Source organism: Oncorhynchus gorbuscha, linkage group LG08 (genome assembly GCF_021184085.1).
Source record: "Oncorhynchus gorbuscha isolate QuinsamMale2020 ecotype Even-year linkage group LG08, OgorEven_v1.0, whole genome shotgun sequence".
In the NCBI taxonomy this organism is placed as follows: domain Eukaryota; kingdom Metazoa; phylum Chordata; class Actinopteri; order Salmoniformes; family Salmonidae; genus Oncorhynchus; species Oncorhynchus gorbuscha.
Window position 1 is genome coordinate 29844877 of NC_060180.1, and position 72089 is coordinate 29916965.

Here is a 72089-nt window from a genome sequence, read left to right on the forward strand (position 1 = left end):
GACCACTGCGTCACTCGGGAGCCCATAGATTGTAGATTGATTCAATTTTTGAACAAGGCTGTAACGTAACGAAATATGGAAAAAGTCAGGGGTTCTGAATTCTTCCCTAATGCACTGTACTTCGCTTTGTGTTTTAACCCTTTCTGTCTGACTTTTGACCCGCTGGCATTGTGTAAATAACTACTGGCATGACTCATTAGTGTGAATGTACTAACTCATTGGCTCTGTGCCAAAGCTGACATTCTTATGTTCTCGTTTCATTACCCCTCAGTTTACTGCCTCTGTCGCAGCATGTCTGCCATCAGTCTCCGAGCATTCCAAAACAGAGGTGGATGAATAGGCCTGTATAAATATAATTGCAAAGTCTGTGGATTGGCTGTTGTGTGGAAGATAATCATTTGATATGGTACCATCCCAAATAGACAGGCCTTAAAACCAGCATTCAGCCAAAAGGGTTGAGGTATGCCTATAATGTGCGTATGAGAGAGAGATTTGTACTGATTTTTGTATTGATTTTATTCATTACAGGGAAGAGGATATTTTTGTATGTATTTCTATTGATAAAAGGAAAGGATAGGGCGGTAGCTCCTATCTCACGGATGCGTAGGGCTTTAGTGACGTAGTACGCATGTCTTCTTGCAGTGCGCGCTCGGCCTGTCAATGCAGAGAGATTGTAGTGCATTCCGTGAGGTCATGTTTTGTAGCAGGACAACAGAATAGCCATCATTTATTATCCAAATAATTCAACTTAATTCATCTTCGAGGACTCGGACTTTTGTGGCTAATCCAGTACTGACATTCTGTATTTTGTTGACGGAGGTAAGCCTTATGTTTCCGCGCCGCTGTCCATGGTATTGTTTAGCTGTGGGGGAGGGTCGTTTTCGCCGCACCGCACACAATTTACAGATGCTGTTTGTTGGAAATAGATTAGAATTGTGCAATTTATTCTATCATATTTAGCTAAAAGCACAATGTGTCCAGGATTTAATGTTGCTGGTCCACGATGATTTCGATTGTTGGATTGGCATAGATAGCGCTCAAAATAAGTTATCCTGCTATGTGTAGCACAATACTGCATCGCATAGGCTCGGCTACATACAAGCTGTAATAACCAGGCTATTACCAAAAAGCCGGCTTTGGAAGTATAGACTCACTTGCTACATTGTAGCGAGGTTGGTTATTGTCATATTATTGTCATGTTTTCAAGGCACCTGTGTTTGTTTTTACCTGGCAGTCACATATAACGATAAAGGGTCGGCTGGCCAAGGTTATCATGACTGTAGTTACATACCGGGGATTGTCAGGGCCATTAAATCAATTGATCACTACTGAATTATAAACTGAATTGTCGATATTTAAGCCTGAAGATCTTCCCTCTGTCATTCTTGAAGTCTTGGCAACACGATGTTCAGTGTACAATGTTATGATGAAGGCAGCTATGCCTGGGATATATTTAAGGTACAATAACAATTGGAAAGTATAGGCCTAGTATTTACATATAGTCTAGTGCCAGAATAGGCCTATATTATTTTATGGTTTTATCTGTATACCCACCCACTTATACAATAACATGTTCAAGACTTAGAAACCTCTTAATGATCCAACCCTTTTTTTCTTCTTCAGTTTTCACCTAAAATGACATACCCAAATCTAACTGCCTGTCTGTCAGGACCTGAAGCAAGGATATGCATATTCTTGATACCATTTGAAAGGAACACTTTGAAGTTTGTGGAAATGTGAAATTAATGTAGGAGAATATAACACATTATATCTGGTTAAAGATCATACAAAGAAAAAAACATAATTTCTTTGTTGTGTTTTTTTTTGTACCATCTTTCAAATGCAAGAGAAAGACCATAATGTATTATTCCAACCCATGCGCAATTTAGATTTTGGCCACTAGGTGACAGCAGTGTATGTACAACGTTTTAGACTGATCCAATGAACCATTGCATATCTGTTCAAAATGTTGTATCAAGACTGCCCAAATGTGCCTGATTGGTTTATTAATACATTTTCAAGTTCATAATTGTGCACTCTCCTCAAACAATATCATGGTATTCTTTCACTGTAATAGCTACTGTAAATTGGACAGTGTAGTTAGATTAACAAGAATTTAAGCTTTCTGCCCATATCACATATGTCTATGTCCTGGGATTTATTTTGTTACTCATGCTAATCACATTAGCCTATGTTAGCTCAACCATTGCGTGGGGGGGACCCCGATCCCGTAGAGATTAAGCCCATATAGGTAATGACACTGGTGAACAATCTATTATTCTATATAAAAATACAGAGGGAAATGTAGGAATTTAATGAGACGGTTTATGTGTATGTTCCAATGTTATTTATTGCTTAGTTATACTGTATTAAAGGTCGAATGCAGCTGTTTTTGTGTCAATATCAAATAATTTTTAGGTAACATAAATGAAGTAATTGTTTTCAATTAAAATTGTAAAAAGGAAACAAAATAGGTTCTTAGCAAAAAGCAATTTCTCAATAAATAATTTAGCTAGGACTGTCTGGGAGTGGCCTGAGTGAAGGGCCTAATTGGAGGAGCCTAATGGGAGGGATATGTAACCTGAAAATCAGCTGCTATTAACTAACTGCAATATGTAACCAAATTCACATAGAAATGTGTGTTATAGATCTGTCATTCTCATTGAAAGCAAGTTTATGACATGGTAGATCTGTTCTATGTGTTCTATTTCTATATGCATGTCCCTCCCCATCCCCAGTGATTCTCTACACTATACTTGCTTGTTTTGTCACATAAACTGAAATTAAGTGATCTATTAGACTTTTAGCAACCAGGAAATGGCGGAGCGATATCTGCATAGTGCATCAACAGAGAGAAGGGAAAACTCTTTGTTATTGGTGTATTAACTTACACCACCTGGTGATGTCGCCAGGTGGTCCAAAAACCCCACCCGTGCAAACAAGCAGAAATTGCAGGTGGTCTTTTCAAACAGCTCTTACACTAAAATGGCACGATCATAATTTTCACAATTATTATGAGTATTATTCCAAACTCATAGTGTGGAAATATGTGTAAAACACAGGGAAATCACATTTGTGACTGGATTGCCCCTTTAATATCTTGAGGGGAGATTCATAATTGTGGATGTTTTAATAATAATAATGTGGTCCTTCTGTAGCTCAGTTGGTAGAGCATGGCGCTTGTAACGCCAGGGTAGTGGGTTCGATCCCCGGGACCACCCATACGTAGAATGTATGCACACATGACTGTAAGTCGCTTTGGATAAAAGCGTCTGCTAAATGGCATATATTATTATTATTGTGGATGTTTTGTCGGATATACGCTCTAGTCAGTCCCTGTATTGGTGGGGCTCAGGATTGACTGTCAGTGTTGACGGGCTGTTTATCATGTTAATTATGAAGACAACTGGAGTGGAGGGCCCCTGACTGTAATTGCAGGGCTGTAGAAGTGTAGCTGCCGGCCTGACTCATAGGCCCTTGATAGACCTACCTAATAATGCCAAGTGGAGATGGACAGAGAAAGGAGAGAGAGGAGGAGGGAGCTATAGAAAGGGGGAGAGAGAAAGAGAGCTGCTGTTGGTGCAGCCAGCCACTGACTGAAGTGGAAAGATAAGATACTGCATTTATAGCCCGTATTCATCCTTTTGTCACGTAATGATTACACATAATAAACAGTCACTGTAATACATTAACAGGTGTTACTGTTCACTGGTAACTGCATCTTACAGTAATTGACATCATCCAAGAGCTAAGTAGAACATCAGCTCAATTGGTATAGCATAAGTTGGCTACAGAATGTTATGCTTTATTCATTAACCATAGTATGTTTGTGATCATTATACAGCAATTGTTAATTTATTCATTCAGACTTACAGTATACCCATGCAGGTTATATAACCTACAATTAAAAGCAGTACGCTAAGCATCACACTCCATCCACTCACCTGATCCATCTGAACCATGATCGTATGAATGCCTGGCTTCTGTCTGATGATTGATATAAATAATTACTGTAACGCTGTGTGGGTGTGTGTGTGTGTGTGTGTGTGTGTGTGAAGCTGAGTGTTTACTTTGACACGGCGGGGGACGTCTCTGATGCGCAAGTGTGACGTAAGCAGGACAGTCGGGATGTCAGAGGAAACAGCATGGGCTGAAACATATTTAGCCCTATTATGATGGACTAATCACAATTGCATGCTTCCGTCCCTCCCTTCCTTGGGAAACCACAGTTTTGAACTGATAAGATATGTGAAAGCTAAATGAAACCCTTAGTGGCTGTTCCCTCCAATGTTAAAGAAGGGTGTATTTCAAAATGGAGGGAAATCATTGATTTACAATTGAAGTCATTTAGCAGTCACTCTTATCCAGAGCATTAGGATTAAGTTCTCAATGGCACATCAAAATATTTTTTTGCCTCGTCGGCTCAGGGATTCAAACCAGCAATCTTTCAGTTACTATCCCAATGCACTTAACCACGAGGCTACCACTAGGCTGCCTGACATGATAGGTGAACGCAGACGTTACTATCCGATGGTTACAAAATATGTATTTTCAATGTAGTCAAATCGGGCCAATGTCTCTGGGCTTTAGTCCAGTTCAGACTGGGCTTAAGACAGTAATGAAAACTTACACTGAACTAAAATATAAATGCAACATTCAACATTTTTTTAGGATTTTACTGAGTTACAGTTCATATAAGGAAATCAGTCAATTTAAATAAATGAATTAGGCCCTAATCTATGGATTTCACATGACTGGGCAGGGGTGCAGCCATGAGTGGGCCTGGGAGGGCATAGACCCACTCACTTGGTAACCAGGCCCACCCACTGGGGAGCCAGACACAGCTAATCATAAGGAGTTTTTTTGCCACAAAAGGGCTTTTTTACAGGCAGAAATACTCCTTAGTTTCATCAGCTGTCCAGATGGCTGGTCTCAGACGATCCCGTAAGTGAAGAAGCCGGTATGTGGAGGTCCTGGGCTGACGTGGTTACACGTTGTCTGCTGTTGTGAGGCTGGTTGGATGTACTGCCAAATTCTCTAAAACAACGTTGGAGGCCTTGTTGATAGTGTTGTTAAGAAGGCTTATGGTAGAGAAATTAACAAAATAAGCTTTTTGTGGTTATGGAACATTTCTGTGCTCTTTTATTTCAACTAATGACATATGGGATCAACACTTTACATGTTGCATTTATATTTTTGTTCAGTATAGATCAGTGAGAAGATGGGAGAGAGAGAAAGAGGGGGAAACACTCATTGGAGGGTCAGTATCAGTATGACCCCATCCCATTGAACCCTGAGCCCTTAGAGAGATATTATTCGGCTCATGTTTCATATTCAAATGTATAGTTATTGAGAGAAGTAGACCACCTATGGTTCACACTCAGACCAGTGGCTTCTGAGGATATAGTATACTCCCACCTCCTCTGTTTGTAAAGTTTAAGGGACATTACATTCCGCTTCAGGTTTTGTCAGGTGTTCTCATACCACAAAAGTAGTCTTATGTTAAGAAGAATCAACATCCCACACCATCCATTGTCCTAGTCCCTAGGGAAACTCTTCATACCCCTTGCACAGTTGTCACATTTTGCTGCCTTATATTTAAATATAAAATGGATTACATTAGATTTTTCCAAACTGATTTACACAACCTACTCTACACTTAAAAGTAAATCAAAAATACACTTTAAAAAAGCAATAATTTCAGATTTCACCAACTTTACGCAACTCTTGGAGCAGCAGGGGGGGGGGTAGATCAGCTTGTATATTTTGCAGATAGATTGTAGATTTTTTTGCAAATATATATACAGTACCAGTCAAAAGTTTGGACACACCTACTCATTCAAGGGTTTTTCTTTATTGGACTATTTTCTACATTGTAGAATAATATAGTGAAGACATCAAAACTATAAAATAACGCACATGGAACCACGTAGTAACCAAAATGTGTTAAACACACTTTGTCTTAATGATTTCGCAACACACTGTGTGCCCTCAGGCCCGTACTCCACCACTACCACATATCTACATGACAAAATCCATGTGTACGTATAGTGTGTATGTTATCGTGTGTGTGTGTGTATGCATGTGTCTGTGCCAATGTTTGTGTTGCTTCACAGGTGTTTTTTGAATCTGTTTTTTAAATCTAATTTTACTTCTTTCGTCAGTTACTTGATGTGGAATAGAGTTACATGTAGTCATGTAGTACTGTGTGCCTCCCATACTCTATTCTGGACTTGGGGACTGTGAAGAGACCTCTTGTGGCATGTCTTGTGGTGTATGCATGGGTGTCCGAGACAGCTCGGTGCATTCAACATGTCAATACTTCTCATAAGTAAAAGTACTGCCTTGTTCTGAGCCAATTGCAATTTTCCTAAGTCCTTTTTTGTGGCCCCTGACCACACGACTGAACAGTAGTCAAGGTGCGACAAAACTAGGGCCTGTAGGACCTGCCTTGTTGATAGTGTTGTTAAGAAGGCAGAGTATCGCTTTATTATAGACAGACTTCTCCCCATCTTAGCTACTACTGCATCAATATGTTTTGACCATGACAGTTTACAATCTAGTGTTACTCCAAGCAGTTTAGTCATCCCAACTTGCTCAATTTCCACATTATTTAGTACAAGATTTAGTTGAGGATTAGGGTTTAGTGAGTGTTTTGTTCCAAATACAATGCTTTTAGTTTTAGAAATATTTAGGGCTAACTTATTCCTTGCCACCCACTCTGAAACTAACTGCAGCTCTTTGTTGAGTGTTTCAGTCATTTCAGTCGCTGTAGTAGCTGACGTGTATAGTGTTGTGTCATCCGCATACATAGAAACTCTGGCTTTACTCAAAGTCAGTGGCATGTCGTTAGTAAAAATTGAAAAAAGCAAGGGGCCTAAACAGCTACTCTGGGGAATTCCTGATTCTAACTGGATTATATTTGATAGGCTTCCATTAAAGAACACTCTCTTTGTTAGACAAGTAACTCTTTATCCACATTATAGCAGGGGGTGTAAAGCCATAACACATAAGTTTTTCCAGCAGTAGACTATGATCAATAATGTCAAAAGCTGCACTGATGTCTTACAGCCCCCACAATAATTTTATCATCAATTTCTCTCAGACAATCATCCATCATTTGTGTAGGTGCTGTGCTTGTTGAGTGTCCTTCCCACTAAGCATGCTGAAATGTTTTGTTTACTGTAAAATAGCATTGTATCTGGTCAATTTCTTTCCAGAAGTTTACTAAAGGGTTGGTAGCAGGCTGATTGGTCGGCTATTTGAGCCAGTAAAGGGAGACTTTAGCTTTCCTCCAGGTCTGAGGGCACATGCTTAAATTGAAGATTTAGGAAATAGCAGTGGTAATATTGTCTGCTATTATCCTCAGTAATTTTCGATCTAGATTGTCAGACCCTGGTGGCTTGTCATTGTTGATAGACAACAATAATTTTTTCACCTCTCCACACTGACTTTACGGAATTCAAAATTATAATTCTTGTCTTTCATAATTTGGTCTGATATACTTGGATGTGTAGTGTCAGCATTTGTTGCTGGCATGTCATCCCAAAGTTTGCTTATCTTGCCAATGAATAAATCATTAAAGTAGTTTGCAATATCAGTGGGCTTTGTGATGAATGAGCCATCTGATTCAATATATGAAGGAGCTGAGGTGGCCTTTTTCCCAAAATGTAATTTAAGGTGCACCAAAGCTTTTTACTAGCATTCTTTATATAATTTATCTTTCTTTCATAGTGTAGTTTATTTGTATTTTTTTATTTAGTTTAGTCACATGATTTCTTAATTTGGAGTACGTTTGCCAATCAGTTGGGCTGCCAGACTTAATTGCCATACCTTTTGCCTCATCCCTCTCAATCAAAGGGGATTTAACCGTTTACAGTCATTTTCTTAACTGGTGTGTGCTTATTAGTAACTGGAATAAGTAGTTTCATATGATAGCCAGTCAATATTTAAATTGCCCAGAAAATATACTTCTCTGATGATGTCACATACATTATCAAGCCTTTCACACATATTATCCAGATACTGACTGTTAGCACTTGGTGGTCTATAGTAGAGGTCGAACGATTAATCGGAATGGCCGATTAATTAGGGCCGATTTCAAGTTTATTTATTTAACTAGGAATGTCAGTTAAGAACACATTCTTATTTTCAATGACAGCCTAGGAACGGTGGGTTAACTGCCTCGTTCAGGGGCAGAACGACAGATTTTTACCTTGTCAGCTCGGGGGATTCAATCTTGCAACCTTACAGTTAACTAGTCCAAACGCTCTAACCACCTGATTACATTGCACTCCACGAGGAGACTGCCTGTTACGCCAATGCAGTAAGCCAAGGTAAGTCGCTAGCTAGCATTAAACTTATCTTATAAAAATCAATCAATCATAATCACTAGTTAACCACACATGGTTGATGGTATTACTACACTGCTCAAAAAAATAAAGGGAACACTTAAACAACACAATGTAACTCCAAGTCAATCACACTTATGTAAAATCAAACTGTCCACTTAGGAAGAAACACCGATTGACAATACATTTCACATGCTGTTATGCAAATGGAATAGACAACAGTTGGAAACTATGGGCAATTAGCAAGACACCCCCAATAAAGGAGTGGTTCTGCAGGTGGTGACCACAGACCACTTCTCAGTTCCTATGCTTCCTGGCTGATGTTTTGGTCACTTTTGAATGCTGACAGTGCTTTCACTCTAGTGGTAGCATGAGGCAGAGTCTACAACCCACACAAGTGGCTCAGGTAGTGCAGCTCATCCAGGATGGAACATCAATGCGAGCTGTGGTAAGAAGGTTTGCTGTGTCTGTCAGCGTAGTGTCCAGAGCATGGAGGCGCTACCAGGAGACAGGCCAGTACAGGAGAAGTGGAGGAGGCCGTAGGAGGGCAACAACCTAGCAGCAGGACCGCTACCTCTGCCTTTGTGCAAGGAGGAGCAGGAGGAGCTTACAGCCCAACACCGTGCAGGACGTTTGGCAAAATTGGCAACTTCGCCACTGGAAAGCAGGTTCACACTGAGCACGTCACAGCCGTGACAGAGTCTGGAGACGCCGTGGTGAACGTTCTGCTGCCTGAAACATCCTCCAGCATGACCGGTTTGGCAGTGGGTCAGTCATGGTGGGGGGTGGCATTTCGTTGGGGGGCCGCACAGCCCTCCATGTGCTCGCCAGAGGTAGCCTGACTGCCATTAGGTACCGAGATGAGATCCTCAGACCCCTTGTGAGACCATATGCTGGTGCGGTTGGCCCTGGGTTCCACCTAATGCAAGACAATGCTAGACCTCATGTGGCTGGAGTGTGTCAGCAGTTCCTGCAAGAGGAAGGCATTGATGCTATGGACACATCTGGGACATCATGTCTCGCTCCATCCACCAACGCCACGTTGCACCATAGACTGTCCAGGAGTTGGCGGATGCTTTAGTAATCCGCCACCTGATCAGGAGCATGCCCAGGCATTGTAGGGAGGTCATACAGGCACGTAGAGGCCACACACACTACTGAGCCTAATTTTGTCTTGTTTTAAGGACATTACATCAGGGTTGGATCAGCCTGTAGTGTGGTTTTCCACTTTAATTTTGAGTGTGACTCCAAATCCAGACATCCATGGTTTGATAAATTTGATTTCCATTGATAATTTTTGTGTGATTTTGTTGTCAGCACATTCAACTATGTAAAGAAAAAAAGTATTTAAAAAGAATATTTCATTCATTCAGATCTAGGATGTGTTATTTTAGTGTTCCCTTTATTTTTTTTGAGCAGTGTAGTTTATCTAGTTTATCGTGTCTTGTGTTGCATATAATCGATGTGGTTCGTATCGTTGCTCCAATGTGTACCTAACCATAAACATAATAATAATATAATAATAATATATGCCATTTGCAGACGCTTTTATCCAAAGCGACTTGCATTCTACGATAACAACATTAGACCATTAGACCGTAACAACATTAGACCATAACAACATTAGACCATTAGACCATAACAGCATTAGACCATTAGATCATAACAACATTAGATCATAACAACATTAGATCATAACAACATTAGACCATTAGACCATAACAACATTAGACCATAACAACATTAGACCATAACAACATTAGACCATAACAACATTAGACAATTAGATCATAACAACATTAGATCGTAACAACATTAGATCATAACAGCATTAGACCATTAGATCATAACAGCATTAGACCATTAGACCATAACAACATTAGACCATAACAACATTAGACCATAACAACATTAGACCATAACAACATTAGACCATAACAACATTAGACCATAACAACATTAGACCATTAGACCATAACAACATTAGATCATAACAACATTAGACCATAACAACATTAGACCATTAGACCATAACACCATTAGACCATTAGACCATAACACCATTAGACCATAACAACATTAGACCATAACAACATTAGACCATTAGATCATAACAACATTAGACCATAACAACATTAGACCATTAGACCATAACAACATTAGAACATAACAACATTAGACCATAACAACATTAGACCATTAGACCATAACAACATTAGACCATTAGACCATAACAACATTAGACCATAACAACATTAGACCATTAGACCATAACAACATTAGACCATTAGACCATAACAACATTAGACCATTAGACCATAACAACATTAGACCATTAGATCATAACAACATTAGACCATAACAACATTAGACCATTAGACCATAACAACATTAGACCATAACAACATTAGACCATTAGACCATAACAACATTAGAACATAACAACATTAGAACATAACAACATTAGACCATAACAACATTAGACCATTAGACCATTAGACCATAACAACATTAGATCATAACAACATTAGACCATAACAACATTAGACCATTAGACCATTAGACCATAACAACATTAGATCATAACAACATTAGACCATAACAACATTAGACCATTAGACCATAACAACATTAGAACATAACAACATTAGAACATAACAACATTAGAACATAACAACATTAGACCATAACAACATTAGACCATTAGACCATAACAACATTAGACCATAACAACATTAGACCATTAGAACATTAGACCATTAGACCATAACAACATTAGACCATTAGACCATAACAACATTAGATCATAACAACATTAGAACATAACAACATTAGACCATAACAACATTAGACCATTAGATCATAACAACATTAGACCATAACAACATTAGACCATAACAACATTAGACCATAACAACATTAGACCATTAGATCATAACAACATTAGACCATAACACCATTAGACCATAACAACATTAGACCATTAGACCATAACAACATTAGACCATTAGACCATCAATGCCTTTCTTAAAATCAATACACAGATGTATATATTTTTAAACCTGCATATTTAGCTAAAATAAATCCAGGTTAGCAGGCAATATTAAACAGGTGAAATTGTGTCACTTTTCTTGCGTTGATTGCACGCAGAGTCAGTGTATATGCAACAATTTGGGCCGCCTAATTTGCCAGATGTTTACGTAATTATGACATAACATTGAAGGTTGTGCAATGTAACAGGAATATTTAGACTTATGGATGCCACCCGTTAGATAAAATACGGAACAGTTCCGTATTTCACTGAAAGAACAAACGTCTTGTTTTTGAGATGATAGTTTCCCGATTTGGCCATATTAATGACCTAAGGCTCCTATCTCTATGTGTTATCATGTTATAACTAAGTCTATGATTTGATAGAGCAGTCTGACTGAGCGGTGGTAGGCAGCAGCAGGCTCGTAACCATTCATTCAAACAGCACTTTCGTGCGTTTGCCAGCAGCTGTTTATAACTTCAAGCCTATCAACTCCCGAGATGAGACTGGTGTAACCGATGTGAAATGGCTAGCTAGTTAGCGGGGTGCGCGCTAATAGTGTTTGAAACGTCACTCGCTCTGAGACTTGGAGTGATTGTTCCCCTTGCTCTGCATGGGTAACGCTGCTTCGAGGGTGGCTGTTGTCGTTGTGTTCCTGGTTCGAGCCCAGGTAGGAGCGAGGAGAGGGACGGAAGCTATACTGTTACACTGGCAATACTAAAGTGCCTATAAGAACATCCAATAGTCAAAGGTTAATGAAATACAAATGGTATCGAGAGAAATAGTCCTATAATTCCTATAATAAGTACAACCGAAAACTTCTTACCTGTGAATATTGAAAACTCATGTTAAAAGGAACCACCAGCTTTCATATGTTCTCATGTTCTGAGCAAGGAACTTAAACGTTAGCTTTCTTACATAGCACATATTGCACTTTTACTTTCTTCTCCAGCACTTTGTTTTTGCCTTATTTAAACCAAATTGAACATGTTTCATTATTTATTTGAGGCTAAATAGATTTTATTGACGTTAATCGGGGGTGGCTTTTTTTGGTCCTCCAATAAATCGGTATCGGTATCGGCGTTGAAAAATCATAATCAGTCAACCTCTAGTCTATAACAGCTTCCCACAAGAATGGGCTTTAGGTGAGGCAGATGAATCTGTATCCGTATTACTTCAACTGATTCTGTCTCTTCACAACTAAATCTGCAGAGCTGGGAAGGTTGTATCCCCCATATAAATAACATGATATTGATTGCGTGAATTTTGTATAATAATTCATTAAAATGGTGTAATGTTCTGCTTTTGTTTTCGTAGTCAACCTTGTGTTCTTTATGTTCTTGAACCTAGCCCTGTTTCTTTATGTTCTTGAACCTAGCCCTGTTTCTTTATGTTCTTGAACGTAGCCCTGTTTCTTTGTGTTCTTGAACGTAGCACCGTCTTTCATTTTTGTTCATTGATTTCACGTGTTCGTTTCTCACATGGTCTCATCAGCTCCCTATTTAGTTCAGTTCTTTCTGTTTGTATGGTTGTGAGGTATTGTTTGGTTTTGACTGCCTACCTGTGTTTGACCATTGCCTGCCTGTGACCATGATTCCTGCCTTCTGCGAAGGCTTAATAAACATCTGCTGTGCTCTGCGCGTTAATCTACACATTTTTCTCGCTGAGTATTCATTACAAACAGGCCTATTTATATAATATATATCATTAGATAAATAGGCCCATTTAATTTTGTCTGGCTTGCCGTACCAAATCAAATGTAATACTGTTTTCTGATTTAATTTTGAACTGTTCTCTAGGTGTAGGCAAGACCATAAGCAAATAGGTAAACAAGGATATGATTAAAGTGTTAATCAGGGTGATTTTTCCCCCACAAATAGACAGGCATTTTACCTGTCCATGGTAGCAAGATATTATCTATAAACATTTATTGGAGTGAGATAATTTATTTCGGAATATGTGTCATGCAGGTGAATGAGGACCCAAAAGCGACTTGGCGAAAACAGAGTATTTAATCCAGAATAAACTTTACAAAACAAAAAGCATAATACTACACGTAAAGACAAGAACAGACTGGAGACTTGATCGAGAACTGCAGGTTGCCTCGGGAAGGCACTTGAACCTAGCAGACTCAGACACCTGCTCACCACGCAGCATCTGAGGGAAACACGACACGACAGGGCAAAACATTGACACAGCACGGTGAATTATAAATGAGGATCCGAACAGGTACGGGAAACAAGGAGAGAAATAGGGACTCTAATCAGGGAAAAGGATCGGGAACAGGTGTGGGAAGGCTAAATGATGATTAGGGGAATAGGAACAGCTGGGAGCAGGAACGGAACGATAGAGAGAAGAGAGAGCGAGAGAGTGAGAGAGGGAGGGGAGAGAGAGGGATAGAAAGAGGGAAAGAACCTAATAAGACCAGCAGAGGGAAACGAATAGAATGGGAAGCACAGGGACAAGACAAGATAATAAATGACAAAACATGACAGTACCCCCCACTCACCGAGCGCCTCCTGGCGCACTCGAGGAAATGGCGGCAACGGAGGAAATCATCAATGAGTGAACGGTCCAGCACGTCCCGAGACGGAACCCAACTCCTCTCCTCAGGACCGTAACCCTCCCAATCCACTAAGTATTGGTGACCCCGTCCCCGAAACGCATGTCCATGATCTTATGTACCTTGTAAATAGGTGCGCTCGACAAGGACGGGAGGGGGAGGGAAGACGAACGGGGTGCGAAGAAAGGGCTTAACACAGGAGACATGGAAGACAGGATGGACGCGACGAAGATGTCGCGGAAGAAGCAGTCGCACAGCGACAGGATTGACGACCTGGGAGACACGGAACGGACCAATGAACAGTCAACTTACGAGAAGCTGTTAAGAGGAAGGTTGCGAGTGGAAAGCCACACTCTCTGGCCGCAACAATACCTAGGACTCTTAATCCTGTTTGGCGGCTCTCACAGTCTGTGCCCTGTAGCGGCAAATTGCAGACCTCACCCTCCTCCAGGTGCGCTCACAACGTTGGACAAACGCTGAGCGGAGGGAACGCTGGACTCGGCAAGCTGGGAAGAGAACCTAGAGGAGGCTGGTAACCCAGACTACTCTGAAACGGAGATAACCCGGTAGCAGACGAAGGAAGCGAGTTGTGAGCGTATTCTGCCCAGGGGAGCTGTTCTGCCCAAGACGCAGGGTTTCTGAAAGAAAGGCTGCGTAGTATGCGACCAATCGTCTGATTGGCCCTGAACTGCTTGTTGACCGTTAGACTGGGGATGAAACCCGGAAGAGAGACTGACGGACGCACCAATCAAACGACAGAACTCCCTCCAAAACTGTGACGTGAATTGCGGGCCTCTGTCTGAAACGGCGTCTAACGGGAGGCCATGAATTCTGAACACATTCTCGATAATGATTTGTGCCGTCTCCTTAGCGGAAGGAAGTTTAGCGAGGGGAATGAAATGTGCCGCCTTAGAGAACCTATCGACAACCGTAAGAATCATGTCTTCCCCGCAACAAAGGCAGACCGGTAATGAAGTCTAGGCGATGTGAGACCATGGTCGAGAAGGAATGGGGAGCGGTCTGAGACGACCGACAGGAGGAGAGTTACCCGACTTAGTCTGCGCGCAGTCCGAACAAGCAGCCACGAAACGGCGCGTGTCACGCTCCTGAGTCGGCCACCAAAATTGGCGAATAGACGCAAGAGTGCCTCGAACACCGGGATGACCAGCTAACTTGGCAGAGTGAGCCCACTGAAGAACAGCCAGACGAGTGGAAACAGGAACGAAAAGGAGGTTACTAGGACATATCTTCGGCGACGCAGTGTGCGTGAGTGCTTGCTTTTCTTTCAATTCCCCAGACTGTCAACCCGACAACACGCCCATAAGGAAGAATCCCCTCGATCAGTAGAAGCCACAGAAGAACTAAACAGACGGGATAAGGCATCAGGCTTGGTGTTCTTTACCCGATTTTAAGAAATCACAAACTCAAACGAAAAAACAACGCCAACGAGCTTGACGGGCATTAAGTCGTTTGGCAGAACGGATGTACTCAAGGTTCTTATGGTCTGTCCAAACAACAAAATCATTGAACGGATAAGCCCCCTCCAACCACTGTCGCCATTCGCCTAGGGCTAAGCGGATGGCTTAGCAGTTCACATTACCCACATCATAGTTGCGCTCAGATGTCGACAGGCGATGAGAAAATAAGCGCAAGGATGAACCTTATCGTCAGACTGGAAGCGCTTGGATAGAATGGCTCCCACGCCTTGAAAACAACCTCGATCAATGAATTGTCTAGTGACGTCAGGAGTTTACGAGGATAGGAGCGGACGAAAACGTTCTTTTAGAAGATCAAAAGCTCCCTGGGCGGAACCGGACCACTTAAAACACGTCTTGACAGAAGTAAGAGCTGTGAGAGGGGCAGCAACTTGACCTTAATTACGAATGAAACGCCGATAGAAATTAGCGAAACCTAAAAAGCGCTGCAATAAACACGTGACCTTGGAACGGGCCAATCACTGACAGCTTGGACCTTAGCGGAATCCATCTGAATGCCTTCAGCGGAAATAACGGAACCGAGAAAAGTAACGGAGGAGACATGAAAGAGCACTTCTCAGCCTTTACGTAGAGACAATTCTCTAAAAGGCGCTGTAGAACACGTCAACGTGCTGAACATGAATCTCGAGGACGGTGAAAAAATCAGGATATCGTCAAGATAGACAAAAACAAAGATGTTCAGCATGTCTCTCAGAACATCATTAACTAATGCCTGAAAAACAGCTGGCGCATTGGCGAACCAAACGGCAGAACCCGGTTCTCAAAATGCCCTAACGGATGTTAAACGCTCTTTCCACTCGTCCCCTCTCTGATGCGTGAGATGGTAAGCGTTACGAAGGTCCAACTTAGTAAAGCACCTGGCTCCCTGCAGAATCTCGAAGGCTGATGACATAAGGGGAAGCGGATAACGATTCTTAACCGTTATGTCATTCAGCCTCGATAATCCACGCAGGGGCGCAGAGTACCGTCCTTCTTCTTAACAAAAAAAACCCCGCCCCGGCCGGAGAGGAAGAAGGCACTATGGTACCGGCGTCAAGAGACACAGATAAATAATCCTCGAGAGCCTTACGTTCGGGAGCCGACAGAGAGTATAGTCTACCCCGAGGAGGAGTGGTCCCCGGAAGGAGATCAATACTACAATCATACGACCGGTGAGGAGGAAGGGAGTTGGCTCGGGACCGACTGAAGACCGTGCGCAGATCATGATATTCCTCCGGCACTCCTGTCAAATCGCCAGGTTCCTCCTGAGAAGTGGGGACAGAAGAAATGGGAGGGGCTGGCAGACATTAAGCACTTCACATGACAAGATAAGTTCCAGGATAGGATAGAATTACAAGACCAATTAATAGAAGGATTATGACATACTAGCCAGGGATGACCCAAAACAACAGGTGTGAAAGGTGAATGAAAAATCAAAAAAGAAATAGTCTCACTGTGGTTACCAGATACTGTGAGAGTTAAAGGTAGTGTCTCAAATTTGATACTGGGAAGATGACTACCATCTAAGGCAAACATGGGCGTAGGCTTGTCTAACTGTCTGAAAGGAATGTTATGTTTCCGAACCCATGCTTCTTTATGAAACAACCCTCAGCCCCAGAGTCAATCAAGGCACTGCATGTGCACCCGAACCGGTCCAGCGTAGATGGACCGACATAGTAGTACAAGATCTAGATGAAGAGACCTGAGTAGTAGCGCTCACCAGTAGCCCTCCGCTTACTGATGGGCTCTGGCCTCTTACTGGACATGAATTAACAAAATGTCCATCAAATCCGCAATAGAGGCACAGGCGGTTGGTGATCCTCCGTTCCCTCTCCTTAGTCGAGATTTTAATCCTCCCAGCTGCATGGGCTCAGTCTCAGAGCCAGAGGAGGGAGATGGTTGCGATGGAGCTCTCTTCCACGAGCCTGGTGACGAAAATCTACCCGTCTTTATGCGGATGGCGATTGAGCAATCAAAGAGTCCACACAGGAAGGAACCTCCCGAGAGAGAATCTCATCTTTGACCACTGTGTGGAGTCCCTCCAGAAAACGAGCGAGCAGCGCCGGCTCGTTCCAGTCACTAGAGGCAGCAAGAGTACGAAACTCTATAGAGTAATCCGTTATGGATCGATCACCTTGGCATAGGGAAGCCAGGACCCTAGAAGCCTCCCCACCAAAAACTGAACGGTCAAAAACCCGAATCATCTCCTCTTTAAAGTTCTGGTAATTGTTAGAACAATCAGCCCTTGCCTCCCAGATAGCTGTGCCCCACTCTCGGGCCCGGCCAGTAAGGAGTGAAATGACGTAAGCAACCCGAGCTCTCTCTCTAGAGTATGTGTTGGGTTGGAGAGAGAACACAATCTCACACTGGGTGAGAAAGGAGCGGCACTCAGTGGGCTGCCCGGAGTAGCAAGGTGGGTTATTAACCCTAGGTTCTGGAGGCTCGGCAGGCCAGGAAGTAACAGGTGGCACGAGACCCAAGACTCTGGAACTGTCCAGAGAGGTCGGAAACCTGAGCGGCCAGGTTCTCCACGGCATGGCGAGCAGCAGACAATTCCTGCTCGTGTCTGCAGCATGGCTCCTTGGATCTCGACGGCAGTGTTACGAGCGTCTGTAGTCGCTGGGTCCATTCCTGGTCGGATCCTTCTGTCATGCAGGTGAATGAGGACCCAAAAGCGACTTGGCGAAAACAGAGTATTTAATCCAGAATAAACTTTACAAAACAAAAAGCATAATACTACACGTAAAGACAAGAACAGACTGGAGACTTGATCGAGAACTGCAGGTTGCCTCGGGAAGGCACTTGAACCTAGCAGACTCAGACACCTGCTCACCACGCAGCATCTGAGGGAAACACGATTACGACAGGGCAAAACATTGACACAGCACGGTGAATTATAAATGAGGATCCGTGTTGGCAGTACGGGAAACAAGGAGAGAAATAGGGACTCTAATCAGGGAAAAGGATCGGGAACAGGTGTGGGAAGGCTAAATGATGATTAGGGAATAGGAACAGCTGGGAGCAAACGGAACGATAGAGAGAAGAGAGCGAGAGAGTGAGAGAGGGAGGGGGAGAGAGAGGGATAGAAAGAGGAAAGAACCTAATAAGACCAGCAGAGGGAAACGAATAGAATGGGAAGCACAGGGACAAGACAAGATAATAAATGACAAAACATGACAATATGTATACAGAGTATATCCACATCACCATCAGACCATTTTATTGGTAAACTACACGGTAATGTAAAAAAAAAGATCAAAGACATAATAGAGTAAATTTACCAAAATTGGTTTGTAATCCAGAGATCCTCTGAGGATTTAAATCATCAGCAAACAATGACACCACATTTCTAATCCCTTGATATCATTGTTGGACCTGAATTTAATAGCTAACATACATGTATGCCAATAGTGGACAACCTTGTTTTACTCCTCTTGACAGTTTAATACTTTCTTAGATGTAGCCATTATTTACTATTTTACTATACATGATTTTAACCCATTTTATAAGAGATTCTCTCAAATTGAAATGACCAGGCAAGTCAGCTATGAATAGCAGGCCTGGTTTCCCATATTTTCTATTGTTTCCAGTACTTTCCTTTATATTATTATATGTGTCGTCCATGTAAAAAAAATGTCTGAATGAACAATGTCAGACAATGCCTTTTTAATTCGATGGGCTGTACATTTTGCTCTAATTTTTGCATCACAACACTGAAGTGTAAGGGGCCTCCAATTTTCTTAATGGACTGGATCATTATATTTCCCACTTGTATCCTGCTTCAGTTAATAATTAAATCAGACCTTGTTGAGTGTCTGATAATCTACCATTTACAGACGAGTGGTTAAACATGCTAATAACAGTCCTCTTGAGTATATATCCTTTGTGTTTGGCAAAATTGCTGAAGCTAAGTCAATTTGTTTGGGGATCATTTATGGACAGCAATATTCAAGTCTTATCTCAGGTTTTTAAACAGATTTATGTCAGCACTGAGACTGGACCACTCAGGAACACACAACACCTTGTGGACAGCTGGTGTGTCATATGTCTTAAAATGTGTGTAATTTTCCCTCTGGAAAAACAAGTGTTAGTTCTTATATATATATTTAACCTTTATTTAACTAGGCAAGTTAGCTAAGAACAAATTCTTATTTACAATGATGGCTTAGGAACAGTGGGTTAACTGCCTTGTTCAGTGGCAGAACGACAGATTTTTACCTTCTCAGCTCAGGGATTAGATCTAGCAACCTTTCGGTTACTGAACCAATGCTCTAACCGCTAGGCTACTTGCCGCCCAAACTTTTCAGTGTCTATGAAATATTTTGGAACCTCCCCTGTCTAAAAATGAATCACTGACATGTTTTTAAAACTAATTGGTGGCTCTGAGGTTGAATCATTGTTTGCATATCACTATCTAACAGAGGGACCTTACAAAGACAGTGTAAGTTATTATTAAATAATGAGAACCACTACTTATGCGAACAGATGGACACCATTCAATAAATGGAGGGCTTTTTTCTTCAGGAAAATATTTGCTCTTCACCCAGGAAGGTGTGTAAAGACTTACGCAATTCAAATATCTTCGTTTTCTATTTTTTATTCATTTCCGCACGTCTACAAACTGTCTTACGCTTTGAAAATGTGGAGCAGTTTATGTAGATCTGTAGAAAAAATAAATAATTTTATATTCCTTTTTAGATTTTAATTTAAGGCAGCAATATGTGACAACTGTGCAAGGGAGTGAAGACTTTCACTAGGCACTGTATATACAATACCTCAACCAACAAAATCATTGAAAGATAAGCACCACAGATCTGGAAATTGCAAGGTGCTTATCTTCTCCATTCATTTTTGATTGTGGCATATACACATGGCCTGGGACATGGACTTATCTCAAAAGAAGATTGCTTCTGAGTTTTGAAAACATCTGATCATCTGATTTTTAAGCCTTTTAGGTTTAAAAAAGGAAACTGTAGCATTGGATAAGGTTAATAAGAATAATAGGTTAAAGCTGGAATCCTTAATTTGTGAAACTGCCATGTCCGTTCGGAATATTACTACAATAAAGAAGTGATTGCAAACCTCAAACATTTTTTATGTGACATCATTGCACTCACGATAGGACAGCAGAATATGCCCTTTTAATTATTTATTTTTACCACACTGCCGAATGCAACTCTCCTTCGTTTTTATCAACAGCAAAACAATAACAATGGCGCTGGGGGTGATCCGTGGTGCTATTTCCCCTAATGCAGATTTGATCTTAAAGCTAGAAACATGCACTTCCGAACATACCGTAGCTACCTGTGTTCTGTATCCTAAAAATATGTTATGCTCTCTCTCTCTTTCTCTGTGTGTGTGTGTGTTTGTGCACGTGTGCTTGCACTCTTGTGTGTGTGTGTGTGTGTGTGCGGGTCCATAGTACAGAGAGCCTAGTTTGGATGCCCAGAAAGTAGCTCCTCCAGGTTTCATCATGAATAAAAACAAGCGAGGAGGAGAGAGGGAGTTCTATAGTTTAGATGTTGGAGATTCCACCTTCAAAGTTCTGAAGCGCTACCAGAATCTAAGGCCCATTGGCTCAGGAGCACAGGGAATCGTCTGGTAAGTGTAATCACTTTGCAATTACTATTTCATTACTGAGAAGAAAAAACAATGTGCTGGTGGGCTCAAATGGGTAATAGCTATAAGGCCATGGAGACTTGGTACAAGGTACTCTTTGAAAAGGGCAGTCTATGACTGGCAGCAACAAACAAAGGGGATGAAGGTCACCCCTTAGTAAATACAAATTGTTCAATTGGTATGGTAATTTTTATGTATATATCTTTTATGCAATTTGTATGATTTATTGGGGCCAATTTGAATTATTCTTATGTCATTTACTTTATGTTCACACCCCTGTTTAATTTCCTTGTGCTGTTATTTTGTTTATGTCACATGTTTTCTTATTGGTTATTCTGCCACTCAAATGTGATTCATAGAGCCCCCATGTGGACATTACAACCTTTACCCCCAGATGAAGGCTGACATCATGCCGAAATGCATTGGCGTTGGTTTGTTATGCTTTTAAATATTTAGAAATAAATGATTTTAATCAACAAGTTCATCAATTTGTTTTCTTCAAGAGTGCCTTGATGGAAAATGTCAGCCCCACGATACATTTGAAAAACAAAATCTAATTTGGTGGCATTGGTATAAAGTACTTAAGTAAAAATTCTGTAAAGTACGACTTAAGTAGTTTTTTGGGGTATCTGTACTATCTGTACTGTACTTTACTATTTATATTTTTGAAAACTTCTACTTTTAATTCACTACATTCCTAAAGAAAATGATGTACTTTTTACTCCATATACATTTTCCCTGACACCTAAAAGTTAAAAAGGTTTTTTTTACCCCTTTTTCATGGTATCCAATTGGTAGTTACAGTCTTATAATAATAATAATCGCTGCAACTCCCATACGGACACGGGAGAGGCGAAAGTCGAGAGCCATGCATCCTCCGAAACACAACCCAGCCAAGCCACACTGCTTCTTGACACAATGGCCACTTAACCCGGAAGCCAGCCGCACCAATGTGTCGGAGGAAACACCTGGTGACAATGTCAGCGTGCACTGGAACCGGCCTGCCACAGGAGTCGCTGTCGGCCAAGCCCTCCTCTAACCCAGATGACACTGGGCCAATTGCTTGCCACCCCCCGGTGTGGCTGGCTGTAACAGAGCCTGGACTCGAATCAGCTAATAGAACCTTAGACCACTGTGCCATTCGGGAGGCCCCTCCAGCACCCAAAAGTACTTATTACATTTTGAATGCAGGACAGAAATGGTCCAATTCACACACTCATCCCTACTGCCTCTGATCTGGCGACTCATTAAACACAAATCCTTTGTTTCTGAATGATGTCTGTGTTGGAGTGTGTCCCTAGCTATGCGTACATAAAAAACACGAACAATTGTCCCAAATGGTTTGCTTAGTATAAGGAATTTAAACTGATTTATACTTTTACTTTTGCTACTTAAGTACATTTTTGAAATTACATTTCTTTTGATACTTCAGTATATTTCAAACCAAATACTTTTATACTTTTACTCAAGTAGTATTTTACTGGTTGACTTTTGCTTTTACTTGAGTCATTTCCTATTAAGGTATCTACACAGGTAGGAAGTGAGATGAGAATATGCACACACATGCGCGAATACATACGAATACATACGAATACATCTTTACTTTTACTCAAGTATGACAATTGGGTACTTTTTCCTCCCCTTAGTTTTTTTCTGCCAGTCATATACTACTTCATTAATGTTTGAACAGTGGTTTGTGCCAGGTAATTACCAGTAAACGATGGGATGCAAAATAAAGTGTTGCAGTTTATTGTTTCCAAATCCTTTTTGCTTGAGATATTTTTTATTTTATTTAGCCCCAATGAAATAACTTTATTTCAGATTCAATTGGTTTCCAAGGTAACATACAATTCAGAGCTACATACCAATTTCCCCCGATGTTTGAATTTGTCTAAACACTGTGGTGCTGAATCAATGGACCAAGGCTAATGCCAAAGCTGGTTCATCAATGGCAAAATGAACCATGGAATTCATTCATTTGGACAGTGTCCTCATTTTAGGTTATGTTTCAAGGTCATATGCTGTAAAATACCCAATGAAAAGAAACACCAATCAGACATCCATTTAAATTCCTATTTACCACAGACCGTATCACGCCATTGTCGCAGATGTGTTCATGTATTGCCATGTTCTTTGTCTTGCCTTTTAGTTCAGCGTATGACCACAACCTCGAGAGAAATGTGGCTATTAAGAAGTTGAGTCGGCCGTTCCAGAACCAGACGCACGCCAAGCGAGCGTACAGAGAACTGGTGTTAATGAAATGTGTCAATCACAAAAATGTAAGTCTGCCGAGCAACACTGGTCAACGACTTCTTCCTGCTGTTTCGATTCTATTCTAGATGAGACTCAATGACAATAATGCTCGATTATGTTTATGATTGGCCCGGGCTGGACAGGAACAGTAGGAATAATATGTTATGAATGCGTAATGATACTCAGAGAGATAGAACAGTAAACAGGCATTTGCCATGGGTAGCTTATATTGTGAATATACAGAGGACTAGATCGCGGTTTCAGTCAATCAGCATCCAGGGACTTTTTATTGTTTTATTGTATAATACGTTTGAAATTGAATTGATTTACAAACATGTGGACTGTGTTTTCTTACGTTGAGGAAACTAATCTAAGCAACCTGTATGACTTAATGTTGTTGTGTTTATGTGCTTATGTTGTTACCTCTACAGATCATTGGCTTGTTAAACGTATTCAGCCCACAAAAATCATTAGAAGAATTTGCAGATGTGTAAGTACATTAATTGGTGTCGAATAACATGATCAACCTTTGACAGCGTAAAATGGTTACACGCTATTAGGAATTAAGACATAGGAGGACCTTTTGAACAGGCCTGTCTGCCATCAGTGGCAGAATGACTCGGCCATTACCAGAATAACTGTGTGAAATCTCTCTAAAAAAAACCTGAAACCATATCATGACCAAAACTTGGCATCTATAAGGTCTTATTTATGCATACATGTCAGCTCTCTCTGTTCAAGCCATCCAGCCGGCTCCACAGTTACCTCCCGATGAGGGTGTGTGCGCCCGCTCCTGTTTGTGTGTGTGTGTGCGCCTATGTGTGTGTGCCCGTATGTATTCGCGCATGTGTGTGCATATTCTCATCTCACTTCCTACCTGTGTAGATACATTGTGATGGAGCTGATGGATGCCAACCTGTGCCAGGTGATTCAGATGGAGCTGGACCATGAGAGGTTGTCCTACCTGCTGTACCAGATGCTGTGTGGCATCAAACACCTCCACAATGCCGGCATCATACACAGGGTAAGGCTCATGCTGGCTCATACACGCTAACGCTAAGCTAACATGTAGACACAGGGATCGGCTCATGCTGTACGTGCTGACACTTAGCTAACAGGTAGACGCAGGGTATGGCTCAGGGTAACACTAAGCTAATAATGTAGCAATAATGTAGCTCATCATTAGAATTTGTAGCTCGTCATTACAAATTCTGGGGTATTTTTGTATTTCCTGGAAAAGTAAGCCCAAAGCTCTGATTATAGTAACTCCTCCACAAAGAGTAGGTAATGATGTCAGAGCTTTGATGTTGGCTACATCCACAGGAGATCAAGAGGAACCTGCTAATGATCTAAACACTGCTTCTGCTCTAATTAACTGTGTTTGCGTCTGAAATGGCACCCTATTCCCGGGCTCTGGTTAAAGTAGTGCACTGTATAGGGAGGGATAGATAGGGTGCCATTTGGGATACATATTTGGAGCAATGGAGCAGGTACAGTTGAAGTCGGAAGTTTACATACACCTTAGCCAAATACATTTAAACTCAGTTTTTCACAATTTCTGACATTTAATCCAAGTAAAAATTCCCCATTTTAGGTCAGTTAGGATCACCACTTTATTTTAAGAATGTGAAATGTCAGAAAAATAGTAAGGAGACTTATTTCTTTCAGCTTCTATTTCTTTCATCACATTCCCAGTGGGTCAGAAGTTTACATACACTCAATGAGTATTTGGTAGCATTGCCTTTAAATTGTTTAACTTGGGTCAAATGGTTTGGGCAGCCTTCCACAAGCTTGAGGGTTGTAGGCCTCCTTGCTCACGCAGGCTTTTTCAGTTCTGCCCACAAATTTTCTATAGGATTGAGGTCAGGGCTTTGTGATGGCCACTCCAATACCTTGACTTTGTTGTGCTTCAGCCATTTTGCCACAACTTTGGAAGTATGCTTGGGGTCATTGTCCATTTGGAAGACCCATTTGAGACCAAGCTTTAACGTCTTGACTGATGTCTTGAGATGTTGCTTCAATATATCCACATAATTTTCCTCACTCATGATGCAGTCATTTTGTAAAGTGCACCAGTCCCTCCTGTAGCAAAGCACCCCCACAACATGATGCTGCCACCATAAAGGACAAAATAAATCCATTTTACTGACCAGGAACTCTATAAGAAACTTCAGGCTCTCTAATTTAAAAAAGCATGCGGACCTGATGGCATCCTAAATGAGATGCTCAAACACTAGTGCAAAGTTTCAATTGGCTATATTAAACCTGTTTAATTTGAGTGTAGGTTATTTCCCTGACATCTGGAATCAAGGACTCATAACCCCAATCTTTAAAAATGGAGACAAATTTGACCCTAACAATTACAGAGGAATTTGTGTGAACAGTAACCTGGGGAAGGTTTTCTGTAGTATTATAAATGTAAGAGTTCTAAACTTCCTAAATAAGAACAATGAGTAAAAGCCAAATTGGATTTATACCAAAACATCGCACAACAGATCATATTTACACCCTACACACCCTGATAGATAAACATGTTCACCAAAATAATACCAAAATATATGCTTCCGAAAAGCATTTGATTCTATTTGGCATACAGGACTGTTCTACAAAGTTATTGAAAGTGGTGTAGGGGGTAAAACATATGACATAATTAAATAAATGTATACTGGCAATACGTGCAGCATTAAAATCGTCAAGAAAATAATAGAATTCTTTAACCAGGGGCGGGGCCTTTAACCAGGGGCGGGGCCTTTGTCAGGGTTGCAATCTGAACTCTTCAATATTTACATCAACGAATTGGCCACTATTCTAGAAAAATCCTCAGCCCCTGGTGTTAGTCTCCACAATTCAGAAGTTAAATGCCTACTCTTCGCAGATTACCATAGCACATGGCCTACAGCAGAGCCTGGACCTGCTAGAGCAGTACTGCCAGACCTGGGCCCTGGCAGTAAACCCCAAAAAGACTAAAATACTGGTTTTCCAGAGAAGATCCAGATCTCAGGGAATTAGACCAAAGTTCTCAATTGGTACAAAATATATAGAGTACTGCACACACTACAATTACTTAGGATTAAAAATAAGCTCAACTGGACACCTTAATGAGACAGTGAATGAACTGAGAGAGAAAGCACGCAGGTCATTCTACGCCATTAAAAAGCTCATTCAAATTGAAATACCTATTAAAATTAGGCTCAAACTAATTGAATATGTCATTGAACCAATTGCACTTTATGGCAGCAAGGTGTGGGGTCCACTTGCAAAACAAGATTTCACCCAATGGGACAAACACCCATTTACATTACATTTAAGTCACTTAGCAGACGCTCTTATCCAGAGCGACTTACAAATTGGTGCGTTCACCTTATGACATCCAGTGGAGCAGCCACTTTACAATAGTGCATCTAAATCTTTAGCATCCCATTGAAACCCTGCATGCAGAGTTCTGTAAGATTATCCTACATGTCCAGAGGAAAACTACAAACAATGCATGCAAGGCAGAATTAGGCCAATATCCACTAACAATAAAAACTCAAAAAAGAGCAATTGAGATTTGGAAACATCTAAAATACAGTGACCCCCTCTCAAATCACTACCAAGCCCTGCAATGCTAAGAGCTGAGCAAAGAAAAGAGTCCCCTCATCCAGCTGGTCCTGGGGCTGAGTTCACAAACCTGTTCTACTAACCCACTGAAGCCTTAGGACCAGAACATCCAATCAATCAGGATAAACCAAATTACAACACAGTCAAAAACAAAACTATATTGCTTATTGGGAAACACAAGCACAAACACAAAGCAAAATGCAGTGCTATCTGGCCCTAAATCGACAGTACACTGCGGCTAAATATTTGACCATGGTTACTGATCAAAACCTTAGAAAAACCTTGACAAAGTACAGGCTCAGTGAGCACAGCCTTGCCATTGAGAAGTGTAGACACAGGAACACCTGGCTTCCTGTAGAGGAAAGGCTGCGCAACCACTGCACAACAGCAGAACCTGAGACGGAGCTGCATTTCCTGACAAAATGTCAGGAAAGAGTGTAATTTCCCCAAATTTGAAACCCTTATTCAAGGTTTCAAAGACCTATTTGATGAGAGTAGGCCACCCGTCCTGTTGGGGGAGGACGCAGAGAGCTGTGGGTTGGCAGCGCACTACATTGCTGCCTGCCATAAGTTGAGGGACAGTGTCTGACAGACCAACCAACCTGCACATGTACTCTACTGTATGCTTATTGTTATTGTTGAATGCATGGTTATTTTGACACTTGGTTATTGTTGTTACTGTTGTCCCGTTGACAATTTTGATTCTCATTTTTATATTGTAAATATCCAAAATAAGCTTTGGCAATATGTACACTGTTGCGTCATGCCAATGAAGCAAATTGAATTGAATTGAATTGAATTGAGAGAGATTAAATTCACACAGGACACCGGATAAGACAGGAGAAATACTCCAGATATAACAGACTGACCCTAGCCCCCCGACACATAAACTATTGCAACGTAAATACTGGAGGCTGAGACCGGAGGTGTCAGGAGACATAATAGAGAAAACATATTGCCAAGAATGCAATAATGCTCTCTGATGGAGATTCTGTATAAAAAATGAGATTCTGTATAAAATTCTGTATAAAAAATGCGCTGGAACACACTTCCCAGGCTACAACCCCCCTCCAAAATTGTGGTGTGCAACTGATAAGTCGCTTAATGACAGTTTTGGCCCTGCTATTGATGATGATGATGACAATGTTGATGATATTGTTCTCTCTTTGTCCCTCCTCTAGGATCTGAAGCCCAGTAACATTGTGGTGAAGTCAGACTGTACATTAAAGATCTTGGACTTTGGCTTGGCTCGAACAGCGGCTACAGGTTTACTGATGACCCCCTATGTAGTGACCAGATACTACAGAGCACCAGAGGTCATACTGGGGATGGGCTACCAGGCCAACGGTCAGTAACTGTCAATCAAACAATGAATAAATTGATCAATCAATCAAATATTTATTCTACCCATAACAATTGTATGCGTTTACCACCACTGCAGAAACAATGGCCTCTTTATTAACGGCTAAAATCGAATTAGCTTGTTTCTGTGTCTCCACCCCCCTCCCCTCCTCTTCTCCATGTTGTAAACAGTGGACATATGGTCTGTGGGGTGTATTCTGGCAGAAATGGTCCGTCACAAAATCCTGTTCCCAGGAAGGGACTGTATCCTTAGTGCTTCTGGCTGTGAATGACCTCCTTATTAAGTAATAAAAACAGTTTGCCACCTCTGCGGGAGCTATTTCTCTTCAGTCTCTCAGTTTCCGAGATGGAAAATGAATCTCACGTCCTGATTTCCTGCTTCTTCCTTCCCATTTTTGACAGAGGGCTCCACCCCGCTCGAGACTTGCAGAGTCTTCACGCTGCATCCACCCTCACGCTCCTTTACCCAGTGTACTCATTCAATGCTTCTCCTTCGTTCATCAGACGTATCACTCTCCTCCGTCTCCTGTTTCATTCATCTGATTTGTTTGCGATATCCATTTTTGTTTTGTCACCCATAAACTCTTTACTCTCTCATTTCCTTCCTCTGTTCTTCATCTCCCCTCTCCGCTGTGCTTGCATGTCATCTCTCCATTCATCGTGTAGTGGACGTGTGGTCAGTGGGCTGTATTGTGGCTGAGATGGTCAGAGGTAGTGTGCTGTTCCCAGGCACTGACCGTATCCTTTACTCTTTTACCGTGATATCATTTTTTAAATCCTGCCTGTGTGTTTTTTTTTTTTACCATGTTCATACCATCAACCACTGCTCTGTAGCGCACCGCTTTTGCTCTCCACCCACCACCATATCCACCATATCCAAGTACAGCCATGCTCCCATCCTCCCTCCCCAATAATCACCTCAGCTTCTGCCGGCACATACAGATAGTTCTAGAACATAGGGATAGTTCTGGCAAAGTAGTTCTCTAACAAAGTAAAAGTGTGTGTTTGTTGGAGAAATCTGTGTGTGCTCTTTCCCTAACTCCACCCGCTCAGACATTGACCAGTGGAACAAAGTGATAGAGCAGCTTGGGACTCCGCCCCAGGAGTTCCTGATGAAGCTCAACCAATCAGTGAGGACGTATGTTGAGAACCGACCGCGCTACGCAGGATACAGCTTCGACAAACTCTTCCCGGACGTCCTCTTCCCTGCAGACTCAGAACACAACAAACTGAAAGGTACTGGAGACTGAGAATGTGTGTGGGTAGGGTTTGTGTGTATGCATGTGCTGGTCTGAACTATATTTTCTCTCCATTCCCAGCGAGCCAGGCCAGAGACCTACTGTCTAAGATGTTGGTGATTGACTCGTCTAAGAGGATCTCGGTGGACGAGGCCCTGAAACACCCCTATATCAACGTGTGGTACGACCCAGCAGAAGTGGAGGCAGTAAGTGTTTAACAAGTGGTATGATCTATTGTAGGGGAAACTTGGAAATTGGACTGAAACGGTTGACACTCCTAGTCAGAAGAGTGAACTACGGTCAATGGTTTGATGTAGGGATGAACCTTTCTTCCCTCTCTTCTCTCTTTCCTTTGCTTTCTTTTTCCTCTCAGCCCCCTCCAAAGATCACAGACAAGCAGCTGGATGAGCGAGAGCATACGGTGGAGGAGTGGAAAGGTTAGAGACGTTACTACTTTTCACTAGACATGGGTCACATACATATGTCAACAACTCTGAAGTACTTGAACGTATATGCCCGATTTATCTTGGAGTTTGCACTTTTAGGACTTCATTTTGGTTCCATTGTAACAGAGGAGCTTTCACTTTTCACGACAACGTTTTCACTGTAACGTTGACATTTGACTGGTTTACGACTTTTCCATGTTATGTTATGGTGTGAAACGTGATGCTGCAGAGCTGGCCAGGTTCAACGGCTGGGTGTAAATACCACTGTCACCGGTTTTGCCTGGGTCAGGGTCCAATAGGATGAGGTCATACCCCCCCCCCCCCCCCCCATGGGTGTTTATAATCTTCCCCCGGTGATGATTTCTGTGTTTTGTTACGTGTCAAGAGGGCAAATCTCTCTCTCTCTCCCCCTCCCTCCCTTCCTCCCTCCCTTCACTCTCTTCCTAGACCTGATCTGGAAGGAAGTGTATGAGTGGGACGAGTGGACCAAGCAGAATGGAGTGATCAGAGGACAACCTCCTCCTTTAGGTTAGTTAACACACTGTTTCTGATGTTTTTTATTGTACTTATGTGAGCTGGTCTCTGCTGTTATTGTATTACATTTCACTTTGAAAAACATCACGAGTAAAACGCTGTTACTGAAAGAGAGCATGCAGATCTGACTCATAGGAGGGAGGTGAATTATGTAGTTGGATACTGTAGGGGGGTTGCTGCACCCCTTACAGACTCAGAGGGGCTCTTCCGGCACCCTATGGTGTGTGCCACACAGGTGTATCTTAAAGGACAGTGTGTGTGTTTGAAAATGTGCGTGCTAGTACCTAGTACAGGTGTATCAGTCATCCTGTGTGTTTCTCGCAGCACAGGTGCAGCAGTGATTGACAGCTCCCCTCAGCCCGCCTCATCTTCCTCCTCGGCCAATGACGTATCCTCCATGTCGACTGAGCCAAGTGACCCCACCATGACCTCTGACACAGACATCAGCCTGGACAGCCACACCTCCCTGGGAGCACTGGCCTGCTGCAGATAACACACGTACACGCACGCACACACACACACACACACACATACACACACACACACACACACACACACACACACACACACACACACACACACACACACACACACACACACACACACACACACACACACACACACACACACACACACACACACACACACACACACACACACACACACACACACACACACACACACACACACACACACACACACAGACAGACACAGCCCTACACATCCTGTCATAGTATACATAGTTTAAGACACTTAAGGGTCCTTTGTTAAAAACATTTTTTTTTATGTACAGCTTCTTTTAACTTCTCTGTCTCCTATATTCTGTATTGCCGATTGTGTACATGCTGTAAATTATTATATTTATTTATTTATTTTCTTGTGTCAGCTTCTGTCCCTCCAAGCTGTGTACAGTATTTCTATGCTGTAAGTTGTAGTCTTTTGGATCTCACAGTGGATGGAACTTTTTCCCCCTTTTCTCTATTAGAAAGTGTTTCCTTTACAAACACATATTTTACTTTCTAGTATTTAGTGGTCATCTCTATTTAAATGGATCCTAAAAACCATTGAACATATTTCGACACCCTGTTACTCTGCCTACCCGTAGCTGTAGTGTTCTGTAGTCAGGGCTACAACTTTCTTTTTTTCTAGTAATGGAACATCTCTTTATTTATTATATGACTGTAATTGTAACGTTTTTTGGGGTGTTGGATCTGGAGATAGCTTTGTTATCAAATGTTAATGAGCAGATATGGGAGTATGGGAAGGCAATAAAATCACCTGGCCCAAATACTTTAGACACTGTCCCCTCTTCGTTGCTTGACTTCTTCAACCAGTTACAATGTGCTCCCTGTCCCTCCTGCTTGTCCCTCACCCTTCACCCTTAGTAGTTCTGGATAAGTAGAAACACCTGTACAGTTCTGCAAACATCAAAGGGTTGGGGCCAAGGGTAGCGGTAAGGCTGCTTATGTTTTATTGTTGGGGCCAGGAGTCTTTCCTCAGGTTACATGACTAGGCAAAACCCCTAGCCCTAATTCATTCGATTTGATTTAAGTGCTCTTACAGTTGTCTGCGTTTTTTTTTAGCCCCTCTCTATCTCGCTCTGCTGTTTGAGGCACTCGAAGAGTGTTTTGTTAACTTAGTACGCCTGAGCTCCTCTCTCTGTGCCGTCTCTGTTAGAGGACTTGGTTTTCATTAACTACCTCGCCTATATGAGTTTCTGACTGACAGAACAGTCCACAGCATACGGTCTTAAAAAAAACAAATGTGAATAAAGTTTTATTTTTATTTATTTATTTGGAAATGTACAATTATCAATGTTAGAAGACTGCTAGTATTGTACGTACTCACTGGGCACAGACGTCAATTCAATGTCTATTCCATGATGGTTCAACATAATTTCATTGAAAATGACATGGGAAACAATGTTGATTCAACCCATGTGTACTATGTATATACATTTATTTTTGTTTTATTTTCAGTTGATGTGCAATACCTATGATTTGTAGACTATAGAGTAGGTAGTGAGTGGTTGATTTGTATGCTAGATGGATGTTCTCCAGGGGTTTCAAAAGGTTTGCCGCCAGCCATGTTTTCCTTTTTCTAGATGAAGACGTATTTGATGGCTCGATTCCAAACCGATCCCTCACCCCTCTTCTCAACGTTCAATCCCTGTATGACCTGTGTATGTTTGGAACTGGGCCCCATCCCTGGCTGTGGTCAGGCCTATCACACACCAGAAACATGGCTGCGTTCAGGAGGGCTCAATACTTTGGAGCGTTCAGATGGAATCTGTGGAATCCGTCTAGTAAGTTTCACCCTCCTGAGCGCAACCCAGGTTTCGTGGTGTTTTCCGCAAAGGCCAGTTGTATAAATTTTAGCCTTTTGATCTGGACAAGGCCTCACTACAGACTTAATGTACACACTGGAAAAAGTTAGACAATGTCAACCTGCAACTCCTGCAAATAAAGGGTTGAATTTGATTATGTTTGAATTGTTTTTATTCTCAACACATACTTCTTGTAAGGACATTCGTTTATGTTGACAAATGAGTGGAGGCTTTCACTAGCGTCTGGTCAGTTTTGGGACATGTACCTGATACTGCTATGATAAACAAGGTACATTTAAAAAATCAGAAGCGACAATCACTAAACTTTTCTGTGGTGTGGTGAAACTGTGGCGAGTGGCGAGTATTCAAGAGCGGGAATAGAGATGCAGCATCTCTTAGCCAAGAATGTTTGGAACACCTGAGGTAGATATTTTAACAGTGTAAATTCAGTAAGTATCAAATGGAACCATTTACAGGGCTATTTTTAAAATGATAACTAACAGTCTAGCACACACAGGGGAAGTTTCCCAGACACAGATTAAGGCCGGGATTAATTCCAATCAACTGTATATCTGCGATTATAACGTGCTTGACATTTAAAGGTAATTGAGTCGACATACAGTATGCAGCATTTAACGTCAGGATGCCAGGATAACGCTGCCTGCCCCAATGCATTGTGTCAACTTTAAAGTTTGGTGGAGGAGGAATAATGGTCTGGGGCTGTGTTTCATGGTTCGGGCTAGTTCCAATGAAGGGAAATCTTAACACGACATTCTAGACATATCTGTGCTTCCAACTTTGTGGTAACAGTTTGGGGAAGGCTCTTTCCTGTTTCATCACACGGAGGCATTGGTGCACAAAACGAGGTACGTATGGAAATGGTTTGTCGAGATCGGTGTGGAAGAGCTTGACTGGCCTGAACAGAGCCCTAACCTCAACCCCATCGAACACTTTTGGAATGAATTGGAACGCCGACTACGAGCCAGACCTAATGGCCCAAAATCAGTGCTCGACCTCACTAATGCTCTTGTGGCTGAATGGAAGCAAGTCCCTGCAGCAATGTTCCAACATCTACTGGAAAACCTTCCCAGAAGAGTGGAGCTGGTATTCTGTAGCAGCAAAGAGGGGACTAACTTCATATTAATGTCCATTATCTTTGACTGAGATGTTCGACGAGCAGGTGTCTATATACTGTTGTTCATGTAGTGTATATAGCTAGGCAGTTAGACAGTTGCTTACAGGTACTGTACCTACTTGCTTGCTTTGTTCCACAATGAACCATTGTTTACAGATGGGACGAGGCAACGTTAAGCAAGCTACTGTAGCTGAGGTGGCCAGTTGCGTTCTGCTGTTAATGTTGATTGCTGATGTGCTCAGGCATGCATAACATGATAATAGTATTTTTCATGTTTGCCAGTTTGTGATGTTTAACTAGCTAGCTTCTGAAAATAGCCACTGTGGCGCGAGTGCTTATCAAACCCCATGTTACGTCATAGGGATACATACTAAGTTGTCTAGCTAGTTAGCAACGATGAAATTATAGCTAAATAGCTAGCTAGCTATTGGGATTTTAGATGTCACTTTTTTGCTTCTTGAACTGGTTAGCTAGATGAATACCATTTACATCTACCCAGCTGGTAATTATGAAGCTAAATATTTGCTAAATCTAGCTAGTTATTGCAATTGTTGGTCTGGAAGCAGGTTAAGTGTGTACAGGGCATTTTAATGCAGCTGTAGCAGTCAACAGACAATAACAAGCGTTATGACATGAATGAATTCTTGTTTTAAACAACTTTTCTGGATTTTGTCTTTCAGCATGAATATGCTCTCCACCACCAGTACAAGGAGATGATCGAGGATGAACAAGTAAAACTTCAGGTATGTTGTCTTTGTCCTTTGAGCTTGTTAATTGAACTTGGGGGTGAATTAATGTTATCGCTGGTATGCAATGTTCTAATGTCTTGCCTATTTTTTTTCTCTGCTTTCCTCCTTTACAGCTTTAATTGTCTGGAGCCCGGTGTTGTTGTGGCCAAGGAGCTTCCACTCCGATGGAACCTGGTTTCAGCTGCTGTGCTATGTTGACGTCCTTCCTCCCAGAGACGTGAAAGCATCCCCATGACCTGGAAAACATGTATTTTTGAGAACATCAGCACTTTTGCAATGAAAAGGCCGTGGACATTACATGTCCTGCTCCAAAGGGCAGGACAGAAATATGCCTCAGGCTAGATTCCTTTGTTCATATAATAACATGACCTGAACCAAAGTTACTCAAAGGATCTTATGATACACAGTTGAAGTCGGACGTTTACATACACTTAGATTGGAGTCTTTAAAACTTGTTTTTCAACCGCTCTACAAATTTCTTGTTAACAAACTATAATTTTGGCAAGTCGGTTAGGACATCTACTTTGTGCATGACACAAGTAATTTTTACAATTGTTTACAGACAAATTATTTCACTTATTCACTGTATCACAATTCCAGTGGGTCAGAAGTTTATATACACTAAGTTGACTGACTTTAAACAGCTTGGAAAACTCCAGAAAATGATGCCATGGCGCTAATTGACATAATTTGAGTCAATTGGTGGTGTACTTGTGGATTTATTTCAAGGCCTGCCTTCAAACTCAGTGCCTCTTTGCTTGACATCATGGGAAAATCAAAAGAAATCAGCCAAGACCTCAGAAAATAAACACCATGGGAACACGGGACCACACAGCAGTCATACCGCTCAGGAAGGAGACGTGTTCTGTCTCCTAGAGATGAATGTACTTTAGTGTGAAAAGTGCAAATCAATCCCAGAACAACACAAAGGACCTTGTGAAGAGGCTGGAGTAAAAAGGTACAAAAGTATCTATATCCACAGTAAAACTAGTCCTATATCGACATAACCTGAAAAGCCGCTCAGCAAGGAAGAAGCCACTGCTCCAAAACCGCAATAAAAAAGCCAGACTACAGTTTGCAACTGCACATGGGGACAAAGATCGCACTTTTTTGGAGAAATGCCCCCTGGTCTGATGAACCAAAAATAGAACTGTTTGGCCATAATGACCATTGTTATGTTTGGAGGAAAAGGGGGAGGCTTGCAAGCCGAAGAACACCATTCCAACCGTGAAGCACGGGGATGGCAGCATCATGTTGTCTGGGTGCTTTGCTGCAGGAGGGACTGGTGCACTTTACAAAATAGATGGCATCATGAGTGAGGAAAATTATGTGACTATATTGAAGGAAAATCTCAAGATATCAGTCAGGAAGTTACAGCTTGGTCGCAAATGGGTCTTCCAAATGGACAATGACCGCAAGCATACTTCCAAAGTTGTGGCAAAATGGCTGAAGCACAACAAAGTCAAGGTATTGGAGTGGCCATCACAAAGCCCTGACTTCAATCCTATAGAAAATCTGTGGGCAGAACTGAAAAAGCATGTGCGAGCAGGGAGGCCTACAAACCTGAAACAGTTACACCAGCTCTGTCAGGAGGAATGGGTCAAAATTCCCCCAACTTATTGTGGGAAGCTTGTGGAAGGCTATCCGAACCGTTTGACCCAAGTTAAACAATTTAAAGGCAATGCTACCAAATACTAATTGAGTGTATATACAACTTCTGTTTATATATTGTTTTTACCTTTGTGTACGTATACGTTTTTACTACAGTACCATTTAAAAGTTTGGACAAGCATTCTTATTCAAGAGCTTTTCTTTATTTTTACTATTTTCTTACATCGTAGAATAATAGTGAAGACATCAAAACTATGAAATAACACATGGAATCATGTAGTATCCAAAAATGTGTTAAACAAATTCTTCAAAGTTGCCACCCTTTGCCTTGATGACAGCTTTGCACACTCTTGGTATTCTCTTAACCGGCTTCACCTGGAATGCTGAGCACTTGTTGGCTGCTTTTCCTTCACTATGTGGTCCAACTCATCCCAAACCATCTGAATAGGGTTGAAGTCAGGTGATTGTGGAGGCCAGGTCATCTGATGCAGCACGCCATCACTCTCCTTCTTGATCAAATAGCCCTTACACAGCCTGGAGGTGTGTTGGGTCATTGTCCTGTTGAAAAACAAAAAATAGTCCCACTAAGCACAAACCAGATGGGATGGCGTATTGCTGCAGAATGCTGTGGCAGCCATGTTGGTTAAGTGTGTCTTTTATTCTAAATATATCACAGACAGTGCCACCTGCAAAGCAACCACACACCATCACACCATCTCCTCCATGCTTCACAGTGGAAACCACACATGCGGAGATCATCCATTCACCTGCTCTGCATCTCACAAAGACACGGCAGTTTGAAACAAAAATCTAAAATTTGGACTCATCAAACCAAAGGACAAATCTCCACCAGTCTAATGTCCAGTGCTTGTGTTTCTTGGCCCAAGCAAGTCTCTTCTTCTTATTGGTGTCCTTTAGTAGTCGTTACTTTGCAGCAATTCGACTATGAAAGCCTGATTCACTTTGAAGCATTTATTTGGGCTGCAATTTCTGAGGCTGGTAACTGTAATTAAGATATCCTCTGAAGCAAAGGTAACCCTGGGTCTTCCTTTCCTGTGGCGGTCCTCATGAGAGCCAGTTTCATCATAGTGCTTGATCGTTTTTGTGACTGCACTTGAAGAAACTTTCAAGGTTCTTGAAATGTTCCGGATTGACTGACCTTCATGTCTTATAGTAATGATGGACTGTAGTTTCTCTTTGCTTATTTGAGCTGTTCTTGCCATAATATGGACTTGGTCTTTTACCAAATAATACATCAATTTGACCAAATCTTCTGTATACCACCCCTACTTTGTCACAACACAACTGATTGGCTCAAACGCAATAAGAAAGAAAGAAATTCCACAAATGTCATGCAGGTGAATGAGGACCCAAAAGCGACTTGGCGAAAACAGAGTCTTTAATCCAGTAAAGTAATTCTACAAACATAAGACATAATTCCACCCGTAATGACGAGAACAGACTGGAGACTCGATCAAGAACTGCAGGTTGCCTCGGGAAGGCACTTGAACCTAGCAGACTCAGACACCTGCTCTCCACGCAGCATCTGAGGGAAACACGACACGACAGGGCGATACACAGACACAGCACGGTGAACAATAGACAAGGATCCGACAGGACAGGAACGGAAAACAAGGGAAGAAATAGGGACTCTAATCAGGGGAAAAGATAAGGAACAGGTGTGGGAAGACTAAATGATTGATTAGGGGAATAGGAACAGCTGGGAGCAGGAACGGAACGATAGAGAGAGGAGAGAGAGGGAGGGGGAGAGAGAGGGATAGAAAAAGGGAACGAACCTAATAAGACCAGCAGGGGGAAACGAACAGAAGGGAAAGCATAATGACAAGACAATATATGACAAAACATGACAACAAATTAACTTTTAACAAGGCACACCTGTTAATTGAAATGCATTCCAGGTGACTACCTCATGAAGCTGGTTGAGAGAATGCCAAGCGTGTGCAAAGCTGTCATCAAGGCAAAGGGTGCCTACTTAGAAGAATCTCAAATATAAATAGAAATCTGTTTAACACTTTTTTTGGCTACTAAATTATTCTATATGTGTTATTTAATAGTTTTGATGTTTCACTACATTTACATTTACATTTAAGTCATTTAGCAGACGCTCTTATCCAGAGCTATTATTCTACAATGTACAAAATAGTAAAAATAAAGAAGTACACTGGAATGAGTAGGTGTGTCCAAACTTTTGACTGGTACTGTTATTGTAGGCTACTGCCTAGTTAATCAAGTATTTTATGTTTGAAATCTTTCCTTCGATTTTAAGCACTACCTCACTGACACTACCTCACTGACGTGGCCACAGTCACATGTTCGAAAATGAAGAGATGGGATGGTCGCAGGTTTTGGAGGTTGTGAGCTATGCGAAATGGGTGTAAACAAAGATCAGAGCTGTAGCTTTTCAATGTGAAAGGTTCTTTATTATACAACAATAAGCGATTTTATGTTTATTAATGTGATAATGTTCAGAGAGTGCATGTAGGTGAAAGTATTCCTTTCTAAATATATATATATATATATATATTAATCCCAAGGATTAATGGAGAGCAAGTGTGTTAATCATTTTTTCTCCTAAATGGGATTATAAATGTATCACCTTTAAAGCATCATTACTTACCCATGTTTCCTCCAACTACAGTGTATGATATGCCATTTTAAATCGCAGAGTCTGTACTTTTATCCAATGTAAAAATAAATAAAAAACACAACTTCAAATTTTAGAACCTAAGACAGAAAAGAGAAGGTGGGTCACATTTTAAGGTTGAATTTTACATTAGTTTACAAAATAGACTTAACTTTATTACAAAAGTAACAGGGGGGAATTCCGACCCGAGTTAAGCGCACGGAAACAGAACGTTATTCGCTGTTTTTGCACCTTTTTTTTATGGAAGTGAACTGGGAAAGTGAAAGCGTGAAAGAGCTAGATTGCTACCTCTATGCTAACGTTATCTAGTTATAGAGCTACAGCATTTAGCGCACGTTTTCCATCTAAATAACACTGATAAAACGAACCAAATGTAAACATGCTAACTGTTGAGGCTTTCATAGATAGTACAAGCCTATGGGAACGAGTCGTTTTCAAGGTGTTTGTGGGGGCTGTGCGTTGCAGTAATGCAGTGTGTCTGTGGCTCAGGGAGTTTTCTATATGGCTGGTGAGAACATTGTAAGGACATCACAAAAGATAGGTTTGCAAAACACAAAAACTGTCCAGTTGTGTGGATGATTTCTACAGTGTTTCTTTTATGGTGCAAAAAAACCTTTCACCTGGTGTTTTCAAGAACGTTATCACAGTTCCATGATTAGTGAGGATTATTAGGGTATATTTATAGGACTACTGTTTAACCCCTATTGTACACTTTTGTCACCTTTCAACCCTTAAAACAAAACATGAAAAAAGCATGTGAAAAAAGCTTGGTTTTGAGACACGTGAACAAATCACATGTATATTTTATTTATTTGTTTTACATGTGAAATGTTCATGAGTCTGACTTGGTTTTCGGACACCACTTCCAGGGATCGAACAGGACTAACCCTACTTAGCTTCAGCAGCAAACCAGAAGTGCAATACAGGGTGCTATGTTGCTAGAATAAGTGTGCTAAAACATGCAACTGGAAAAAAGGCCAGGTTAACAATCAAATATAGGGAAAATTGCAGGAAAGAGGGAGATGTTTTATTTATTTGCGTTATCAAAACATGTTTACAATCAAATATAGGGAAAATTGCAGGAAAGAGGGAGATGTTTTATTTATTTGCGTTATCAAAAAATGTTTACAATCAAATATAGGGAAAATTGCAGGAAAGAGGGAGATGTTTTATTTATTTGCGTTATCAAAAAATGTTTAACCGAAAACACTTTTTTGCATCCATTTACAATTTATTGCTCTCGCATTACAAATGTTTTCCCTGCAATATTTTGTTTTGCTTTCAATATCATCATTTTTTGTTTGCAACAATAACAATTTTCTTCTCGACTTCAGTTTTGCTTGATACTAATGGCACAAAAGTAACTCACTCACTAGAGGATTGCACCATATAATGACACTACTACTCTATTAAAGATGTTTAAAGCGGCGATCCTTAATTTAAACATGAAATAAGTGTGATCCCTACCACAGTTTCGCAAAAAAAATGTAAGGCCTGGGGCTGGAGAAATACAACTGCTCTCAAATCCGTAGACGCTATGGCTGCAAGAACTGACCATCTATGATTTCAATATTATAGTTTAAAGCATGTTTTTAGGTTATATATGGTTTGTTTACATTTACTTTGTTTACAAACATTGGAGTAAATGTGGAGTTTTCTGACATGAGAATACAAAGTAGATTCACTTTCACATGTGGGAATTGCAAATTGCAAACAATCACATGTAAAAAAAAAAATAATAATAATTTGCAGTTTCAAATATTTCACATTAAATTCTCACTTTCACATGTGGGAATTGTGAAAAAAATGTTTTTCACGTGCAGTTCACGTGAAAAACAATCACATGTAAAAGTTTTTACATGAATCCACCAATTAAAATGTTTACATGTGAGAGGTTTTCACGTGGGAAAATGTTCTATTGTTTTATTCACCATTATTTTGTGCGTAAAGGCTCTACAAACCAGTTTTTTTTCCTAACCCTAAATAATACAAGGTCAAAGCATTTTAAATATACCAATAGATGCTGAAAATGAGACATATGTGTGTATTTACATGACTCATTAAATGATCCCTAATTTTCTGAACCGTTCTCTACTTTACAGTGCCTTCGCAAAGTATTCAGACCTCTTGACTTTTTCCATATTGTGTTAAGTTTCAGCCTTATTCTAAATGCAAAAAAATAATCTTCAGCAATCTACACACAATAACCCATAATGACAAAGCGAAAACAGTTTAAAAAAAAAACATTTTTGCACATTTATAAAATATAAAAAGCAGAAATATCTTATTTACATAAGTAATCAGACCCTTTGCTATGAGACTCAAAATTGAGCTCAGGTGCATCCTGTTTCCATTGATCATCCTTGAGATGTTTCTACAACTTGATTGGAGTCCACCTATGGTAAATTCAACTGATTGGACATGATTTGGAAAGGCACACACCTGTCTATATACAGTCCCACAGTTCACAGTGCATGTCAGAGCAAAAACCAAGCCATGAGGTTGAAGGAATTGTCTGTAGAGCTCAGAGACAGGATTGTGTCGAGGCACAGATCTGGGGAAGGGTACAAAAAAATGTCTGCGGCATTGAAGGTACCCAAGAACACAATGGCCTCCATCATCCTTAAATGGAAGAAGTTTGGAACCACCAAGACTCTTCCTAGGGCTGGCCGCACAGCCAAACTGAGAAATCAGGCGAGAAGGGCCTTGGTCAAGGAGGTGACCAAGAACGCGATGTTCACTCTGACAGAGCTCTAGAGTTTTTCTGTAGAGATGGGAGAATCTTCCATAAGGACAACCATCTCTACAGCACTCCACCAATCAGGCCTTTATGGTAGAGTGGCCAGATGGTAGCCACTCCTCAATAAAAGGCACATGACAGCCCGCTTGGAGTTTGCCAAAAGGCACCTAAAGACGGCCAGACCAAGATAAACAAGATTATCTGGTCTGATGAAACCAAGATTGAACTCTTTGGCCTGAATGCCAAGCATCACATCTGGAGGAAACCTGGCCTACGGTGAAGCATGGGGGTGGCAGCATCATGCTGTGGGGATATTTTTCAGCGGCAGTGTCTCGGAGACTAGTCAGGATCGAGGCAAAGATGAACAGAGCAAAGTACAGAGAGATCCTTGATGAAAACCTGCTCCAGAGAGCTCAGGACCTCAGAGCCTAAGCACATATTCAAGACAATACAGGAGGGTCTTCGGGACAAGTCTCTGAATGTCCCTGAGTGGCCCAGCCAGAGCCCGGACTTGAACCCGATCTCTGGAGAGGCCTGAAAATAGCTGTGCAGTGACTCTCCCCATCCAACCTGACAGGGCTTGAGAGGATCTGCAGAGAAGAATGGGAGAATCTCCCCAAATACAGGTGTGCCAAGTTTGTAGCGTCATACCCAAGAATAATCTATGCTGTAATCGCTGCAAAAGGTGCTTCAACAAAGTACTGAGTAAAGGGTCTGAATATTTATGTAAATTTGCACAAAAACATTTTTTTTTGCATTGTCATTATGGGATATTGTGTGTAGACTGATGAGGGGGAAAAACAATTTAATCAATTTTAGAACAAGGCTGTAACGTAACAAAATGTGGAAAAAGTCAAGGGCTCAATACTTTCCGAAGGAACTGTATATTCTAGAACGTCTGTTGAGAAAATTCTAATTAAAGGTACACCTAATTTAAAGGGGTAATGTACTGAAAACCCTATTCAATGAAAACTCCACAAGAAAATCTATTAGCTAGCAAGTGGGAGGGTTTTCAGCAGTCGAATTACATTTATTCTGAGTGTGCAAGGGAACCACACCTTCAAAGCCCTTTACGCACCTGCATAAGGTAAGTCTGAATCGGAACTACTGAGAAGTGTGTAGGAAAGGCGTGCGTAGGAAATATACACCTTTCCTACGTCTGAATCGGGCCCATATTGAATTGTGTTAGGAGATGTATCGACTTCTTGGATAGTTGCATCTGAGCCACTGGCTTAATCCTATTCTTTAACTTTTATTTTTGGTTGAGTTAGGAGAAGTGAATCCAACATACAATTTGTCGACAAGTTTATAGGCTATTTATAGTATTTCAAAAGTGACATTGAATTGTGTTTGGTTGTCAACACAACCAAATATCAACATTTGAAGGAGATGTGTCTTCTGCTTGGATAGTTCCATCTGTGCCACTGATTTAGTCTGGCTTTAATTCCAGTTTGTGGAATAAGTGGAGATCTCTTAACAATCATTCTCGCGATAGAATATTGGTGATAGTCAGTGACAAATATCATAGTTCCGCAGGGCTAGGCTTAGTTAAAACCCTGGATGGGAGACCAAAGGGTAGCTATAGACACATTATCCAGTAGGAGGTGCTGCCCAGCCTATAGTTATTTTTTATCGTGGATATAAGGTTGAAGATCTGATGTTTTCTTAAAGTTACAAGTTCAACATATTTGATACAAGGTTTGTCTATTTTGAAATTTGGTTACCAGGATGAAATAATCCCGTGTTTGAAATATCACCCTCAAAACAACATTTTACGTTCATTACTTTTTTCACATTGAATGCATTTTCCACATAAATTCCATGTCGCTATACGTTGACATATTATGTTGAAACGACAGTGAGTCATTCAGTTTATGCCCAGTTTGTAGGCTTTTGCTCGGTGGGCTAATGCTGTCTGCTCAGGTCTAGCTGGTATCTGTGCCAGTGGTAAGGTTCCCCAGTGTAGCAAATAACTCTTCCATCTCTTTCTGCAGGAGAACATTCTGAGTCTCAGCATCTTGCCTTGCGCGTTCCGAGTTCCCCAGTTGGATCTCCAACATGAATAACCTCTTCTTCTCCTGGCCTAGATCCTCTTCTAAACGATCAGACTGGAGACGAAGACCTGAACACGAATCCTCTAACCTGAGAACATCAAGAGAGAGAGGTTTGAGAGTGCAGCAGACACACGCGCGTGGATGTGCACACACTCACATATACACAAACACCACAACATAACATTGCCATATCAACAAGAACACAAGCTAGTTCTTACTTGTGTATGCGTGTCTCATAGCTGATACTCTGTCTTCTCAGCTCCTCCTTCAACTCCGTCACCAGGCTGAACAGACCCTCATTGACCCCTGACCTCTGACCTGTGATGTCATCCCCAGGGTCACCCTCATTCCAGTCAGCGCTGCTCACACACAGCTCTAGAGGAGAGCTACTGTCCTCAGGTATCGAGGGTCCTGCCACAGACTGCCCTGACCCTAAACCAGAAATCAGTGTCCCGTGCTCACTTCCTGTAGATTCAGCCAACGGGATCTCACAAGAGGTCCAGGGGGAGGGGCTGCCAATGGGCAAGCTCAGACTGCAGGGAGTGACATTAACGTTATCATAGGTCGAGAGCCTGTTGGAATGGGGGGAGTTTCTGACAGATTGGGAGGGCTTTATATTGGGACAGGAGGAGACTATAGTAGAACAGGAGGAGTCTATATGTAAAGGAGACGAGTCTTTTAGCATGCTACTTTGGGAGACTTTTAGTGACAAAGAGGACTCAGTATATGAGTCTAGCAGAGAATCTATATGTGTCTCTTTCAGGCAAAGCGAGGACTCTTTGAGTCGTTCGCCAGTCGAAGCGGTCCGTCGGTGACTCCGGAAGGACGTCAGGCCATTCATCAGCCAGTGGCCTCCGGTGACTGTCGACACATCAACTGCTGACCCCCCCAACTTCCCCCTTACCCCCCCTGACCCGGACCTACATTTCAAAGAGGACCTCCATGAAGACTGGCTTTTGGACTGTTTACTGGGGCCGAGGTCTGCGCCACTACCACCCGAGAGTTTTATTTCGCTCTTTCCTTCACTCTTTCTCTCCATCTTTTCTTCTGTTCTTCCACCATTAATTCCCTCAGAATCTCCCTCTGTTCTTTCCTTGGGGGTTGATCCAGGGCGGTCAGTGTCAAGAGAGGACACTGCGGAGGTCAGGAGGGGTTGAAGTGGTTCCTGACTTGGGTTGTTAGGGGTCTGTTCCAGGGATGGATAGTCCTTGGCGGGGTGGGGGGGCAGGATGTCCTCCTGTGAGAGCCATTCCACCCTGCAGCGCTGAATCGGGGGGACCCGGGGATAGGGAGTTGGAGAAGGGGCAGATTGGTCCTCCCTGGGAGTCTCTGCCTGCCCCTGGTACAGACGAGAGTGTTCACTGATCAGTACAGTCATCAGGTGCTGCACCTGGGAACTACCTGCAGGATGCAATAAAAAGCTAATTGTTAGTATGTACCCCTTTTCCAGTGTGGGATTCTAGCTTGAAATATATATTTGATCATGTTTCCATACTAGAACTTAATGATTACTTTACATGTTTAAGGAATGTACTGTACATGTTGGGGTCAATGGAGGGGGGATAAGAACTAGGTGTATGGAAAGTTACTGAGTGAGGAGGGGGGAGTGCAGAAAGTTTACATTACATCAAAACATAATATTGTTCAATCTCATGGCTCCTAAGGAGGGAGGCAAAGGTTTTCAGTCACTGATCAATTAGGACAGCCGTGGATTAGGGAGGAGCAAGGAATTCGGCCCGGGGTCAGGTCAGATGAAGTGAGAAGGAATAGTCCTATCCCACATGCATATATTTCCATGCCCACGAAGGTTCTAGCATGAGGCAGGGCCATGACTACACCATTGAGAGGAACCAGTTAAGTTCCTGACTAGCAACAAAGTACTTATTGGCTGTCGAGATGTGCAAGGAGTTGAACATTCCTAGTAGGAGGGTATAAATATATGTGCTTGTGTAAACATGTCTTTGTAGCTGTTTGACGCAGTGGGTGAATAAACTTGGTTTCAGCTTTTCCTAGTTGTCCGTTTGAGTTTTTACTCAGTTTGTTCAGAACCCAACATCAAACAATGAAAATGCTTTCTCCAGCCTAATCCCACAGATTATAGCAAAAAAGTAGCTGCTGCTGTTTAGCTGAGAAATACATGACATATATTGGCCTTAAACTCTTTAAACAATTGCATACCTTCTCACTGATATTGTAAAAATAAAAGTTTAAACTTGAGCAAATCCCCTCTTTGTAAAATGTTGCGGTTAGTTTGCTCATAGCACGTGTCATCACAGAGAAAAATGTGCTGGTATCTACCCTCCATCATGATCTGTGGATCTTCCATCTTGGGTCGGAAGATGTTGGGCCCGAACACAGTGGCCAGGTTCTGAACACTCATCTTGTTCTGACTTGAGTGGGACTGGACCTCATCTAGGAATCTATAGTGCACACACACATGCACACATGCAAGCACACACGCATATATGCACGCACATGTAAAGGCAGGTAAGATTAAAACAGAGGAGACATATAAATAGCCCCCATGAAGCAACATTTTTATTTCCTCCAAGATTGTCTGAAAATCTCAACTCTCGTATGTTCAGTTGGATTCAAACTGAGACAGATACAGTATGAGAAGTGGTGGTGAGTCATGCTGTTGCCACAGTCTGTGTGATCTGCCTCATTCTGCTGTCTCAGCTGCCTGAGACATCTATTTCAAGTGTTAACCCTTTAACTTGCACACCAAGAAGAACAATTCTGCAAAATGATTGTTCTGCGAAATATGTGTATTTAGCCTCACTACATATAGGCCATAAATGAATCATTTGTGTTTACATTACTTAAACTTTGATAGATAACACAGGGCAAACATCTCAACCAGCAGGTTGAGCTGCCCAATTAGAGTAAACTGTATTGGAATTTGCATATACTTTTTAAATAATAAAAAACAACAACATTAATTTACATTATGTCTGCTTAATTGACTTATAATGGAAGATAAGCTTAGTTATATAAGGATATGAAATGTTAATAAAATATGCTACATTTGTGTGTCAAAATCTGAAAATTCAAATGCATGTAAATGTATGCATTTACAGTTTAATGACATGTACGGAATGATATTATGAAACATATGGAAGATAACAGGCAGACAGTAAATAATGTATTATATTATTATATTTGCACAGACAAAAAAATCCCATAGAAATATGTCTTTATTGCCCATTATCACTAGCTTTGACTTAATAGCATTCCTTTAATGGGCAACTCAACCATCTGGTAGAGCATATTTTTACCTGCAGATGTATCTGAGGAGGTTGTAGTTGACCTGAGGAAGACTCTTCAACTGCCTGCCCAGTTCAAGGATCCCCTTCAAAAAGACAAAGCCCCAATATCATTATTCATTAGGATTTGAATGAGAGCATTGCTACTTTGAAAAGGGGCACATGTTGAAAAGGGGCACATGTGTGTCACGTGTGCGCACACGCGCGCGCACGCGCACACACACACACACACACACACACACACACACACACACACACACACACACACACACACACACACACACACACACACACACACACACACACACACACACACACACACACACACACACACACACACACCTCCTCCTGGTCCTTGGCCAGGAGCTGAGCAGTGGAGAGGAACTCTGTGTATTTGTTGAAAGGCACCACAGGCTCTGGCAGCTCTCTGAGGTACAGCTTCAGCAGGGACGCCACCGTGTGGACATCAGTGTTACTGTTAAACATAAGAATTATGACTGATTTACAATAGAGCTCATCTACCTGTCTGTGTTGTGTATTTAAATGAGTTTTAACCTTTATTTAACTAGGCAAGTCAGTTAAGGACAAAATCTTATTTACAATGACTGCCTACCACGGCCAAACCCTAACCCGGATGACGCTGGGCCAATTGTGCGCAGCTCTTTGGAACCCCCAATCATGGCCGGTTGTGATACAGCCTGGAATCGAACCAGGGTCTGTAGTGACGCCTCTAGCACTGAGATGCAGTGCCTTAGACCGCTGCGCCGCTCGGGAGCCCCCCAATATGTTGTGTTTTACGTTGTGTTATGCTGTGTTACCTGTGAAGGAAAAGTTGATGTAAAGGGAAAGTACTTCTACCTGCCAAACAGTGGTTTCTCCCCGCAGTTAAAGGCGTCCTGCAGCTCTCGTACGTGATTGGTCTGTCCAGGCATTCTGAACAGCCCCTCCTCCGTTAGGCCGTGCTGGTGTATAAAACACACACACTGCTGCACCAGCAGAGGCACCAGAGGCTTGCTGCTGCTGCCACACCCACTCTCACACTGCATTGTCTCCTCTAAATGCTGCCCAAAAATACCTAGAGCAATGACACCCAGATTCCAAGAACACACACACACACACAATCAACTTGCTCTTACAGGACTTTACATGTTTGTGTGTGTGTGTGTGTGTCTGTGTGTGTTTGAGTATGTGTATGAGCATGTGTGTGTTTGTGTGTGCGTGTGTGTGTTACCTCCTCCTAGCGGGGCCCATATAGCTCTTCGTATGGCTCTGACCCATTCCTCCATGTCACTCTGAGACTTAGCCATCAACAGGAAAGACTCGCTCAGACCTGAACGATCCCTCTCTCCACTGCCTCCTGCAAACACACACACACACACACACACACACACACACACACACACACACACACACACACACACACACACACACACACACACACACACACACACACACACACACACACACACACACACACACACACACACACACACACACACACACCCTGTGTGAGCAACCGATATGACGCCAAAACTGTACATTTCAACACTTAATCTTCAGTCTCTGAGGCGATTTAAAAACAATGCATGAATCACTAGCATCAAGTATGGCAGGTGGAAATTGATTAATTAATTGCTTAGTACATTGTCATTGGTAACTATATGCAGAGTGTACTGATGATGTCTTCATGAGCACGGATGCCATCTACATAGTATGTTGTCATTGGTATTGTCAGTGTCATCATGCAATGCTCTGTGCTTATGTGCCATACAAAGAGCCTTTAACAGTGGTGCCAATCTTTGTATTTTTCTGAGTAGACCACTAGATGTTGGTGGTGCAACTATGCCAGTGACACTGTGAACCATCTGATCCTCCCCTCCACCCTCTCAGGGCTGGATGTCTCAGGCTCTGTGCACTCTTGGATTGCATCCTACCTGGCAGGCCGCGCCTACCAGGTGACGTGGAGAGGATCTGTGTCTGCACCATGTACTCTCTCTACTGGTGTCCCCCAGGGCTCGGTGTTAGGCCTCTTCTCTCTATACATCAAGTCACTCGGCTCCGTCATATCCTCACATGGTGTCTCCAATCATTGCAATGCGGATGACACTCAACTACTTTTCTCCTTCCCCCCTTCTGACACCCAGGTGGTGACATGCATCTCTGTATGCCTGGCAGATATCTCAACTTGGATGTCGGCCCACCACCTCAAGCTCAACCTCCGCAAGATGGAGCTGATCTTCCTCCCGGGGAAGGCCTGCCACTTAAAGACCTCTCCACAGTGTCGCCCTCCTCTGAAACCTATCCAGAACGCTGCAGCCCGCCTGGTTTTCAACCTTCCCAAGGCCCACTGGCTTCCAATCGCAGCTTGCATCCACTACAAGACCATGGTGCATACCTACGGAACAGCAAGAGGAACTGTCCCTCCCTACCATCAGGCTATGGTCAAACCCTACACCCCAACCCGAGCATTCTGTTCTGCCACCCAACCTCCTCTTCACCACGACCCCCCAAATAACACACAAAAAAACAAACAACCAGCACTAGCTCTGTACTTTCTATACTGTGATATGGGGTTGTCCCACCTAGCTATCTTAAGATGAATGCACTAACTGTAAGTCGCTCTGGATAAGAGCATCTGCTAAATTACTCAAATAGAAGATGTTCTGCTCCTACTATCAATCTATTATTATTATTATTATATATTTTTTATTTAACTAGGCAATTCAGTTAAGAACAAATTCTTATTTGCAATTATGGCCTACCCCTGCCTTCCCTAACCCGGACTACACTGAGACAATTGTGCGCCGCCCTATGGAACTCCCAATCATGGCCTGTTGTGATACAGCCCAGCATCGAACCAGGGTTTGCAGTGAAGCCTCTAGCACTGAGATGAGGTGCCTTAGACCGCTGCGCCACTCGGGAGTCCCTAGATACTACAGGGCATGGTCAGTCCTGTCTGTCTATATGTATGGTGTCAAATGGATCTCTGGAGTCGAGCACGTGCGAGATGGAGCTGTCGATCAAGATCAGACATAATTGAGCAAGCAAACATTGAGTCGAGAGCGCAGAGGCTGGGTTCCACAAGCATAAAGGCCAGTCGAGAGCGCAGAATGTGGTCGAGCGAGCAGAGGACGGGTCCCACGAGCGGGCAGGCAGCAGGGGTCACGCAAATTAAAGTTGAGTTGCACTTGCAAGTGTCACTTTGAGTGATCAGAACATTATTGCAACACGCAAAATATGAATTCTAGAACAGAGATTTTAGTTTTGTTTTGCAGATACTTGCTAAACGTCAGGACTCAGAAGTTACGGTGTTCTCACAAATACATTACATCCCCACATGGATTTCACAATCTCACACCAAACAATATCGCAACTGCAATCGTTCACTTAAATTCGAGGTAATGAACAGAGCCTGTAGCATTCTACTGAAACGCAATTCATCAGGTTTCTGGGCCGATCACAGCTTGACTGCTCTCGATTCGGATTTTGACGGTGAAAGGCAAAGTAATGAAGTAGCCTATGAGTCGCCAGAAAACACTAACATCCGGTTTTCAGGGGTACAGTATTTTCAACCAATGTTCCGTTTCCCCTGAAAAACGGGTTAGTGGTGAAGTAGCATTAGGGACAATGGCCAACGGTAAAAATGTAAGCTCGATAGTTTTTCCACGTCCATCTGTACAAAGAGTAGTACGCAAGTATAAACTGCATGGGACCACACAGCCATCATACCGCTCAGGCAGGAGACGCGTTCTCTCTCCTAGAGATGAACGTACTTTGGTGCCAAAAGTGCAAATCAATCCCAGAACAACAGTAAAAAACCCTGTGAAGATGCTGGAGGAAAAAGGTACAAAAGTTTTTATATCCACAGTAAAACGAGTCCTATATCGCCATAACCTGAAAGGCCACTCAGCAAGGAAGAAGCCACTGCTCCAAAACCACCATAAAAAAAACATAAAAAGCCACACTACGGTTTGCAACTGCACATGGGGACAAAGATCGTACTTTTTGGAGAAATGTCCTCTGGTCTGATGAACCAAAAATAGAACTGTTTTGCCATAATGACCAGCGTTATGTTTGGAGGAAAAAGGGGGAGGCTTGCAAGCCGAAGAACACCATCCCAACCGTGAAGCACTGGGGTGGCAGCATCATGTTGTTGGGGTGCTTTGCTGCAGGAGGGACTGGTGCACTTCACATTATAGATGGCATCATGAGTGAGGGAAATGATGTGGATATATTGAAGCAACACCTCAAGACATCAGTCAGGAAGTTAAAGCTTGTTACTCAGTTACACCAGCTCTGTCAGTAGGAATGGGCCAAAATTCACCCAACTTATTGTGGGAAGCTTGTGGAAGGCTACCCGACGCATTTGAGCCAAGTTAAACAATGTAAAGGCAATGCTACCAAATACTAATTGAGTGTATGTAAACTTCTGACCCACTGGGAATGTGATGAAAGAAATACAAGCTGAAATAAATCACTCGCTGCTATTATCCTGACTTTTCACATTCTTAAAATAAAGTGGTGATCCTAACTGAGACAGGGAATTGTTACTAGGATTACATGTCAGGAATGTATTTGGGCTGAGGTGTCTGTAAACTTACGACTTCATCTGTAGCTACCAAGACCTATCTGCTTTGACCCGTTTTGCACTCACTTTTTTGACTCATCACATACGCTGCTGCTACTGTCTATTTTCTGTCACTTCCCGCGATTACCTCATACTCCTGCACATCGACTCGGTACTGATAGCCTGTGTATATAGCCAAGTTGTCATTTCTCACGTATTTATTGTTGTTTATATTATGTGTTTTACTTTACTACCGTTTCTCTATTTTCTTTCTCTCTGCATTGTTGGGAAGGGCCTGTAAGTAAACATTTCACTGTTAATTTGATCCTGCTGTTTACCAAGCATGTGATGAATACAATTTGATTTGAACCAGGAAGTGCATCATCAGAGGGAGGGCTTAGTTGTCTCCATGGTTTCTTACCTGGACCAATCTCAAACAGGTGGCGACCAGCTTCATCCTGATTGGCCGACAGCTCACTGACCTGACTGCCCTGGAGAATGATGCATCCCTGAGAGAGTGTGAGAGAGAAAGAGAGTGTGAGAGAGAGAGAGAGAGAGAGAGAGAGAGAGAGAGAGAGAGAGAGACAAAGAAAGGCGAGAATACAGTATTAAAAGGTAGAGCATTGTGTGGTTTGCTATAAACAAACAGAAACATTACTTAACTCTCTGTTTAAAATCACTTAGAGCACAGGGAAGGAAGATGTGCTGTGCACGAAAAACATTACAGAAATGTTACGAAACATTATAGACTCCATCGTCTCCTTTAGTCTTGATATATTTCGAGTGGCTTGAAAGTGTCCTGAATATGTGCATTAAACTAGAGTGTAGTATACCTGAGGTTTAGTCTCATCCTGGTCCTTATAGAAGTACAGTGCTTCAGTGTGGAGAACGAACCACCGCAGCTGCCAGTTCCTCATGATGCTCCTCTGTCTCTTCAGCCAGCCGGCCTTCAACGTCATCTCCTGGCCTAGAGGAGAACTGCAGCGGCCCAGCACCATGCTCTTAGAGCGGGCTGGGGAGTTATAGATGGGGGAGGGGAGAGAAACATGAACACAAACACATATAACCTATATACATACAAATGCACGCAACACATGCACACACCCTATCCCTAATCATTCTCCACTGAGTTCCTTATGAGAACAGTCCGATTCCAGTGTCTGAGCCGTGCATAATGATGTATTCATTATCAACTGGACCAGTCTATTATCAGGGGTGGACAACCCTCAGCAGCTGGAGCACTGCTATAACACACCTGGATCCTAGTTCATTCTCCACAGAGATGAACACACACATAACCTATGCGTGTACAAAGGCACACACAGCTAGAGCATCATTAACCCCTATTCACTGAGGTCCCTATAATACGAGAGCAGGCTGATCTCAGAGTCTGAGCCGCACATGCTCATTTATCCATTACTACCTGGACCAGTCTATTATCAGTAATCCAAAACCATCCTGGAGAGCTACTGGTTGTCCAGGCTTTTGCTCTAGCCCTGCTCTAACACACCTGATACAGCCAATGGGGCAGATGATTATAGGAATCAAGTATGTTGAAATAAGGTTGAAACAAAACCCTCCAATCGAGTAGATATGAATGCTGTAGAGGTCCTATGTGTCTCTCTCCAACAGCTCAGAACAACCATAACAGACTGATTAAAAGAGAAATGACACATCAGACACTGGTGTGTATCGGATAAACCTCAGTGTCAGGCTGAGAGAGAGAGCGAGAGGAGACAGAGAGAAAATCAATTATTTATATTTTTTCTTGTTAATTGCACCCCTTGTTTCTGCTGAGGACAGCTCAGGGCTGAGCTCTCTCTCCCTCTCTCCACCTCTCCCTTGTATTTTGCAGAGTCATGATCGCAATGGATTACGTGTACTGCGCAACACATTTGGTCGGTAAAAAACCACTAATCACCATCTTCTCAAGTAAAAACCTTCAAATGCGAGTGGATGAACGACAAGTGCAAGAGTTAAGTGGTGGTACACCATACAGTCTGTGCCCAGTCTCAGTCCTGTGATTCGCTGCCTCCACAGCCATGTCCATCCAGTCATGCATGAAGGTATGTCACGCTGCGGGCAGGCCTGCCTGCCTGTAGGCCTGGAGCCGTCTACTGCGTCAGTGATTAGTACCGTGTGAGAGAAACTATGTTTATCACTCAGCTGTCGTGATGGACACTTTTAGCCCTTACAGTAGTAGTAAGCTGTGATATACAACAGTAGTAAGTCCGACATGTCACACAGCCACAACGACAATTCATCACCGGGAATAAATACAACATCGTAGTATGTACAGTACACTATGATCAGCTCCGTCTTCTATTGAAATATATCCTTCTGAGATGAGAGGGCCAAGCAACCAAATATTTCATTAAGCTATAACTCCCTAGTGTGGAATTGTACACTGTAAGATGCATATGTATGCATATCCGTAACCAGGGCTCTAAAGTGCGACCATTTTGTTTCCTAGATATTTTGCTATGCAACCTGGAAAGAAAATCACCTAGATAATAACTGTTGTAATGATAGCCTTCACTGTACAGTTGTTTCTGAAAAAGTGAGTGCTGATTCATTCAATTCAAAGGCAACATGTAAATAATATTAAAGGACCAGTGCAGTCATAAACTTGATTTAACTGTGTTTCATACCTACAGGGCCTTCGGAAAGTAATAATATGCCATTTAGCAGACGCTTTTATCCAAAGCGACTTACAGTCATGTGTGCATACATTCTACTTATGGGTGGTCCCGGGAATCGAACCCACTACCCTGGCGTTACAAGCGCCATGCTTTACCAACTGAGCTACAGAACCCTTGAATTTTTTTCAAATTTTGTTAAGTTACAGCCTTATTCTAAAATGGATTACATAAATAGAAATCCTCATGAATCTACACACAAGACCTCATAGTGATAAAATGAAAACATACTTTTAGAAATTTTAGCAAATACCTTATTTACTTAAGTATTTTATTATTTTATTTCACCTTTATTTAACCAGGTAGGCCAGTTGACAACAATTTCTCATTTACAATTGCGACCTGGCCAAGATAAAGCAAAGCAGTTCGACACATACAACGACACAGAGTTACACATGGAGTAAAACAAACATCCAGTCAATAATACAGTAGAAAACTAAGTCTATATACAATGTGAGCAAGTGAGGTGAGATAAGGGAGGTAAAGGCAAAAAAAGGCCATGGTGGCAAAGTAAATACAATATAGCAAGTAAAACACTGGAATGGTAGATTTGCAGTGGAAGAATGTGCAAAGTAGAGATAGAAATAAAGGGATGCAAAGGAGCAAAATAAATAAATAAATACAGTAGGGGAAGCGGTAGTTGTTTGGGCTAAATTATAGATGGGCTATGTACAGGTGCAGGAATCTGTGAGCTGCTCTGACAGCTGGTGCTTAAAGCTAGTGAGGGAGATAAGTGTTTCCAGTTTCAGAGATTTTTGTAGTTCGTTCCAGTCATTGGCAGAAGAGAACTGGAAGGAGAGGCGGCCAAAGGAGGAATTGGTTTTGGGGGTGACCAAAGAAATATACCTGCTGGAGCGCGTGCTACAGGTGGGTGCTGCTATGGTGACCAGCGAGCTGAGATAAGAGGGGACTTTACCTAGCAGGGTCTTGTAGATGACCTGGAGCCAGTGGGTTTGGCGACGAGTATTCAGACCCTTTGCTATGAGACTCAAAATGGAGCTCAGGTGCATCCTGTTTACAATGATCATCCTTGAGATGTTTCTACAACTTGATTGAAGTCCACCTGTGGTAAATTCAATTTATTGGACATGATTTGGAAAGGCACATACCTGTCTATATAAGGTCCCACAGTTGATAGTGCATGTCAAAGCAAAAACCAAGCCATGAGGTTGAATGAACTGTCCATAGAGCTCAGAGACAGGATTGTGTCGAGGCACAGATCTGGGGAAGGGTAAAAGTGAAAGGGTAATATTGTCACCCAATCAGACTATTCTTGATTTAATCTTGTCTTTACATAAACTAAATAATATTCTGGAGTTTTTTTCACTATTTTCTACATTGTATAATAATAGTGAAGACATAAAAACGACTAAATAAGACACGGAATCATGTAGTAACCAAAAAAAGTGTTAAACAAATCTAAATATATTTTAGATTTTAGATTCTTCAAAGTAGCCACCCTTTGCCCAGAGCTTCCAATAGCCTACAGTTAATCTCTTCCCGCAACCTGTTGAGGCTGGCAATTAAAGAGAATGCAAGAGGCTGAATTAAAGAGGTTAATCTCTTCCCCGCAACCTGTTGAGGCTGGCAATTAAAGAGAATGCAAGAGGCTGAATTAAAGAGGTTAATCTCTTCCTGCAACCTGTTGAGGCTGGCAATTAAAGAGAATGCAAGAGGCTGAATTAAAGAGGTTATTAATCTCTTCCCGCAACCTGTTGAGGCTGGCAATTAAAGAGAATGCAAGAGGCTGAATTAAAGAGGTTAATCTCTTCCCGCAACCTGTTGAGGCTGGCAATTAAAGAGAATGCAAGAGGTTCCAGAACTGCTGTATTTGAAGCACCACTCCTTTCTGTCCAGTTTCACAAGGACATTCATTACATGTTCTGTTTAAAGGGTGAATTGGCTCTGGAAGCCAAAAACAGCCAAATACTCCATCTAAACGTCAAGCGATTCTCAATTGCGTGCCGGTTCTAGAAACATAAATCACTCTACTTTCATTTCACGTCAAAATAATTTCACAAATGTAAAATACACACTTGTTGTACACTGTTTTAACTGGTTTTAACACAGTTGCAGCTGACTGTCATGTTTTGTCATTGATTATCATGTCTTGTCCCTGTGCTTCCCTTCTATTCGTTTCCCTCTGCTGGTCTTATTAGGTTCTTTCCCTCTTTCTATCCCTCTCTCTCCCCCTCCCTCTCTCCCTCTTTAACGCTCTCTCTCTCTATCGTTGACTCTTCCTGCTCCCAGCTGTTCCTCATTCTCCTAACTACCTCATTTACTCTTTCACACCTGTCCCCTATTTTGCCCTCTGATTAGAGTCCCTATTTCTCCCTCTGTTTTCCGCTTCTGTCCTTGTCGGATCCTTGTTTGATGTTTGCTGTTCTGTGTCCTTGTTCCGCCCTGTCGTGTTTCTGCCTTCTTCAGATGCTGCGTGTGAGCAGGTATCTATATCAGCTACGGCCTGCGCCTTCCCGAAGCGACCTGCAGTCTGTGGTCGCGTATCCAGTTGTTCCCCTCTACTGCCTAGAGGATTTCAGTTTTCCAGTTTTGACTTTACCTGAGATTATATCCAGGATTATCATTTTTGTTATAGACTGGAATAAAGACTCTGTTTCTGTAAAGTCGCTTTTGGGTCCTCATTCACCAGCAAAACAGAAGGATCCGACCAAGAATGGACCCCTGCTGTCGAGTTCCAGGGAGCGATGCTAGGAAGACACGAACAGGAATTGTCTGCTGCTCGACATGCCGTTGAGACCCTGGCCGCCCAAGTCTCCGGCCTCTCGGAGGAGATTCACAATCTTCGCCTCCATCCACCGGTTACCTCCTGGGCTTCCGGGTCTCCGGAGCCCAGAATTAATAACCCACCGTGCTACTCTGGGGAGCCTACTGAATGTCGCTCGTTCCTTACCCAGTGTGATATAGTGTTCTCTCTCCAGCCCCACACGTACTCCAGGGGTATTGCTCGGATCGCCTACGTCATATCACTCCTTACTGGACGGGCTCGGGAGTGGGGCACAGCTATCTGGGAGGCAAGGGCTGAGTGTACTAACTATCAGAACTTTAAAGAGGAGATGATACGGGTTTTTGATCGTTCTGTTTTTGGGAAAGAAGCTTCCTGGTCCCTGTCTTCCCTATGTCAAGGTAATCGATCCATAACGAATTACTCTATAGAGTTTCGCACTCTTGCTGCCTCCAGTAACTCGAACGAGCAGGCGTTGCTCGCTCGTTTTCTGGAGGGACTCCACGCTAAGGTTAAGGATGAGATTCTCTCCCGGGAGGTTCCATCCAGCGTGGATTCTTTGATTGAACTCGCTATGTATCGCATTGAACGACGGGTAGATCTTCGTCACCGAGCTCATGGAAGAGAGCTCGCGTTAACTGTGTCCCCCTCTCCCGACACTACCATCTTTCCCCACTGACTCAGGTGTTGAGCCCATGCAGCTGGGGGTATTCGCTCTCGACTAAGGAGAGGGAACGGAGAATCACCAACCGCCTCTGTCTCTATTGCGGTTCCGCTGGTCATTTTGTCATTTCATGTCCAGTAAAAGGCCAGAGCTCATCAGTAAGCGGAGGGCGACTGATAAGCGCTACTACTCTGTCCTCTCCGTCAAGTACCTGTACTTCTCCTTGCCCCATCTACGCTGGACCGGATCGGCAGCTTCCTGCAGTGCATTAATAGACTCTGGGGCGGAGGGCTGTTTTATGGACGAAGCCTGGGCTCGGGAACATGACATTCCTCTCAGACAGTTAGGGAGCCCACGGTCATGTTCGCCTTGGATGGTAGTCCTCTCCCCAGTATATTATGTGAAACACTACCTTTAACCCTCACAGTATCTGGTAACCATAGTGAGACCATTTCTTTTTTGATTTTTTGTTCACCTTTTACACCTGTTGTTTTGGGTCATCCCTGGCTAGTGTGTCATAATCCTTCTTTTGATTGGTCTAGTAATTCTATCCTTTCCTGGAACGTTTCTTGTCATGTGAAATGTTTAATGTCTGCTATTCCTCCTGTTTCTTCTGCTCCCTCTTCACAGGAGGAACCTGGTGATTTGACAGGAGGGCCGGAGGAATATCATGATCTGCGCACTGTCTTCAGTCGGTCTAGAGCCACCTCCCTTCCTCCTCACCGGTCGTATGATTGTTGTACTGATCTCCTCAAGAAGCGTTTTGCATCCGCTCCTATCCTTGTTGCACCTGACGTCACTAAACAGTTCATTGTCGAGGTAGACGCGTCGGGGGTGGGCGTGGGAGCCATTCTGTCCCAGCGCTCCCATACTGACAATGGGGTCCACCCTTGCGCGTATTTTTCTCATCGCCTGTCGCCGTCGGAACGTAACTATGATGTGGCTAACCGCGAAGCCATCCGTTTAGCCCTAGGCGAATGGCGACAGTGGTTGGAGGGGGCGACCGTTCCTTTTGTCGTTTGGACTGACCAAATGAACCTTGAGTACATCCGTTCTGCCAAACGACTCAATGCGCTTCAAGCTCGTTGGGCGTTGTTTTTCGCTCGTTTCGAGTTCGTGATTTCTTATCGCCCGGGTACTAAGAACACCAAGCCTGATGCTTTATCCCGTCTCTTCAGTTCTTCTGTAGCGTCTACCGACCCGAGGGGATTCTCCCTGAGGGGCGTGTTGTCGGGTTGAATGTCTGGGGAATTGAGAGACAGGTCAAGCAAGCACTCACTCACACTCCGTCGCCGGGCGCTTGTCCTAGTAACCTTCTTTTCGTTCCTGTCTCTACTCGTCTGGCTGTTCTTCAGTGGGCTCACTCTGCCAAGTTAGCTGGCCACCCCGGCGTTCGGGGTACGCTTGCTTCTATTCGCCAGCGGTTTTGGTGGCCTACTCAGGAGCGTGACACGCGCCGTTTCGTGGCTGCTTGTTCGGACTGCGCGCAGAATAAGTCCGGTAACTTTTTTTTCTGCTTCTGCTCCTGGCCTTGCTGGGTCTCAGTCTGTCCCCAGCCACCGCATCTCTCCTGCCCTTGCCGTGTCTCAGTCTGTCCCCTGCCACCGCATCTCTCCTGGTCCTGCTCCTGCACTTGCCGTGTCTCAGTCTGTCCACAGCCACCGCCTCTCTCCTGTTCCTGGTCTTAGCCTAGCTGTGTCTCAGTCTGTCCCTAGTTGTTACTCTCCTGGCCTGTTTGGTCCTGATTGCTCTAACGCTTACAGTTCTCTACCCGTGTCTCATTTTTATAAGAGTAATAGCCCTAGATTCCCTCTTCATCGTCTCCCGTTACGGTCCTGAGGAGAGGAGTTGGGTTCTTTCTCGGGACGTGCTGGACCGTTTGTTGATCAATGATTTCCTCCGTTGCCGCCAGGGTTCCTCCTCGAGGGCGCCAGGAGGCGCTCGGTGAGTGGGGGGGTACTGTCATGTTTTGTCATTGATTATCATGTCTTGTCCCTGTGCTTCCCTTCTATTCGTTTCCCTCTGCTGGTCTTATTAGGTTCTTTCCCTCTTTCTATCCCTCTCTCTCCCCTCCCTCTCTCCCTCTTTCGCTCTCTCTCTCTATCGTTCCGTTCCTGCTCCCAGCTGTTCCTCATTCTCCTAACTACCTCATTTACTCTTTCACACCTGTCCCCTATTTTGCCCTCTGATTAGAGTCCATATTTCTCCCTCTGTTTTCCGCTTCTGTCCTTGTCGGATCCTTGTTTGATGTTTGCTGTTCTGTGTCCTTATTCCGCCCTGTCGTGTTTCTGCCTTCTTCAGATGCTGCGTGTGAGCAGGTATCTATATCAGCTACGGCTTGCGCCTTCCCGAAGCGACCTGCAGTCTGTGGTCGCGTATCCAGTTGTTCCCCTCTACTGCCTAGAGGATTTCAGTTTTCCAGTTTGACTTTACCTGAGATTATATCCAGGATTATCGTTTTTGTTATAGACTGGAATAAAGACTCTGTTTCTGTAAAGTCGCTTTTGGGTCCTCATTCACCAGCATAACACTGACAACACATTTTTGGAGTCAGTCTTTTATTTACACACAGGTGTTGGGAGACACAGATAGCTAATTAGCACATGTAGTCCACTCTGTCTTCTGTTTTCCGCAAACAAGCGATGTACCATGGAAATATGGCCGTGTGTATCAATTGAACCTTTTTTAAAATGATTTCTCGCTGATATGTTTCCAAAACCGTACTGCAAACGATACGTGTTAATGTTTAGACCGAGCATTGCAGCTCTTAATAAAACTCCCCCATACAGAAGACGCCTATGTCCAATGACTCGTATGTGTAATGGAATGGAACTGAGAGTCAGAATCAAGGGCTACAATATCCCCTTATTTTCAATCAGTTCAATGATTTATTTTTCAAGGTCTGAGGCACTTTGATCAGTCCTATTCTTCAAGCCCAAGAAACAAACACTTAGCTTCCTAGTACATATGGGAATTTAAAAAGGTTAATGAAACACTTTTTGGAGGGTTACTGTTAAAATGATGTATATTTCAAAATAGACAATGATGAATGGAGCATTGGCCCCCAGAGCTCGTGGGCCCCACGCCTTGCGGAGGCTGTAGGGGTGTCCGGTTCGCCAGACCCCTCCCAGACAGTCTAGCAAAATTCTTGCTTGAGAAATTGCTCTTTGCTAAGAAGCTATTTTGGTTTCTTTTTTAGTATTGTTATTGAAAACAATCACAGTAAGGTACTTAAATGTTAAATAGCAATTATTTGATATTGAGATAAAAATGGCTGCATTGGACCTTTAAAGAATGCATCAGTGATTTGTAAACTGAACAAAAATATAAATGCAACATGCAACAATTTCAAAGATTTTACTGAGTTACAGTTCATAGAAGGAAATCAGTCAATTTAAATAAATAAATTAGGCCCTAATATATGGATTCCACGACTGGGCATGGGCACAGCCATGGGCCCACCCACTTAAGAAACAGGTCCTCCCACTGGGGAGCCAGGCCCAGCCAATCAGAATTACTTTTCCCCCACAAAAGGGCTTCATTACAGACAGAAATAATCCTGAGCACCTCCCTCCCCACGCTCATATGATCCCGCAGGTGAAGAAGCTGTGGAGATGTGGAGGTCATGAGATGGCGTGGTTACACATGGTATGCGGTTGTGAGGCCAGTTGGATGGACTGCCAAATTCTCTGAAAAAACGTTAGAGGCGGCTTATGGTAGAGACATGAACATTCAATTCTCTGGCAACAGCTCTGTTCGACATTTCTGCAGTAACCATGCCAATTGCACGCACCCTGAAAACTGCACATTTTAGAGTGGCCTTTTATTGTCCCCCAGCACAAGGTGCACCTGTGTAATGATCATGCTGTATAATCAGCTTCTTGATATGCCACACCTGTCAGGTGGGTGGATTATCTTGGCAAAGGAGACTTTCTGAGAGGTAACACATGGGAATGCCTGTGTCTACCACTTTGTGTAGCCAGTTAGTTATGCTGAAACAGTCATTTCTAAAGGCTTTCCCATGAAACTTTCTAAATGTTAACTGCAAAGTAGGCTTACCTGGTAGAACGATATGATATCACGATCATTTGTAACAATCAGGTGGTCTTTTGTTTTGCAAGCTTGGGGTGGCAGGGTAGCCTAGTGGTTAGAGCGTTGGACTAGTAACCAGAAGGTTGCAAGTTCAAGCCCCTGACCTGACAAGGTACAAATCTGTCGTTCTGAACAGGCAGTTAACCCACTGTTCCTAGGATGTCATTGAATTTGTTCTTAACGTACTTGCCTAATTTGGATAAACTGAAAGTATTGATCTTAGAAATATTTTTCACGAATAAACTTTATGTCTTGAACTCTGGATGTCATAAGGTGAATGCACCAATTTGTAAGTCGCTCTGGATAAGAGCGTCTGCTAAATGACTTAAATGTAAATGTAAATGTTGAACTCAAAATCAAATAGGCTTCACGAAAATATCATGGTCGCTGTGGTAGATCGTGTATTTTGAAACAGTGTCTTCGCAAGGTATTCAGACCCCTTGACTTTTTCCACATTTTGTTACATTACAGCCTTATTATAAAATGTATTACATTTTTTTAACCCCCTCATCAATCTACACCAAATACCCAATAATGACAAAGCACATTTGGCAGTGATTATAGCATCAAGTATTCTTGGGTATGACGCTACCAAGCTCGGCACACCTGTATATGAGGAATTTCTCCCATTCTTCTCTGCAGATGCTCTCAAGCTCTGTCAGGTTGTATGGGGAGCATTGCTGCACAGCTATTTTCAGGTCTCTCCAGATATGTTCATTTGGGTTCAAGTCCAGGCTCTGGCTGGGCCACTCAAGGACATTCAGAGACTTGTCCCGAAGCCACTCCTGCGTTGTCTTAGCTGTGTGCTTAGGGTCGTTGTCCTGTTGGAAGGTGAATCGTCGCCCCAGTCTGAGGTCCAAAGATGAACTTTGCTCCGTTCATCTTTCCCTCGATCCTGACTAGTCTTCCAATCCATGCCACTGAAAAACATCCCCACAGCATGATGCTGCCACCACCATGCTAAACCGTAGAGATGGTGCCAGGTTTCCTCCAGACGTGATGCTTGGCATTCAGGCCAAATCATTTTAACCTTGGCTTCATCAGACCAGAGAATATTGCTTATCTTGGTCTGAGAGTCTTTAGGTGCCCTTTAGGAAACTCCAAGCGGGCTGTGATGTGCCTTTTACTGAAGAGTGGCAAAAAACCCGTTTTGCTTTGTCATTATAGAGTATTGTGTGTAGATTGATGACCATTTTGTTTCATCAATTTTAGAGTAAGGCTTCAACGTAACAAAATGTGGAAAAAGTCAAGGGTTCTGAATACTTCATCAATTGTTATCAATTCCATAAACTTCATTGAGTCTAGCAGAGACTGGAAAAGAGAGAACAGCTCTCATCAGATAGTGGCTTTATCACATGCAAGGAGATGCAATAATCATATCATCCAAAAACAGAAGTAAACTATCACACAGCCAAAACACTAGGAGATAAAGTGTGCTGCATGCATTATGGAGACACAGTAGCTATAACAGTCGCAGAGAGCGTGAGACAGCAAGACCGGCATACTGCCGAGATGCTGCAGAGAGAAAGAGGGGAGGAGAGGATGAAAGATTGTCCTTACCCCTGCGTGTCTGTCTGTTTTTAGGGCTAAGCATGGTTGTCATTGCAGCGCTAGTCCCATGTCTGGATCCCTCCAGTCACACGCACACTGCTCTCTCCTCTCACTCTGCTGCCTCACCCTGTTTTTTACTCCCTGAGGCACCACCCTTTCTCTATCTCTCTTCTTCACTGCCACTCAATCTCCTTCCGGGCAAGCACCCTCCGGGCTCTCTTTCCACTCTCCCTCTCTTCCTCTGTCTCCTTTCCAGTTACACTCTCTCTCCCTTCCCCTTTCTCTCTCCCCTTCTCTCTCTGTCTCACTAGCCCAGTGTACTTACAGCCCTGCCCAATGAGAGAGAGAGAGAGAGAGAGAGAGAGAGAGAGATGTATATGTTTAGAGCGATTTAGAGGTTTTGCGAGGGGTAGACTTCTCCTGCACATGCTCAGTTCTAATATTACTCCTGCTGCATTATTCAGACAGACACAGAAGGGTGCACACACACTCAAGCACATGCACAAACACACATAAGTTTGCCATAGTCCACTTCAGGTTACTAGCCAGGTATGTAAAACTATTCTACTCTTGTTTTCAGGTAAACCATTCACTAGCCTTCTGCACCCAGAAAAGACTACAAATGCTGTCCGTATCATTTTAGAACAGCAAATTCTGTGGACACCAAACACTCTAGAGCTGTATTTCGAATATTCATACTAACTGCACTAACCGTACTATTTGTGATGTAAATTGAGTATGTAGTATGCGTATTGGTTATAGTATGGATAGAGTTAGTATGCCAAGAGTTCTAGGATGTCGTACTAAATTCGGCAAAATACGAAGAATACCAGCTCTGGACACTCTGTGCTTTTAGGGCCGATAATACAATTCTTCAGAAAATGGGCGTGGCTTCACAACATTTTCAGATTTCAAGAAAATGGCAGAAAATATGCAGCCGAAGGCCGACGAGAGCGGATACAATCTCTTTGCTTTAAGTAATTATGACAAATGTTAAGAACATTTTCAGCAATGTAAATAAAGTAATGACTTTTTCAAATCAGTTAGGTTGGCTGACAATTTGTTAGCTACGTTATCCTCGTAGCATATCATTACAGCAGTGCGTACTGGTATGTTAGCTAGCTAACCTAACGTTAGTTGGCTACGAATACATTGAACTGCCAGTATATTAACTATATGTCATTCTTACCTTAGCTAAGTGGTATAGTTGTTGTGCGTTCTCAATGGTCATTGTTAATTCGCTCTGGCCTTCTACTCCGATTTCAGAGCACTCGTGTCTGAGTGTGCCAGAGAGCAGAATAACTGATGAATTTACAAACGCTCAACATCCGTTGAATATGGCCGGTGTCAGTAAACGTTGACAAATAGGGTAATTCAAAATTGTTGCCAGCAGCACAGTTACAGTCACCAAAGCTCCAAATAACATGAAAACAGCCTATCCAGCTCTGCTAGGTGGAATAACATACATATACTCATTAGTATGTAGTATACAGTAGTATACAGTATGTTAGTATGGGTATTCGAACATAGCTCAGGTGTTGTTAGAACATTGAGCTGGTCATTACCTGAGTCTCGTCTCTGTCTGTCCATGGGTAGAGTCTTGGAAAGGTTCATCACAGACACTACTCCATCTGTCTAGTGCTCGGTACCACTATCTGGAATGCTGACCGGACACACAAACATTCAGAGTCAACACACACACACACAGTGAGAGAGAGAGAGAGTCTGAGAAAAACTACAACAGAAAGTCAACAACTATCTCACACCATGACCCTCACTCCACTTACAAGATGTATTCAACAGCCTGAATGCTCAGTCGGTCAGTCATATAATTGATAATTGTGAGAGGCATTCAGATGATAATGATAGCGCTAATGCTCTATACCCAGAGCTGACACCAGCATAACAGAGCAGTGATAGTCTGGAGCTATAGAAGGCTATGCTCAGGACTGATGATGCTACTAAATAGAAGAGACTATTACCTGCCACGTCATCTCAGACAGAGAGAGAGAGACGCCTTTCAGTCCTCAATAGCTCACTGTGGAGATAGGAGACACACATATATACACACACACACACACACACACACACACACACACAGACCTACATATACACATAGGCATCCACACACACAGAAAGAAACACACAACTCGGAGACAGTGGTACGAAATGCAGACACAGGTCTTCACATAGTGTGGGGTGAGAATCATGTGCTTCCTCTCTCTCTCTGTCTCAGGAAGTGGGTAGTCAGCATGGAGAAGTGAATGTGCAGCCCTCTGGCTAAACACATGTTGGTTCCTCTGGGTATTAATAGACAGTCCATACAGACAGTCATAGCATTTACATTCCCATTTTCGTCTGTGCCAGGGATGGCAAACCCCCATCTTCCTGGGAGAGTTACTGGGTGTGCAGGATTTAGTTCCAAGTCCAACCCTGCTCTTACACCTAATTCTAATCAGCTGCTCATCAGGATCTTGATGAGCTGATACAGGTGTGTTAAAGCAGGATGGGAAAAAAGCTTGCACATCCCATCGCTCTCCAGGAGGAAGGTTGACCACCCCATGGTTGCAAAACCTGCAAAAATATCTGTTCTGTTCTGAAAGAGAGGTGGAGTGATCTGCGGTGCTGGTAGTCGCTCAGTTGAGTCGGAGAAAATAGGAATCTGCTTTAATTTTCATGAGGTGCCATCATTGTTGACCAATCACAATAGAAAACGTAGCCTGCATGGTGATACGTCAGCACCAGTGGAGGTTCCTCATAGGAGGAACAGGAGGACCATCCTCCTCAGTGAATGTCATAAAAATAAAAATATTGAAATATTAAAAATGTTATATTTTTTAGATAAAACTATACTAAATATATGCATGTCACCATAAAATGTTTAAAACACACCGTTTTGCAATGTTTTGCACTCTGTAGGGTAGCACAATGGTGTATGCGGAGGACAACTAGCTTCCGTCCTCCTCTGGGTACATTTAGCCTACTCAAACACCCGGCTCAAACAGAGGGATGCTATGTTAGTTAGCTGGCTATGACTATCCAAAACTGGAGCTCTTCTAGGTCAAGGTAAGCTAATGTTTTACTAATTTATTGTCACCGGGGCCTACCGGTGTAATTGCTAAACTGCTTAGTGACTGTACACTGTATTGCATGATTGTAGCGGGTTTACTAACGCATTAGTTCTAATAGCTACAGTATGTTTAGTATGACGTTACGTTAGCTAATATGGTGACAATGATGTAGGTTGTGTGTAGTTGTCAACATTTATGATATGGTTTGGCTTTGCCACATTTTTTTCGCCTGGTTACAGGCAGCTGATGTGTTGTGCATTGAAGTCCACAAGCGAAGGGAAAAGGTGAGAGGAAGAGAGAGCGTAAACGTGAGAAGGAATACAACGTTGCTGCTATGAAAGTGACCTGTCTGATCAGGAGTGTATTCATTCCACTGATTCTGTTGAAAAACTTTTCTTAGAACGGAAGCAAACGGAACGAAACTGGGCTAAGCACACCTGAATGTGGCCAATAGAAACTCTCGTTTGCAACTGTTGGACAAATGATTACACCCTAGATCAGCTAGATGCAGCCAAGAGTGTGGTTGATTCTGATATTTTCCAATTGGGAAACTCTGAGGTCATTTTTCTACAATGTCTTTCTAAGTCTGAAATTTCCAAGTTGTCTTGAAAGCTTCATAAATTTCCCACTCTAGCTAATTAGCTGGCTAACACTATCTGTTAACAGAGTTTACCAATAAAATCTATTTTTGGATGAGTCATTTCTGTTGCATGTAAATACATGTATGCATGCTTATCAGTGGAGGATCCTTAGAGGAGGAAGCAGAGGACCATCCTAATCAGTGAATTTCAGAAGTTATTTAAAAAAAAAACATTAAAAAGTTATCCTTTAAGATAAAACTATACTAAATATATTAAATAAAACACTGTTTTGCAATGGCCTACAGTAGTCTCAACAGCACCCTCTAGGCTAGCATGGTGTAGCCGGAGGACAGCTATTTTCTGTCCTCCTCCGGCTACATTGACTTCAATACAAAACCTCATACTCATACTCATACTTCTCACCCCCTTCCATAAACCTACTTGGTAATTTGACGATTTCCGGAGGATGTCCAACCAATCGATGCTTTTGCAGTATGAACTGACACGTTGTCCATCCAATCATAGGAACAGATGGTGATCTAGTGTGGTGTATTGGGGTTGGGCTGTAGAACATCATGGGGGTCCTATGTGTGGAGAAGCTTGGTGAATCCGTAACATTGTTGGACAGTTAGAGACTGAGGTAATATCCCCAAAAAACTATTAGATTAAAATGAGTTTCTTCAAATTACAGGAAACAAATTAGGTAAATTATATATATTGTTTTCTTGGTTTTAGAACTTCATTTTTGTGTTGAGTTTATTTAGTTCAGTTTTGCTTTGCTAACTTTAGTGACAAGAAGCTAGATAGCTACCAGAGTGCAGTTTTCTCTGCCAGAATGCCTTCCTACAACAATGTAGCGCGTTTATTTGTTGTTTATTTTATTGCCCAGATCAGATTCAAGCTTCTGGGAAAAAACTGCATCGATCATGTAATGCACAAAGGTCTGCATATTCCGACTGCGCAACACAATGAGAAGGTACTGTAAGAATAAACTGGGATGTTCTCAAGCAGTTTATCGACTACTGTATTTCTGGCCAAGTCATTTTTGGCTTTTTGAAAGGGAAGTTCCTCTTACAAGGAGCTTGCAGAGGAAATTGCACTTTACAATGCTTTACTTACTGAGCATGTGGAAGATCCCACGGTCTTCTCTAGAATGTCGAAATCAATTCAGAATGATTTAATATCTTTCATTGCATCATCCATTAAAAGTGAGATTAAGAGGTTGACTCAACCTCTTAATGGATTAAACCACAGACATCAGCTGTAGCTCGCAGTTGTCAGTTTTCATCAGGTATGCGGATGATCAGTTTTCTGGGCTACCTTGATACGTCAAGAGGGCGAGATGCGCAGTTTGAGTTTGACGCTGTGAATTCTCAGATGTCTGGGTTTAATTTAATGCCCATTATGAAGACGTTGCTGTAATGGGTCCTGTGTGGCTCAGTTGGTAGAGCATGGCGCTTGCCATGCCAGAGTTGTGGGTTCGATTCTCACGGGGTGACCAGTTTGAAAAAATATGAAAATATGTCTGCACTCACTACTGTAAGTCGCTCTGGATAAGAGCGTCTGCTAAATGACGTAAATGTAAATGTATTTGCAGCGGAGTAAATTACTTTATGGAGAGCGAATTACATTTTCAAATCAGTGATTCATGTGTAACTCAATGTACCTGCTATTTGTATTTACAGCTAAGTCCCCTCCTGTTCCCTGATTAAGCCATGATGGCCCTCTCCACTCCACTACCAGTGTCACACTCTCCTGACATGAACTGAAGCCATGTCTCATGTGCCCCCTCATCCACTGGTGCATTGAATGTTTCATCTCCATGCACTGTGAGTAGCCCTGTCAATTGACTCTACATGCAGTGATGAGAGAAAATCAGATAAACACCATCACATTATTACACATCAATGGGATTTAAAAAATCTTTGCTTGGACTAATTAATTCTTAGCTTTTTTTTGTCTGTGTTGTGTTATGTCTTCCCAGTCAAATCCTGTCCTGCCCTCAGTGGAAGAGTTGAGCTCTTCTCCAACACCATCCATCCATGATGAGCCTGTCCTGCACTGAAGCCTCTGAACACCTCAACCCCTGTCGTGGACTGAAGTCAAGCCTCCGAACACACCCCAACTCATACCTTATGTGGAACAGGTGCATCTAAATATTTTAAGGGGGGGGGGTGAGAAGATTAATCCTATCCTAAGTATTCCTTAAAGAGGTGGGGTTTCAGGTGTCTCTCATTCAATCACTGCTGTGATATCTGCCTAACACTAAGTAGCCATCTCATTGCCCATAATATTTTAATATACATGTCTTTATTAAATGTTTCAGGTTAAAATCATTTTTTTTTAAAACACGCATTATCACTTCCGTTGCGGTCTGCATCTATACCGTGGGTCTCTCATTCCATTTTTTAAATCACTAGCCTCCACTTATGGTGTTCTAACTATTCACTTTTCACACTTTGTCAATGTTTGTTTATTCCGTTGCTATGGTCACCGGCAGCAGTCCAAGACAATAATCACTTCATGACACATACAATCCCCTTTGATCCTGGAAACTCAACCAGACCAGCTCACCAATAAGACATAGATAATTAACATAATATGATTTGATTGGCTAATGGAAAAGGACCAGATGGAATGGAATGCCAGGAACAGAGGCGATGCCACGTCAGAAAATTGCTACTGCTAGAATCCATAATGCCGATTTAGGGTGTGTGTGTGGGTGTGTGTGTGTGTGTGTGTGTGTGTGTGTGTGTGTGTGTGTGTGTGTGTATGAGAGTGCAAGTGAGAGTGTTTGTAAGCGAGTGACGAGAGAGAGAGTGGTAGAGAGTATAATGGATGTAAGGTCTTCTGGCCTCCTCAACCTGTACAGACTGCTTTCTCCCATCTTAAACACTCTGTATATAGAGCAGGCCATGCAGAGGACATTCAATAATATTGCATGTGAGACAAATGGCTAAACCACTCAGATACAGTGCCTTCGGAAAGTATTCAGACCCCTGGACTTTTTCCACATTTTTGTTACAGCCTTATTCTAAAATGGATTAAATAAATAAAAATACTCAATCTACACACAATACCCAATAATGACAAAGCGAAAACTGGTTTTTAGAAATGTTTGGAAATGTATTAAAAATGCAAAACAGAAAAACCTTATTTAAATAAGAACCCTTTGATAACAGAGACTCGAAATTGAGCACAGGTGCATCCTGTTTCCATTGATCCTCCTTGAGATGAGTCCACCTGTGGTAAATTCAATTGATTGGACATGATTTGGAAAGGCACACACATCTATATAAAAGGTCCCACAGTTGACAGTGCATGTCAGAGCAAAAACCAAGCCATGAGGTCGAAGGAATTGTCCGTAGAGCTCTGAGACAGGAATATATCGAGGCACAGATCTGGGGAAGGGTACCAAAAAAGTTCTGACAGAGCTCAATAGTTACTTTGTGGAGATGGAAGAACCTTCCAGAAGGACAACCATCTCTGCAGCACTCCACCAGTCAGGCGTTTATGGTAGTGGCTAGACTGAAGCCAAATCCTCAGTGAAAGGCACTTGGAGTTTGCAAAAAGGTACCTAAAGACTCTCAGACCATGAGAAACAAGATTCTCCAGTCTGATGAAACCAATATTTAACTGTTAGGCCTGAATGCCAAGCGTCATGTCTGGAGGCTACCTGGCACCATCCCTACGGTGAAGCATGGTGGTGGTAGAATCATGCTGTGTGGATGTCTTTCAGTAGCAGGGAATAGAAGACTAGTCAGGATTGAGGCAAAGATGAACAGAGCAAAGCACAGAGAGATCCCTGATGAAAACCTGCTCCAGAGTTCTCATGACCTCAGACTGAGGTGAAGGTTCACCTTCCAACAGGACAATGACCCTAAGCACACAGCTATGACAATGCAGGAGTGGCTTCAGGACAAGCCTCTGAATGTTTTGGGAGTGGCCCGGACTTAGTCCTAATCGAACAGCTCCGGGGAGAAACCTGAAAATAGCTGTGCGTTGCTGCACCCCATCAAACCTGACAGAGTTTGAGAGGATCTGCAGAGAAGAATGGGAGAAACTCCCCAAATACAGGTGTGCCAAGCTTGTGGCGTCATACCCAATAAGAATCAAGGCTGTAATCGCTGCCAAAGGTGCTTCAACAAAGTACTGATTAATGGGTCGGAATACTTATGTAAATGTAATATTTTTTTATTTTATTGGGTATTGTGTGTAGATTGAGGGGAAAAAACTATTTAATACATTTTAGAATAAGGCTGTAACCTAACAAAATGTGGAAAAAGTCAAGGGGTTAGAATACTTTCCGAAGGCACTGTACAGTGTATTCATTACCTGACTACACCACGCGTAGATGGCTACTGAATCATCATCCTTTAATCTAGCAATATGTCCCCATTGAGGAAATCAGTGAGAGTAACGGGAGACGACTGGATGTGGTCTGATAGCAGTGCTGAGTCTTGGTTTTGCTATTAGAGTAGGTCAGAGTCACGACATGTTATTAGCCAATGTTAACACGTGACGAAGGTGGTTTTACATGTCGAACCACTCTTGCCTAATAATTCAAGTTGCCTGAGACCTGTAGACTTGTGTTAGCTCCCTGAACTAACATAGCCATACGATTAGCCAAATTACATTGTACTTATAAGCTAAAGTCTAGTCACTGTTACCTATGGTTTACGCCACCAATAACATAAAAGCACGTATCACATCATCAAATGACTTTTTATTTAAGTAAAAAGAAACCGGTCACGTTTCAAGTGACCAGTTATCTCCCATGAAACACTGTTTTAAATACACCAATGCATTAAAATGTAAAACAGAAAGCTAACTCCACAGGATATACTGTAGTAAAATAGTGGGATCCTTCACAGGACAGCACAAGATCAGCTGTTCATAAACTAGCTACATTGTTGTAGAAGTACTGTCAGCTTTAAAATAGCTCAGAGCATCACATACAACTAGCTCTACATGTACTGTATACATAGGAAATGCTTAACCAGGACATAGTGTTAAGTCAGCGCGTTATGTGAGGAGTGTGACATGTTGATTTGTTAGCTGGCAAGATTTCGGCATTCAGTCTACATGTTAAAAGTATAATTC

At 42.4% G+C, this 72089-nt stretch overlaps 3 protein-coding genes and 1 long non-coding RNA gene across 10 annotated transcripts in view; 2 read left to right on the top strand and 2 right to left on the bottom strand.

Annotated features, from left to right (window-relative positions):
* Positions 1-650: 650 nt before the first annotated feature.
* On the top strand, positions 651-32952 carry LOC124041473 (mitogen-activated protein kinase 8-like). 4 transcript variants are annotated; one of them, XM_046359093.1, is made up of 12 exons: positions 651-819; positions 20843-21021; positions 23189-23318; positions 23724-23782; positions 24178-24316; positions 28074-28239; positions 28426-28497; positions 29308-29490; positions 29574-29698; positions 29866-29929; positions 30386-30466; positions 30802-32952. In XM_046359093.1, exons 2-12 carry the CDS (start codon positions 20894-20896, stop codon positions 30963-30965), a joined length of 1311 nt encoding a protein of 436 aa, XP_046215049.1. In that variant the 5' UTR covers positions 651-819; positions 20843-20893; the 3' UTR covers positions 30966-32952. The 4 variants fall into 4 exon arrangements, with proteins under 4 accessions (XP_046215049.1, XP_046215050.1, XP_046215051.1 ...); XM_046359094.1 differs by lacking the exon at positions 28426-28497 and adding an exon at positions 28921-28992; XM_046359095.1 differs by having other exon boundaries at positions 20848-21021.
* A 9515-nt stretch (positions 32953-42467) lies between these two features.
* LOC124041474 (rho GTPase-activating protein 22-like) lies at positions 42468-65457 on the bottom strand. 4 transcript variants are annotated; one of them, XM_046359098.1, is made up of 11 exons: positions 65317-65457; positions 64900-64997; positions 52419-52597; positions 52007-52094; positions 48250-48375; positions 47877-48093; positions 47361-47493; positions 47031-47104; positions 46051-46172; positions 43971-45153; positions 42468-43840 (listed from the first exon to the last, which is right to left on the bottom strand). In XM_046359098.1, exons 2-11 carry the CDS (start codon positions 64946-64948, stop codon positions 43624-43626), a joined length of 2388 nt encoding a protein of 795 aa, XP_046215054.1. In that variant the 5' UTR covers positions 64949-64997; positions 65317-65457; the 3' UTR covers positions 42468-43623. The 4 variants fall into 4 exon arrangements, with proteins under 4 accessions (XP_046215054.1, XP_046215055.1, XP_046215056.1 ...); XM_046359099.1 differs by lacking the exon at positions 65317-65457 and adding an exon at positions 65122-65258; XM_046359100.1 differs by lacking the exons at positions 64900-64997; positions 65317-65457 and adding an exon at positions 63344-63606.
* Positions 42476-45750, top strand: LOC124041475. Its single transcript, XR_006839952.1, has 3 exons — positions 42476-43862; positions 44012-44151; positions 44516-45750. It is a non-coding gene; the product is annotated as an uncharacterized LOC124041475 (long non-coding RNA).
* Positions 65458-71692: 6235 nt separating the features above from the next.
* si:ch211-223a10.1 (putative ZDHHC-type palmitoyltransferase 6) overlaps positions 71693-72089 on the bottom strand; it is a 23524-nt gene continuing 23127 nt past the window's right edge. The window contains exon 10 of the mRNA XM_046357929.1: positions 71693-72089. This exon is cut by the window's right edge and continues 759 nt beyond it. The gene's annotated coding sequence lies outside the window, so the exon portion shown is untranslated.

Coding starts and splice junctions, on each gene's coding strand:
- LOC124041473 (XM_046359093.1), top strand. CDS start 20,894: ATGAATAAAAACAAGCGAGGAGGAGAGAGGGAGTTCTATAGTTTAGAT. Junction 23,319..23,723: donor AATGTGTCAATCACAAAAAT/GTAAGTCTGCCG, acceptor TTACCTCTACAG/ATCATTGGCTTGTTAAACGT. Junction 24,317..28,073: donor ATGCCGGCATCATACACAGG/GTAAGGCTCATG, acceptor TCCCTCCTCTAG/GATCTGAAGCCCAGTAACAT.
- LOC124041474 (XM_046359098.1), bottom strand. CDS start 64,948: ATGAACCTTTCCAAGACTCTACCCATGGACAGACAGAGACGAGACTCA. Junction 47,494..47,876: donor GAGAAACCACTGTTTGGCAG/GTAGAAGTACTT, acceptor TATGTTTAACAG/TAACACTGATGTCCACACGG. Junction 47,105..47,360: donor TGGCCAAGGACCAGGAGGAG/GTGTGTGTGTGT, acceptor GTCTTTTTGAAG/GGGATCCTTGAACTGGGCAG.